This window comes from Miscanthus floridulus, chromosome 3, assembly GCF_019320115.1.
Source record: "Miscanthus floridulus cultivar M001 chromosome 3, ASM1932011v1, whole genome shotgun sequence".
NCBI classification, from domain to species: Eukaryota; Viridiplantae; Streptophyta; class Magnoliopsida; order Poales; family Poaceae; genus Miscanthus; species Miscanthus floridulus.
Window position 1 is genome coordinate 33,332,917 of NC_089582.1, and position 70,881 is coordinate 33,403,797.

The window sequence follows — 70,881 nt, forward strand, 5'->3', positions numbered from 1 at the left end:
AACTTCTCATCCAACTCCCTTTTCTTAAGAGTACAGTGGAGACCGTCTATGCAACTATTGTTGAAGGAGCAGAGGAAATTTCAGTGGTAGGTGAGTTTACGGATGTCTTTCCCGATGACCTGCCTGGTTTGCCACCAGACCGAGACGTGGAGTTCAGAATTGATCTGAAACCAGGGACAGCACCAGTGTCCAGAAGAGCATATAGGATGCCACCGAAAGAATTAGCAGAATTAAAAATGCAACTACAAGAGTTGTTAGACAAGGGTTTCATTCAACCCAGTTCATCACCTTGGGGATGTCCTGCTATTTTCGTGAAGAAGAAGGACCAAACCTTAAGGTTGTGTGTGGACTATAGGCCCTTAAATGAAGTCACCATCAAGAACAAATACCCCTTACCCCGAATTGATTTACTTTTTGATCAACTTGCGGGAGCTAAGGTATTCTCTAAGATAGACTTAAGATCAGGCTACCACCAGATTAAGATCAGACGTGAAGATGTGCCAAAGATAGCGTTTACTACCCGATATGGACTATATGAGTATCTAGTCATGTCTTTTGGGCTGACCAATGCCCCGGCTCATTTCATGTACCTGATGAACTCAGTTTTTATGCCTGAGTTGGATAAGTTTGTCGTGGTGTTTATTGATGACATTCTTATCTACTCTAAGAGCAAAGAGGAACATGCGGAACATCTCCGTATTGTTCTACAAAGATTAAGAGATCACCAACTATATGCCAAGTTCAGCAAATGTGCATTTTGGTTGGAGGAAGTACAATTTCTAGGTCATGTGCTATCTGCTGAAGGTATAGCTATTGATCCGAGCAAGGTAGAAGAAGTCCTTAACTGGAAAGCACCTACAACTGTTCATCAAGTTCGTAGTTTCCTGGGGTTGGCAGGGTATTACCGTCGATTTATCCCTGACTTCTCCAGAATTGCGAAGTCAATTACTGGACTGTTGAAAAATCAAACAAAGTTTATATGGTCGAAAGAATGTGAAGAGGCCTTTCAGACATTGAAGAAGTTGCTGACAACTGCACCAGTATTAGCACAACCTGATATCGAGAGGCCATTTGATATCTATTGTGATGCATCTGGAATTGGTATTGGCTGTGTTCTTATGCAAGAAGGCAGAGTCATAGCATATGCTTCCAGACAACTTAAGAAACATGAAGAACATTATCCCACCCATGATCTTGAATTAGCTGCTGTTGTCCATTCACTCAAGATTTGGCGACATTATTTATTGGGCAATATATGTCATATCTATACGGACCACAAGAGTTTGAAATACATCTTCACCCAGTTAGAGCTGAATATGAGGCAAAGAAGATGGTTGGAACTTATTAAAGATTATGACTTAGAAGTGCATTATCATCCAGGCAAGGCTAATGTGGTTGCCGATGCCCTGAGTCGCAAGAGTAATTGTCATTGTCATTGCCTAATTGCAGAACCTATGCAACAAACATTGTGTTAAGAGATGGAGCATCTGAATTTACAAATCATAGAACAAGGTTCCCTGTCCAGTATTGTAGTTGAGTCCACTATCAAAGATCAGATCATTGCTGCTCAACAGAAAAGTAAGGGCATAGCCCATATTAAGAATAAAGTCAGATCTGGAAGACCAACATGTTTCAAGATTGATGAATCAGATGTTGTATGGTTCAAGGATAGGTTGGTAGTACCCAAAAATTTGGAGCTGCGAAAGCAGATTCTTGATGAAGCTCATTCTACAAGATACTCCATTCATCCGGGTAGCAACAAAATGTATCATGATCTGAGGAAGAGATATTGGTGGACCAAAATGAAAATAGAAATAGCTCAATATGTGGCCAAGTGTGATATTTGCCAGAGAGTCAAAGCAGTTCATATGAAGACTGCAGGTCCATTACATTCGTTGCCAATTCCATCTTGGAATTGGGAAGATATTTGTATGGACTTCATAGTAGGGTTGCCTAGGACATCTGCAGGCTACAATTCTATATGGGTTATTGTTGACTGTCTAACCAAGATAGCTCACTTCTTATCCGTCAGAGATAAATATCGAGCGGAACAGTATGCAAAGCTTTATCTTGATAGAATCTTCAGTCTGCATGGGGCACCCAAGACCATTGTCTCTGACAGAGGATCATTGTTCATATCCAAGTTTTGGAAAAGTCTACATGAATCTTTAGGAACTAAACTTATCCATAGTTCTGCTTATCATCCGCAAACAGACGGACAGACCAAAAGGGTAAATCAAATTCTTGAAGATATGTTAAGAGCATGTGTTCTTTCCTTTGGTGCTAAATGGGATGAGTGCCTTCCCTTAGCTGAATTCTCGTATAACAATAGCCATCAAGAGAGTATTAAAATGGTACCATTCGAAGCACTGTATGGCCGTAGGTGCCAAACACCGTTAAATTGGTCAGAAGCTGGAGAACGTTGGTTCTTTGGACCGGATGTGGTCAAGGAAGCTGAAGAGAAAGTTAAACTCATACAAGACAATATGAAGGTAGCTCAATCCCGACAGAAAAGCTATGCTGATAAGAGGAGACGACCATTAGAATTCAAAGTGGGAGATTATGTCTACCTCAAGGTATCACCGATGAAAGGAGTTCATCGATTTGGGATTCGGGGAAAGTTGGCGCCCCGTTATGTCGGTCCTTTTCAGATCCAACAACGATGTGGACCAGTCGCCTATCGCGTCAAGTTACCAGATCACATGTTAGCGGTACATGATATCTTTCATGTGTCTCAGTTAAAGAAGTGTCTTCAAGTACCTGACCAAGAAATCGACTTTGGTGATGTAGAATTAGAACCTGATTTGACTTATGCCGAGTACCCCATTAGAGTCTTAGATCAGAAAGATCGAGTCACTCGCAGACGTATGATCAAGTTCTACAAAGTATAATGGAATCAACACACTGAAGATGAAGCTACTTGGGAGTCCGAGGATTACTTAGAAGAGAATTTTCCTGACTTCTTCGCTTCTATCTAGTTGCAATACCTTGTCTATATTGTAACTTGTCTTGCTATTAACAGAATGGAAAACCCCCTCACTAGCCTTTTGAATAAAGTTATGATGTGTTAGCTTGACACATTTCCCTTTCCATTACTTAGCCTTAAGTTTTAAATCTCGGGACGAGATTTCCTTAAGGGGGAAGGGTTGTAACACCTCTGGTGTTTTGACCTAATACTAAAATTTGACATGTCATCATGTGCATTGCAAAGCATTCATATAGTAGAAAATTTTAAATGCATTCACTATATAATCTTTATTTCATAATGTTGTTATTTCATGTGATGTGTTTCAAAAACCTTAAACAAAGATCATGACCACAAGGGTCAAATTTCATGTGATCATGTGAGACCATGTGTCATTTGACTCAAATAACCCTAATGGGCCATGTTATTGGTCAAAAATCAAAATCTAAGTAAAAGGAAGACAAATCAAATTTGAATTCACATTCAAATTATAAAAGTCCTTTTTGCCCCTTTTAACTAATTCAAAATCCATGAGGAATTTGGGGTTGAGGCAAAAAGCAAAGTTGGAGATTATTTTATGAAGATCAACTTTGGTATTCAAAGTTTTTCAAGTTTACATATAAAATTTGGAGTAATTTTGAAATGATTCAAATCTTTAAATGTACCCCAAATTTGAATTTCAAAATGGAGGCAGAATTTGAAAATGTTTCTTAAACCAAAGTTGTAGTACTTGAAAAATTGAACAACTTTCATTTTTGGAGATTTTCAACTTCTTTAGAAAATTTTTGAGTAATTTGAGAAATGAATGCAGTGGCAGTTCTGTAATTATTTCAAAAATCATCTCCACCTCACTGCTTGCCGCCGGCGCCACGCGTGGGGTCACCGCCGATCAAATTTCGCCGCTTTCCCGTGTGCAGGCACGTCACCGTCGCCGTGGCGTCTCCGTCGTGCGCTGTCGCAGCCGGGCGAGCTCATCCCGGCTATAAATAGCCACCGTCGCCGCCGTCGTCATCGTTTTCCCCTCTGCTCTGCTCCGCCACCGTGTAGCTCCGCCGCTCGCCGTAGGCCTCGTCGAGCCACGTCAGTCATTCCCAGCTACGTCAACGTGATCGCATTGGTCTTGCGCTCCTCCTCGACTTGCTCTCGTCGCTGGTGTTGGCTGGAATCGCCCGGCGCAACCCGTCTTCCCCGTGATCGGTCGGAGCTCCGCCGCGACTGCCCTCACCGTGGCCAGGCTGCTCCAGACCATCTCCGACTGCACCAAGCCCATCATCGTGATCACGGTGAGTTCCTGAGCGTGTTACTCACTCTTCCTTTGACTCTACTGCACCGTAGCCCTAGTCACATCGACCGCCGTCGGGTCCGAGCCGCCATGGCCGGCGTCGAGTTCCATCCGGTGTGCCCTTTTCTGTTCTGAGGCTTGGGATAGATGCGCGACTTGATGTAGATCATGTAGGAGCAGTCCGTCTCACCGGAAATTCACCACCGGCGCATTTTGCTGGCCGGAGCTGGCCGCGCCGCCGCGTCTTGCCCACTGTCGCTGACGTGTGGGGTCAGGCTGTCAGTGATGCTGAGGAAGAAGAATAGTGAGCTTTGGTTATTTTCTGATTTTGAATAGTGCAGCAATTTTGCAATTTTGTAGGAATTTATTTACACATCCAAAAATTCTGAAAATTTTTTTGTAGCTTCTGTACATGTTCTAGTATGATTTAAAAATTTGAAATTTGAAATTTGGATAAATTTTGAATGTTCAAATATTCAGTCCATTAATTGAAAAATGCAATTTCCATGATTTTTGTAGGTCACTGTATAATTCCAAAAATTATGAAATTTGTTTTGGTACACTAATTTGTCATAAGGAAGCTTACATAAAATTTTCAGGTCATTTGGAATAAGTTTATTTTTGGGCTTAATTCCAAATTAATTCAAAAATAGATAAAAGCAAACCCTAAGTGTTTGATTAGTGTTGGATCTTGTTTTGGTCATGTTTTGTGACTAGTAGGGTTTCAAGATCCATTTGGTCAAGTCACATGTGTGGTTCATAATGGTAGGATTGCAAGTTGGTTTTGTTGGCCTGCAACTGTACCGTGAAATAAAATCAATTGCGGTGTTTTACATTTCATGTGCCGTGGAAGCATCATGTTTACATTATCATCATGTTAAAGCATATGTTATCATTTCGTGTAGAACCCGAGAACGAAACGATTCTAGTTGAGCAAGTTCTGGAAGAATCCCCGGTGTCATGGGATTTGATAATTGTGATACTAATCCGGAACCAGAAATCGTCAACGAAGGCAAGCCCCGGTTTATGCATTAAGCCCTTACCTTGTTTACTTTGAAAAGTTATCACCTATGTTATTTATTGCATTAAGTTGTTTAATTCAAATGTTACCTACTTGATGCATTACCTACCTTGATAATTGTTTACCATCCTTGAAGATGTTTTCATTTATAAAGGCGTAGTGTGCTTAGTATGCTTTATGGTAGGCTTTCAAAGTAAAAGTTTCGATACAATCAAAGATGGCATACTGGCCAAAGAAAGAAAGGATGTAGAATGAATTAGAGACTAGTCGGGTGACTTATCTTGAATGTTGGGTAATGTTGCCGACTATGTCGCTTAAAGGCCACTCATTGTGGATCTTCTGAACGAGACACTTTGTAGTACTGGTCACATACTCCGGTAAGCCTACTTTGGCTAATCCGATACTAAGACGAATGCCCGCGCACTGGGAGTGGAGAGATGGCGGGAGTAGCGTGTACCCTTGTGGCTGGAATGTGGCCGGATTTGAGGTGTGCTGTACTCTCGGGTGGCGTGGAGACGGCTTAGTATAGGAGGATCCGGTAGCAAGGTTGATATATGCAAGATTAAGTTCTACATATGTCGTGTGATAAGGAATCCTCAGCTTGGACTTGAATCAATTCGAATTGCCGGTGCTCCGCGGATATGGAGACTCGATTCATTACAGAAGCAATGTAGTACTGGTGAATTACTAAAATATGAGAAAAAGAATGGAATGAGAAGGATTGGAATATGGGAAATGTATATCTAGTTGGGATAATGAACAAAAAAGACTTAGTGGTAAAACTTGAAAATAGAATGAAGAATAGTAAGCTTTTGGCAAAGAACTTTTGAAACTTGCTACATCTTTACCTTGTCCCAAACCCCTGCATCTCTAAAGTCTTACACCCCGTTTCATCGGGTTAGTCTTGTTGAGTACTTTTGTACTCAGGGTTTGTTAACCCTTGTTGCAGGTGAGTCGCATGCGCAGGCTTGTTTTGGTCCCTGCTGCATGTCTGTGTTCGAAGTCAATGACGATGAGGAGTGATGAATGGCCTTTGGACAAGGCACTAGTTTGTATGATAAATAAAGTTAATGTAATATTATCCCGCTACTATGGTCGTATGACACTTATGGTATTGTAAGTTTGAAAACAACTAGTTTGTAATAATACTATCTTAAGACTTCCGCTATCTTTTACCCTGGTATATATATTTGAATAAAATGTTGTAATTTGCAATGACTGTGATTGGGATCCTGTTTGAAAAGAGAATCGTGGATGATTCGGGTTTCCCGAGGACACCCGACAGACCTGTTGAGTTGTTGGGAACTCGTGTACGCTATCCGAGGTCTGTTAAGACAATGATAGGTGCATGTGGGCCTAATTCCTTAGAAGGTTCTGCCACATCCACCACCTATTGCAAGTGGTATAAATCAAATTGGTTTCCACATGTGGTATTTCTAAACCGATATCATCATGTTGATTTCACTTTGGTATTTATATGCTTTCTCTATACATTATATAGATTAAACTCCTTTGAGAATTAATTTGCCAATTATGCATAAACTATATTCTCCATCATATGTATGCTTATATTTAGGGGGAGCTTAGTCTATGTAATGTGAGAGTCAAATTTTGTGAACTATTCCACTTCACATATAAAGGATCACAAAGTTTGACCCTCCCTTGTGCTACTAATATCTTTCTTTTCGGTGTTTGATTCCAAAAGAAGAGAATTTGTAGGACCAAAAGCAAGCCCGACCATAATAATATATAAGTGGTAATGGTAATAATTTACAAGTGGTAATGGTCCGAGAAAGGGAGGATAGTGGATTATGGAGTTAGGGAGAGGCTTAAATCCATAATGCCACATGTGGACATTTGCAAGGGCAAGATAAGTTTTCAAAGATGTTTATATGTGGTATCTCTTAGCATCATATAACTTTTGCCCTTTGCATTGTATCCTAGCAAGTAGATAGTTTTTAAATTTCAAAAATTTTATTATTTGCTTGCTTTAGTCGTGTTGTCATCAATCATCAAAAAGGGGGAGATTGTAAGAAAAATGGACCCTAGGCCCATTTACTTTAGATTTTGGTGTTTGATGATCAACACAACCAAATTGGACTAATGAATTTGCAAGTAATTGTTTTGTAGTTCAATAGGGTGCAAGACGTGACTTGGACGAAGGCGATATGATGATCTGACGATCAACACGACCCTAGAAGCACAAGAGAGGATCCAAGTTATCAAGCAAAGTCTAAGCACGAAGATAGGAACCAAGCCGGACGCAAGATCGCAAAGAAACGAGCACCACAAAAGTGACCAGATGCGGCCCTCGGGATGACCGGACGCGTCCGATCAGTTGCTCGGCAACAGCAGGCGTCAGCAGCAGCAACCGGATGCTGAGCGAGGTAGTGACCGGACGCACTAACTTCACTGTTCATCATGATGGCAATATTCTCAACGTGACCGGACACAGCGGCACTGGACGACCGGACGCACAGAGTGCAGCGTCCGATCGAGTGTGACCGGACTCGACCAGAGTCCGATCAATTCGTGCGCGCTCCAACGGTCGGGACGACCGAATGCGTCCAGTCAGTAGTAGAAAACTAGGTTTCGCCCCCAACGGCTATTTTCTCAATGGAGCTTATAAATAGACCCCCCAACCGGCCATTTAATTTTAGTGATCTCCACTTGCATAGTGCTTAGTGATTCACTAGGTGATTAGCGTAGGTACTTTACAAAGTGCTTAGGTTGATTAGACCACCGCTTATGCGCTTGCTCTAGGTTTAGGCCTAGTGTTTAGTGAGGTTTGCATACCTCTTATCACTCGGTGCTTGCGCGCACCATTGTTGTACATCAGAGGAGCTTGTAGTCTTACGAGATCACACCAACTATATTTGTGGTGTGGCCGTCACCATGTACCGAAGGAAACAAGGCCCGCGGCGTTTCGGTCGGAAGCTTGATAGTGAAGACGGTGAGGAGGGGTCTGGGAGAGGCTTGCCGGAATGCACACCGCAGACCCACTTGCGCGTGGGGAAGGCCTGTGGCTATTCACGGAGTTACACGACCGAGAGCTTGGCCCTTGCGAGGGGTCCAACGAGGACTAGGGGAAGCTTGCGCGCTTCTCGATACCTCAGTAAAAATATAGTCATCGACGAGAGTTTGCATACCTCTACCTTACTCTTTAGTTTTCGTATTTACATTGTTCGCATAACTCCTTTTTGCAGTAGAAATAGCAACAAACTAACAAAACCGTAGTTACATATTTAGATAATTTAACTTTTACATAGGTTTTACTAATGTTAAAAAAAAAGTCATAGTTTAGACTTAAAGTTTTAATTCACCATCCTCCTAGACGTCACGATCCCTCATGGCTAGACTGGAAAGGAGCGAACGTTCGCTCGTGGAACTGGAATTGGGCCTTTCAACGACAGCCCTGTTATGAACGACGTATAGGAATATGAAGTAAAGAATCAAGCCACAGAGGAGACACACGATTTAACGTGGAAAACCCCTCCGATGTGAAGGGGAAAAACCACGGGCACCAGCCAGCAACAATCTCACTATCTCAAGAGTTTTGGGTTACACGCCTATGGCGGCTTACAAGAGAATCAAGTCTCCACGAAACCCTAGCAAGGGTGTACCCTAACAAGAGAATCAAGTCATCCTGAACATAACAAAGATAGAAAACCACTGGTGCCAACAATAGTCTTTTGGACTATCCAATTAAACCAACTAAGCTTGAGCACAGCTCAAACTTAGCAACAGGAATAGGCTTTGTCATCATATCAGCAGGATTATCATGAGTACTAATCTTGCATACCTTCAGCTTACCTTCTTCAATCACATCACGCACAAAATGATACTTGATATCTATGTGCTTAGTTCTCTCATGGAACATCTGATCTTTAGTGAGGTAAATTGCACTTTGACTGTCACAGTGCAAACTTATGCAAGATTCAACTCCACAAAGCTCAGCGTACAAACCTTTCAGCCAAATTAATTCTTTGCACGCTTCACAAATAGCCATATATTCTGCTTCAGTAGTAGACAACGCAACAACTGACTGTAAAGTAGCCCTCCAACTCACAGCACAACTGTCAACAGTAAACACATAACCTGTAAGTGATCTTCGCCTGTCCAGATCAGCAGCATAATCAGAATCCACATAGCCAATAAGACCCTTATCAGTTCTTCCAAACTTTAAACAGGAATCTGCTGTGCCTCTGAGGTACCTGAAAATCCACTGAACTGCCCTCCAATGTTCTTTGCTAGGATTAGACATATATCTACTAACAAGACTCATAGCATATGACAAATCTGGACGAGAGCAAACCATGGCATACATCAAAGACCCCACAGCACTAGAATAAGGAACCCTTGACATGTATTCAATCTCTGCATCTGTACTAGGACACTGAGCAGCTGACAACTTAAAGTGAGGTGCAATAGGGGTACTAACAGCCTTAGCATTTTGCATGTTGAAACGCTGAAGAACTTTCTTGATATAATTTTGTTGACTAAGAAATAGCAAACCAGATTTTCTGTCTCTACTAATTTCCATACCAAGAATTTTCTTAGCACTACCAAGATCTTTCATATCAAAACCACTACTCAATAGCTTCTTTAACTTAGTGATTTCAATCTTACTCTTGGCAGCAATCAGCATATCATCAACATATAACAGCAAATATATAGGTGATCCATTAACATGCTTGATGTAAACACAGCTATCATACTTAGATCTTTTAAAACTGTGTGCTAACATAAATGAATCAAACCTCTTATTCCACTGACGAGGGGACTGTTTCAAACCATACAAGGATCTCTTCAACTTGCACACATATTTTTCCTTGCCAGGCACTATGAACCCTTCTGGTTGGTCCATGTATATGTCCTCCTCAAGCTCTCCATGCAAAAACGCAGTCTTCACATCTAACTGCTCAAGCTCAAGATCATGTGAAGCAACAATACTAAGGAAAGTACGAATTGAACTGTGTTTTACCACTGGAGAGAACACATCGTTGTAGTCAACACCCGGAATTTGACTGTAGCCTTTAGCAACTAACCTTGCCTTATACTTTGGAGGCTCGCTTGGAGATAAACCCTCCTTTCTCTTGAAGATCCATTTGCAACTGATGGTCTTCTTATTCTTAGGCAAAGGTACAATCTCCCATGTACTGTTCTTCTCAAGAGACTGCATCTCCTCATGCATAGCAGAAATCCAATTCTCAGTATCACCACAACGAATAGCTTCTTTATAGGTTGCTGGCTCATGAACATTCTCCACCTGTTCAGCACAACTCAAAGCATAGTAAGACAAATTACACTCTTCAATAAGACGTTTAGGAGGTGCAATTGTCCTTTTTGACTTGCGTTGAGCAATAGGTAAATCCTCCTCTAACTGCAAAATAGGAGGAGTTTGCTGAACATCATCATGAGCATCATCCTCAGCAACATCATTATCATGGTCACCATGCTCATCAACAGGCTCTACCTGCACACCTGTATCATCATCAACATGCTCCACCTGCATGCGCATACGCTGCAGCTCTTTTTCTGGAACATGATCTGAGGGCAAACTGTCAGTAAACATCACAGATTCATTGAAAACAACACTCCTGCTCATAAAAGTCTTTCCTGTTTTAGGATTCCATAATTTATAGCCTTTGACTCCCGAACTATAACCAAGGAAAAGACACTTAACAGCTCTAGGCTCTAATTTTCCATTATCAATGTGAGCATAAGCAGTGCATCCAAAAACTTTCAACTGTGAATAATCAGCAGGCGTACCAGACCATACCTCAATGGGAGTTCTTTTATTTAGTGGAATAGAAGGCGACCTGTTTATCAAGTAACAGGCAGTATTAGCAGCTTCAGCCCAAAAATGCTTGCTCATCCTGGCATTAGACAGCATGCAACGGGCCTTAGATATGATGGTTCTGTTCATGCGTTCGGCCACACCATTCTGTTGTGGAGTATGGGGTATGGTGTGATGCCTAACAATGCCTTCCGATCTGCAATAATCATTAAATTCACGCGAACAAAATTCTCCACCATTATCAGTACGAAGCAATTTTACCTTCCTTTCAGTTTGCCTTTCTATCATTACTTTCCAGTCCTTAAAAGCAGCAAAAGTATCATCTTTCTGTTTCAGAAAATAAGGCCAAACCCTTCTAGAGTAATCATCAATAATTGTAAGCATGTAACGAGCACCACCAAGTGAGGACTTACGGGAAGGACCCCATAAATCAGCATGAACATAATCAAGAGTACCTTTAGTGGTGTGAACAGAAGTGTTGAAATGTACCCTTTTATGCTTTCCGAAAATACAATGCTCACAAAACTTTATTTTACTCGAAGTGCAGCCATCCAGCAGGTTTCTCTTCATCAATTCTGCCATACCATGGTGACTCATATGTCCCAAACGCATATGCCAAAGGTTAGTTTTACTAGGTTCATCATTAGTAACAGCAGCAACAGCGGAATCAGAACCAGGTAAGGTACACCCTCTAAGGACATATAACTTTGCAGAATTAAGATCACCTTTCAAGCAAACAAGAGAACCTTTTGATACCTTCAGAACGCCATCTGAACCAGAATATTTGTAACTTTCTGCATCAAGCGTGCTCAATGAGATAAGATTTCTGGACATCCCTGGTATATACCTGACGTTTTTCAGCGTGCGTGTCATGCCATCATCAGTCTTGATCTGAACTGATCCAATCCCTACAATGTCACACGGGTTATCATCTCCCATCCGCACAACATCCCCTTTCTGCACAGGTTTATATGAGCTAAACCAATTTCTGTTAGTGCAAATATGAAATGAACATGCGGAATCGAGAATCCATTCATCATGACCAGCAACACAACCAGCAAATACTACCAGACAATCTCCAGAATCATCATCAGACGCAGCAGCAGCAACAGAGACCTTACCAGCCGACTTTTGTTTCCTCTTCTCCTTATTCTGTACTTTTCTGCAATCCTCAACATTATGATTTGTCAGCTTGCAATAAACACAGAACTTTTTATTACCATGCGGCTTGGACTTTGAACGGCCTCTCCTTTCGTAGTTCTTTCTACCATCATTGCCATCATTTGAGGATCTGTTTTCAGTTCTGCCTCTCACATGCAAAGCATCGCCCTTGGAGGACGACGTCCCGTCATTCTGCACCATGCCTCTCATCTTCTCCCTAGACTGGAGAGCCTCATAAACTTCCTTTAGGGTTAGTTCATCACGGCTCAAAAGTATGGTGTCACGAAAATTTGCATACGAATTTGGCAAAGAACATAGCAGTAAAAGACCTAAGTCCTCATCATCATACTTCACCTCCATCGACACTAGGTCGGCGACGATCTTCTTGAATTCAGCGATGTGGCTCATCACTGAATCCTCCTCCTTCATCTTCAGGGTGAACAGCTTCATCTTCATCTGCATCTTACTGGTTAGATCCTTGGACATACAGATCGATTCCAGTTTCAGCCATAGTTCTGCAGCAGTTTTCTCTTTCAGACACTCCTGCAAAATATCATTATGAAGATGCAACTGAATTAGGGCGAGCGCCTTCTGATCCTTGCGGATCTCTTCTGGAGTCCACTCGGCCTTCCTCTTTCCGAAACTATCCAGCGCCTCATCATAGTCATGAGTCTGCGCCAGAATCCCCCGCATCTTGACTTGCCATAGCGAGAATCGTGTGCCCTGTATTTTGTATTTTGGATTGGAGTTTAGCGTTTGAGATTGCGACGTGTCAAACCACAGAACAAGGCACCTTCGAGAAAGAGACTAGACCCAATACGTACGCTCACCCGTGTCAGAACCCTATCAGATTACACGGCTATATATATGTCAACTGACCATTACGTATACATGCATATAACGAGAACCAAATCTTTTGATGCGGCCACGTACTGCGCACGGCATGGCGCCGCCGCGGTCCAAGCCGACCATCATCATCGCCTGTGTCCTCCTCTCCTTCCTCGCCGCCGCAGCGTTCGCCGCACCCGCGGCGGCGGCGGCGCCTGACGAGACGACGTGCGCACCGTCGCTGCAGCGGCTGCTGTCGTGCCTGGACTTCATTGAGCACCGGTCGGACGAGATCCCGACGCCGTGCTGCATCCAGGTGAAGCGCACGGTGGCGGAGCAGCCGTGCTGCCTCATGCACGTCGTGCGCGGCAACGCCGCCAGGCTCATCGGCCCCGAGTACGACAACACCCGCGCCGTGGTCAACGTCACCGCCAAGTGCCTCGGCGACGCCTCCGTCCTCATGTCCATCACCCGCAACTGCTCAGGTTCGATCAGTAATATACATAACTCCATCGATCGTGAGATTGTTATTCAGCTAGCTTATAACAGCAATGGACTTTTGTTGTCATATATATGTATGATATGGGCATGTCAAAATTGTGATCGTGTTCTTGTTTCTTCTTTCTCGCAGGCAAGCCGCTCCCGCCGCTGACGCCTGAGTTTACGTTTACTACTGCCGCGGTGCCGCCGCCATCGTCGTCGTCAGGTGAGCAACAGATTGATCTGTGATGATGACGTAAGTTTTTGGTGTGATGATGCTGGTTTCTCATTCGAACATGCAACTTTTCCAGCAGCAATGTATGCGGGCTCGTCAGCTTGGACCTCATTGTTTCTAGGTCTTGTCGCGACCGCCGTCTATGGAGCCGTTGCTGTTCTACAAATTTAGTAGGCCTTCCCATCGTCGGAAAATACATCTATTTGTCTTGATTCATGTTGATTTACTAACTCAATCAATCAAGTACTATGAGTTGCGCTTATTATCTTGTAGATTTTATGTGTCTAGCTAGGCAAACTGTGATGTTCATCGGTTACAAACTTACAATAATCTCGATCTGAGATGCCAGGACAATGTATATGAATATTATCTGTTCCTTTGTTTTCTTTTACTGTATGAGCGTCCGGACGCCATTAAAAATATCAGACGTATGCCTGACACTCTCTCAATATTGGTCTCTCTCCTCTCTATCCGCCATTCTTATCCATACTTTTCACCACATATCAGCCTATTTCTAGTTCTCACTGGTATTCACCAAAACAGACACTCGTTGACCTCTCCCCTCCCCTCCTCTCTCTCTCTCTCTCTCTTGTGCTCCCATGGCATAGTAGCCCTTCAAGATGACAGCGCTTTGAGACGGCGTGGCACAACATGGATCCTTCGATGGGGTCCCTCACTCTTCCTCATTTGCAAACTCCTTCGTGCTGGGAGTGTCCTCTCTAGTAATGAGCTCGTCCATGGTGAGATACATGGAAGTGCCGCGGCTGTGTTGCACGGAAGTGGGTGGCTCTCATCGACCCCAGAGCGACGCCCTCCCCACCCCCGGTGGCGCCCTCTCTCATCCCAGCGACCGAGCTCCCCCACCCCGGCGGCCATGGCGCTAGCTCCTCGCCCCCCCCCCCATCCCCCACTGTCGCAGTTGAGTCAAGCCCGGTACTGGTGGCGCTAGTGGCGGTGGTGCTCGAGCGCCGACGCTCGCCACCGGCTCCGACCCCGACGGCTGGAATCAAGCAGCCCAGGCTTCCCCTCCCCTATGTTGCAAATATATGTTTCAGGTGTTTCAGTTGTTTCAAAGGTATGTTGCGGTTGTTTCTTATGGATGTTGTAAAAGTAGATTGAGGTATGTTGCACATGATGCATATGTTGCAAGTGTTTCAGAAGCATGTTGTAAACGTTTGTTCAAAATGTTTCATCTGTTTTCAGACGTATATTGCAATCATTTTTATCTAGATGTTGTATTTGTTTTCACACATATGTTGCAACAGTATATTCCAAATGTTTCAGATGTTTCAGTCTTATGTTGCAGTAAGTGTTTTTTCATGTTGCAATTATTTTATCTGGATGTTGCATATGTTTCACACACATGTTGCAAGAGTATATCCCAAATATTTCATCTGTTTCAAATATATGCTGCATTTGAGTGTTTCATGTTGCAAGTGCAGACCACCGACGTTAGTGTCCATGAGGGCGGGCAGGGCCAAGCCGCGGCCATCGACGTGTGAAGGAGGCGCAGACCGCCGCGGCGGTGTGTTGAGGAGGCACAGGGCACGCAGTGTTGTTGTGGAAGAGGCGGGGGCGAATCATCCGAGCGGCGTGGGCAGCAGATCTAAAGCGGGCGGTTCGGATGCGAGCACGGGAAACGGAGCTGGCGCAGGCGGTGCACGAATCTGAGCGGATAGGGCGGAGCCCGCCACGGTCGTCCGAACGGACGTAGGCGTACGGACGTCGGGCACTGGTGCTGCCGTTTCTGTTCTATTTGCTCTCTCTATAGGCACGTTACGAAGCAGAGTTAGAACAATTAACAACATCACACGCATGCTAGCTGTCAAGATTTTATTGCTCAAATCCATACCAAAAACCAGCGCGATCAACAGCGCGTATACGTCCATAGTTCACATCACATCCTACCTGCCGGCGGCGACGGCCGCGGCAACGGCAAGATGGCGATCGCCAACTCGATCTGGTCGTCAAGCCCGAAGTCCCCGTCAGCCAGCTGCGAGTCCTGTCGTGCAGCCGCGAACGCGGCCTGACAGCGTGCGGGGGCGCCCGTGGCCTCCGCGAGCAGCGTCTGCGCGCGCTGCAGGTTCGTTCTTCCCGCCAGACGACCGCGCGGCCGACACGGCGTGCCCGAGCCGGCGCACTGCGGCGGCGTACTCCCTGGCGCAGGCCGCCAGGGAGTCGCGCCGCGTGCGCGGGAGCGTCTCGTTGCGCAGCAGCGTGGCGATCTTGGCCCGCGTGGCGCTGGCCGTCGCCCTGGCGAACCTCGCCGCGATTGTGGCCAGGCCCAGCGCGTCGGCGGTGGCGGCGCCCTCCTTGTCCGCGCGCTGCAGTGTCCAGACGCAGTAGTCGTAGTCGAAGCTGCTCCGGTCGCCGCCGGCGTAGCTCTCGCAACTGTCCTGCAGCGTCGTTTTATTGGAGGCCGCCATGCACGCGTGCGGGACGACGAGGACGACGAGTAGGAGCGTGGCGCAGGCGAGAGCTTGTAGAGAGGCCGCCATGGTGGGAATTCTTAGCTCTCTCCTCTGGTGTGTGCAGCCACACCTTGGTTCTTATACTACTAGTTTATTTATTTATATAATATATATCATGTGAGACTCTGTTTGTGCATCAGTCAGATCATGCAAGTGATGGTTAATTACTTAATTTGGAACGGTACAAGTGAGTTAATTCGCGCAACGTATATACCATTAATTAGCCGAAACGACGTTAAACATCCTTGAACTTTCTCCTTCAGATTTGGCATGCGCTACTTGCATAGCACTACTCATGTTACAGTGTTACACACATATAAAGTCATCTACATATGTGAGTTGTTTGTCAAATGGTTTAAAGGCCATTTACGAATGGTTCATGCGGCGCTGTCGCCACTAGCTGTCAGCTATTCTCCTCTAACTAAAGCTACCTTATTTTGATTACTTCATGGTAATGACTTCTTTCCAGCCGGCCGTGTTTTGGGCGCTCGGAACGGCTCCCATCCCGTCTCCATCTCCAGTTCTCATCCCATCCCTATCTGCAGTTCTCAGTCGCACAAGCACCCGACCCCGCCGCCTCCAACCCTAGCCCGACGAGCTCCACCTCACCGTCGGCCGCCCCTCCGCCGCCGGCCTCCCCCTCCTCTGCTCCTCCCTCCTTCCCCCTGCAACCCTAGCCCCGACGAGCTCCACGACACGGAACATGGCCACCTCTGTCTCGAGCGCACGAAAGTCGAACGCCCAGAACTAGTCTTCGTACGTCACGACGGCGAGGAGGTCGCCCGAGGCAGACACGGCGGGGCACATGCCCACGACGCCTCCATGGCTGCAGCCGCCGCATCTGCGCCTGCGCGCGCGCCCACGACGGCGCTACGGGATAGGTCAACCGCGCGGAACATGACCACCTCCGTCTCGAGCGCCCGGAAGTTGAACGCCCAGGGCCAGTCGTCGTATGACGCGAGGGTGAGGAGGTCACCCGAGGCGGATATGGCGGCGCACATGTCCATGACGCCACGCCACGTGGGGTGAGCCTCTCCGGCTCCACCTTCGGCTCGCCACCCATGCCTAGCCCCACCGCATACACGGCCGCCTAGCTCTGGAGAGTCTGATCTTTGCTTTGTCTGTCTCCCTCTGATTAAGCAGCATACTGACAGTGGTTTCCTTCTTGGAATGTGATTTCGTGTTCTTTTTCTATCGAACCGTGATGTGCGTATCCTGTTTTAGCTCGGGGACAGCTTACAGAATCGATATGCATGGCTTGGATTTGGGGGAGTCCCTGCTGCGCTGAAGGAACTCAATGCCTGGATTCAATCCTGCAGTTCTGGATCCCAACCATCTTAGCTTCCATTGCTACCTCATTACCCATAATTTTCCCCTTTTTCAATCGTGTTTGGCTTGATCAGGATAGGGCGCTAAGGGAGATGTCCAGATCACCGGTGTTACTACTGCCAATGGAGGACTCCTCTACTGCCAACGTTAGTCTTCTTAAACTGGATTTGCATAACATTGGCCTTGTTACAAAATACCAGCTGTTGGTGTATCAATTTATTTGGGTTTTGTGATTGCAAAGTTATCGGATGATGAAAAATTGGGCGATGCTGATGAATTTTGTCAAGCTCGTCCTCACTGAAAGGATCAAGATGCCCAAGAGGGGGGTGAATTGGGCTAATTCTAAATTTTCTTGCAATAATTAAATCCTACGGTTAGCCCAATTAACCCCTTTTGCCTAGAAAAGTGTTTCTATCAATCTAACGCACAAAGGACTTGCAACCTATGTTCCAAACTTACTCTAGCATGGCAATTCTATGAACGTAAAAACAAGTATTGAATTGCTTAAAGTAAATGCTCAAAGTAAATAGGGAGAGAGGAACGCGGCGATGTTTTGCCGAGGTATAGGAGAGTCGCCACTCCCTACTAGTCCTCGTTGGAGCACCCATGCAAGGATGTAGCTCCCCCTTGATCCGCGCAAGGATCAAGTGCTCTCTACGGGTTGATTCTTTGACACTCCGTCGCGGCGAATCACCCAAAACCGCTCACAACTTGAGTTGGGTCACCCACAAGCTCTGCCGGGTGATCACCAAGCTCCCAATCACCACCAAGCCGTCTAGGTGATGGCGATCACCAAGAGTTATAAGCACGAACTCTCACTTGACCACGCGAAGCCTAATGAGAACGGTGGATGCACACTTTGCTACTCTTGATTCACTAATGAGGCTACTCTCTTGGATTCTCGAATCTCAATCACCTCACTAGGACCTTGCTCTTCTTGGCACTCACAAACGTGTTTCTCAGCTGTTGGAATGAGCAAAAGTAACTCCACACATGAGTGGAGCTTCTATTTATAAGGCATCCTGAAAAACGAACCGTTATGTGCCTCTGCGGGGTGACCGGATGCTCCGGTCATGTTGACCGGACGCTCCGGTCAGTTCAACCCACACACCAGTGTTTAAGTGTTGACCGGACGCTAGCAGGGTCCGATCATCACTGACCGGACGCGTCCGGTCGCATTAAACCCTCACTGGATGCTTATTGTACTCGACCGGACGCTGGATCCTCAGGGTCCGGTCAGTATTGACCGGACGCGTCCGGTCGCAGATTCACTCTTCTAGAACCTTACTGGAGTCGACCGGACGCTGCCTCTCAGCGTCCGGTCACTTGACCACTCAGCGTCCGGTCGCACCGAACGCAATCTCCTTGGTCAAATGAACTGACCGGACCCTACGGCCAGCGTCCGGTCGCACCAGAGCCAGTGTCCGGTCAGCATTTGACCCTTCATTCACTTCCAACTCTCTATCATATGTGAATGAAGTTTGCTCCAAAGGATCATAGGGCTGTTGTGGAGCTACCTAGTGCTAGTTTTAACAAGTGTGCACCACACCTAACTCACTAGACTCATCTAGGTCAAGCTACCCGTCCATACCCCCCTTAATAGTATGGCCAAAGGAAAAACAAAGTCCTAAACTACTCTAAGTGTCTCTCCAACTCCAATCGACACTTAGAACTAGTCATCCTTAACCTTGTCGTCCATCCTTTGAAAACCGAAACGATTTCCATCGTAGGGGCATGACCACTTCGATTGCCCAATTAATCTCCATTACCATGACCTAACTTAATTGCCTCTACAAAACACACGTTAGTCATAGTAATCTTGTATTGTCATTAATCACCGAAACCCAACAAGGGGCCTAGATGCTTTCAATCTCCCCCTTTTTGGTGATTGATGACAATACCACCTCGAGTATGTGAAAGAGTGAGGTTTTTGACATGCTTGGTTCATATAAGCTTTTGTCAATAAGAACAAAAGAGTTAGACATGCTTATATGACCCAAGCCAACACGATGTACTCAAAAGATATGAAATAAGCATGAGTACAAGTAAAAAAAGCTCATTTGCATCGGAGTATAAACGCGGAAGCAAAGCAAATGAGCACAACACAAGTGATATGACATATCAATGAATTCAAAGTAGAGCGCACACATGTCATATATCACAATCACGTAGATATCACTATCACATAGATATAATAGTATGCATGAAAGTAAACACACGAAATGCATAATAGTAATAGTGTATCACACAAAGAAAACTCCAAATGTATATAATAGACTAATAGCTAACAAGACTCCCCCTAAAAGTCGCTCCCCCTGAGTCTACATACTCGTACCCTCTCCCCCTTTGGCGTCAAACACCAAAACCTAAGGGTCGGTCAGTGGGGCTACAGCGGACGAGCCGGGCGCTGAGGTACGAGGGGCAAGCTAGAACTAGGCGCCATCATCATCTGACCCTGAGCTCTGTACTGACTGACCCTCTGTGGCTGGAAGTGTCTCTGAAGTGGTCTGGGTCTGAGCTGGGGCAGGTGCTGCCTGTGATGCTGCTGGTATATCTGTCGTAGGATCTAAAGATGCGATAGAAGAAGGGAGCCTCTGAGTAGTCACGGCAACAGGAGCTGTTGTAGAAGGACCTGGGGCATACATATGTGGCGGTGTAGGCATCCCTATCAACTCGGTGAAAGATGCTCCAAGACTCCTGGAGACTGACGTGTCAGGTACAAATAGCGAGGGTGACTGATCCGGTGTGAAGCCCGTATGATATGGTGTGAACTGCGGGGCTACCACTGGCGAGGATAACCACTGGGACACATGTACTGTGGGTGAAGCAAATGGAGCTGGAGGCTATCCCTAACTCTGAAGCCCACTAGGCTATACTGCAAGAGTCATCGTAGTGGTGGCAGGCTGAGCAAGCTGGGGTGAAAGCTGTGACTGTGGAGCCCCAAGTGCTGTTACTACATGTTGCATAAATCCCATAAGCTGCTGCTGCATGAGTAACTGCTGCTGATGCATCTGCTGCTGCTGCCGCTATCGCTGGAACTCATCCTGACGAGCATGAAACTGTGCAAAGTTAGCAGCGGTCTCCTGAGCCTGTCGTGCCTGATCCTGCTGCATCCGCTCAAGAATAGTAATCAAAGCAGGGTTTGTCTGTGGTGCAGGTGGAGCTGAGCTGGAACTGCCGGCCTCTGCATCGTGTCTGCATGGAGGCATCTAAGGAATAGGCAGGTAGTCGTCATCCAAACTATCACTAGACTTGCTCCTCTCCTCCTGAGCCTCAAGCTGCTCCTCCTCAGTAGCGGCTATGCCTCTGATAATCTCGTCCTGCTGAGCTACGGACTCTGGTACATCTAGACGACGGCGAGGCTGAGTGGGTGCCTGTGGAGTGCTATGCCTAATCCTCTGTGCCTTGTTATAAGCTGGAAACTCTATGGTGGCACCTCTGTACTCTACAACCATCTCAGGAGTCCTAACATGCACAGCCTTGAGCATAAGGAATGTGATCCAATGTGCATATGGAAGCTGCCTGTGACCCTTGAAGCCCTCAGCTATCGTGTCCTCCATCTTAGACAGAAGATCCCAAATATCGAACACTGTCTGCTGCATCAGGGCATTGAGGAGCCAAAGCTGGAGGCGAGTCAAGCCCTCTCTATATCCCATCCTGGGATGTAGTGTCCTCCTAATGATAGCCTCTAGCACTCGAGCTGTAGGAGTAAGGTCACTAGGGTTCCTCCTCGACCCCTCACCAAAGGGCTCCTTGAAGCAATGGCACACAAGATCTGTAGGGGGCACCAAACCACCATGAGGGTGCCTAGGAGGCTATTGCTGTCCATAACATACCTCATGTAACCTGACAGGCTGCTCCTATAACCTCAGTATCTCCCTGGCCCTCTGACTCATCATCCTATAGTCTCTGCCTCTGAATGCAAAGTGAATATATCTATGGTGTGGGTCAATATAGAGAGAAGCATAAAACTGATGAACCCAGGATGGAACATATACTCTAGTCCATCCAATCAAATCTGTCAGCCCTGGCAGATATGCAAGGTAGGGGCGAATATGCTCTCCAGCTGCTGCGACTATAGCCTCAATGCTGCAAACCCGCTGAGATCTAAAAACTGTTCCACTGTTCATATATGCATTGTAGAAGTCTTCCTGGAGAGGTGTATAGAATCCCTCTGAAGCTCTCTCATCCCTCCTAGGTGGAAACCACACATCAAACTCCACAAAGCGAAGCTGCTGAACCTGCTTGGCTGTGGCGGCCCTCAAGTCAAGGTGGGTCACTGGAGGCGGACCCTATGGATGAGGTGGTGGACGTGATCAGCTCCGCTGTGTCGGCGGCCTCGGTGACACTAGAACCCGGGTACGACCAGAGCGGCGTAGCTATGGCTGGGGTGCCTGCTCGATCTCCTCGGCCTCCTTGGCCTACTGGCCCTCGTGTGTCTCCTAAGCTAGCTGAGGCTCTACTGGTGGGGGCTGTTGCTGTGACTCCTGCTGTGACTCCCCCTGAGGCTGAGGATCTATAATGGGAAGACGTCGTCCTGCCATCATGACAGTCCTAGATGGACTACCATGAAGACGCTCAATCTCCTTAAGTCTGCCCTGCATGTCTGGTGCCAGATGATCTACAATGACAACTCCACTGCGGGCACCTCCTCTCTTGGCATGCTCTGCGGCCTCAGCAACTACTGTTGCTCTCGTTATCTCTGCATCAGGGTACTTGCCTTTAAGACCTATAGGCAGGCGAGGTGGGGGCCTCCGATCATCATCTCCTGGACCACCACCAACATTCTTGGTGTGAGCCATCTGATCTGACTAGAGAAACTGCCGCTGACAAGATCAACTGTCCACTGACACTTTTGAGGCTTGGCCTCAATCCATACTCGCGAGCTTGGCTCCGAGTTGACTGACAACTGCACCTGACACCTCAATGACACCGACTCGCTGCATGATGGAATAGATAGATATACAAATAAATACGATATATTTAATAGATGCGAAACCCTATAAGAGCAAGCAATTTAGATGCGAAATAGAAGCGACTGGCTTGCTACCTGACGAAACGGCGATCCGATGAAAAGAGAAGTGACACGCGGGGAACCACCGAATCTAGGGTTAGGGTTGGCGGTGAGCAGTGAATCGACGGCCCAGCACTGGACGGCAGAAGGTCGGCTTAGGACCACGACGGCGCATAACACGACGGTGCACAGGTGGAGCTTGTGCTGGCGCGTGGACTAGGGCACACGCGACGGTGCGGGGAGCTCAGGCGATGGCGTGCGCGCCGGTTGGAGGCGGCGTGCATGCTGGCTAGCGGCGGCGAGTGTGCTAGCGGCTGGCGACGATGATGGGAGGCGCGACAGCACGGCGGTGGCACACGAGCTCGGCTGCAATGGCGTCGGTGGCGGATTAGGTCAAGCAAATCGCCGGTGCTTGGATTAAATAGGGTGGCCCTCATGAGTCAGAAACAGAAAACAGGGAAGAGACCTGATGCCGCACGATATCTACTAACCGGACGCTCCGATGGTAGCGACCGGACGCTACTACCCAGCGTCCGGTCGATTCCAGAGAGGTCCAATTCCTCTGGAATCGCGACCGGACGCGTCCGGTGGTCCATGACCGGACGCAGCCAGTGTCCGGTTAGTTGCCTTTAACACCATGTAGATCGACCGGACGCTGGAACCCTTCCTGACCGAACGCTTGAACGCAGAGTCCAGTCACTCCTTCAGCTTCTGTTCACCACCTGTGAACTGACCGGACGTTGGACTACAGAGTCTGGTGCAACGTCCGGTCACACTTTTCCAGCAAATCTTCAATGTTCCTCCGCGCTGCCTGTTCCCAATCAAGTCCCAACTTGAATAAGATCCAAATAAACACTAATTGGGACTGATGTGAGTGACCTCTCTCAAACCCTCATATTTTTCAAAAATATTTTGCCTTAGGCTATAATTCTTTTTAAAAAAATAGGCAATAAGAGGGCAAATGGAACAAAACGACAAAACAACATCCATGCATATGCAATACTTGTAAGTAAATCTAGTTGCTTGTCAAGTTTGATCCAAGGTTAAGCTTCTTCACATGCTTTTCGGCGGTTATCTTAACCATGTTAGACAAGCCCTATATGCATTACCAAAAATTAAACATGTTGTATATTACAATGAATGCAAGGGACAACACAAGCTCAATTTTTAGTGAAATTGCTAAAGTCAAACACATTAAGCTCATTCCACAATCTACAAAATGTAGCCTCATCTAGCGGTTTAGTGAAGATATCCGCTAATTGATCTTCGGTTCTTACACCTTCTAGTGATATATCATTTTTAGCAACATGATCTCTTAGAAAGTGATGGTGGATATCTATGTGCTTGGTGCGAGAGTGTTGAACCAGATTATTTGCAAGTTTTACCGCACTTTTATTGTCGCACAAAAGAGGTACCTTTTCTAGAACTACACCATAGTCTAGCAAAGTTTGTTTCATGTATAATATTTGTGCACAACAAGCACCCGTGGCAATGTATTCCGCTTTGGCGGCGGACAAAGCCACACTATTTTGTTTCTTGGAGGACCAAGACACAAGTGATCTACCAAGCAAATGGCATCCTCCGGATGTGCTTTTTCTATCAACTTTGCAACCGGCATAATCCGAATCGGAATAGCCAACTAATTCAAATATAGCTCCTTTGGGATACCAAAGGCCAATGCTAGGTGTGTGCTTAAGATACCTAAGGATTCTTTTTACGGTAATTAAATGTGTTTCCTTAGGATTAGCTTGAAATCTAGCACACATACACACACTAAACATGATGTCGGGCCTAGATGCGGTTAAATATAACAAGCTACCAATCATGGAACGGTAGAGAGTTTGATCAACCGGGTTACCTCCCTCATCTAGGTCGAGATGTCCATTGGTAGGCATTGGTGTTTTGATTGGCTTACATTCATCCATCTTGAATCTCTTGAGAAGATCTTTTGTGTATTTCTCTTGAGAGATGAAGATGTCTTCTTTCATTTGCTTGACTTGAAAACCAAGAAAGAATGTAAGCTCACCAATCATGGACATCTCGAACTCCTTCGACATCAATTCACCAAATTCTTTGCATGAGTCTTCATTTGATGATCCAAAGATGATATCATCAACATATACTTGACAAATGAAGATATGCCCATCAAGCTTCTTGGTGAATAGTGTGGTGTCGACCTTCCCAATGGTGAAGCCCTTCTCAATAAGGAAGTCCCGAAGGCGCTCATACCAAGCTCTTGGGGCTTGCTTAAGCCCATACAGTGCCTTGGACAACCTATAAACATGATTAGGATATCTAGGGTCTTCAAACCCGAGAGGTTGATCAACATAGACTAGTTCATTAATAAAGCCATTTAAAAATGCACTTTTCACATCCATTTGATATAGTTTCATTTCATGATGTGATGCATATGCAAGTAGGATACGGATGGCTTCTAATCTTGCAACCGGTGCAAAAGTCTCTCCAAAATCCAAACCTTCAACTTGGGAGAACCCCTTTGCAACTAGTCTTGCCTTGTTCCTCACAACAACACTTTGATCATCTTGCTTGTTGCGGAACACCCACTTTGTTCCAATGACTCTTGCACCTTTTGGCCGCTCTTCAAGAGTCCAAACTTCATTGCGAGTGAAGTTGTTCAACTCTTCATGCATGGCATTGATCCAATCCGGATCTTTAAGAGCTTCTTCTACCTTGGTAGGCTCATAGCAAGAGACAAAAGAGTGATGAGCAATAAATGAAGCAAGTTTTTTAGATCGAGTCATTACACCCTTTGATGGACTCCCTATAATGAGATCTTGTGGATGATCTTGTAGGAGAGGTGTATTTCTTCTATTGACCACTTGAGGTGGAGGTTGTGGAGCATCAACATCTTGTGCTTGTACCACCATTTGCTCATGGGAGACATGAGTATCTTCATTTTCTACTCTCCCATCTTTTTCACCATCTTGTGGCACACTTGATGAAGAAGGTTGATCAATGACTTGTACATCATCTTCATCATCTTTTGGCTTGATGTCTCCCACCGGAATATTTTTCATAGCCTCCCTCAATGGTTCATCACCTACATCATCAAGATTCTCATGTGCTCCTTGGGAGCCGTTAGATTCATCAAATTCCACATCATATGTTTCTTCAACCAAGCCGGTGGCATGATTAAATACTCTATATGCTTTGGACTTTGATGAGTAACCAACAAGAAAACCAATATCACAACGTCTTTGAAACTTCCCTAGGTGTTGCCACTTCTTGTAGATGTAGCATTTACAACCAAACACCCTAAAGAAGGAGACGTCCGGCTTCTTCCCATTGAGCAACTCATAAGGTGTCTTGCCAAGGAACTTTTGAAGGAATAGGCGGTTTGATGCATAGCATGCGGTGTTGATTGCTTCTGCCCATAGAGCTTCAGGGGTGTTGTACTCATCTAGCATTGTCCTTGCAAGAGTGATCAAAGTTCGGTTCTTCCTCTCAACTACACCATTTTGTTGAGGAGTATAAGTTGCGGAGACTTCATGCTTGATCCCAACTTCATCACAATAAGCTTCAATGTTTGTGTTGTCAAATTCTTTTCCATTGTCACTTCTTATCTTCTTGAACTTCACTTCAAATTCATTTTGAGCTCTCTTGGCAAACTTCTTGAAGCAAGATGCAACTTCGGATTTGTCATGAAGGAAGAATACCCATGTATACCTTGAATAGTCATCAACAATCACAAGACAATAGAGATTCCCTCCCAAACTCTTGTATGTTGTTGGTCCAAATAAATCCATGTGTAGGAGTTCTAGCACTCTTGTGGTTGACATGAAAGCTTTTGTTGGATGGGTATTTGCAACTTACTTGCCGGCTTGACATGCACTACAAAGCTTGTCCTTCTCAAACTTCACATCCTTCAACCCTCTCACCAAATCATTCTTCATTAGCTTCTTGAGTGAACTCATACCAACATGAGTAAGTCTTCTATGCCATAGCCACCCAAGTGTTGTTTTGGTGAATAGACAAGTCTTCAAATTTGCATCTTCAGAGGTGAAGTCCACTAGATATAAGTTGTTGTATCTAAATCCATTGAATATCACTTGATTATCATCTACCTTGGATACAACAACCTCCTTCTCGGTGAACAAGCATTGGAAGCCAAGATCACACAATTGTCCAACAGATAGCAAGTTGAAACTCAATGAAGCAACATATAGCACATTGGAGATGGAATGATCATTTGATATTGCCACTTTGCCCAATCCTTTAACCTTGCCCTTTGAGTTATCTCCAAATGTTATTTTCTCTTGTCCATCTACCTCTTCATCTAGTGAGGTGAACATATGAGGATCACCAGTCATATGTTGAGTGTAACCACTATCAATAACCCAATGACTTCCACCGGTCTTGTAGTTCACCTACACACAAGAGATTCAAGCTTTAGGAACCCAAACTTGTTGAGGGCCCTTCACCTTCTCAACAAGTGACTTAGCCACCCAAATCTTCTTAGGCCTATTCTTGTTAGGGGGTCCTAAGAATATGACTTTCATCTTTCCACTAGAATCCTTTCTAAGCATGTAGTGAGCATTGAAGGCAAAGGGTCTAGTATGCTTGGGCAAGGGTTGTGGCGGTGGAGTTTGGCACTCATGAGCAAAGTGGCCTTCTTGTCCACACTCAAAATATCTCTTTGGCTTCGGCTTTGGCTTTGATTGTTGTTGTTGAACTTGAGCCTTCTTCTTCTCTACACTTGCCACATATCCAATGCCACTTCTATCCATCTTCATGACGGTGTTCATGAGTAGCTCACTTTGGAGGTGCTTGCCTCTAGCAAACTTGCTCAACCCAATCTTTAGATGCTCTTTCTCCAACTTGAGCTTCTTATTTTCTTCCTTTAGAGCATCATCTTTCTTCTCTTCCTTGAGCTTCTTGTTCTCTTCCTTGAGCTTCTTATTCTCAAGGATCAACTCTTTGTCATGATCAAGAGTTTCTAGCATAATGGTGTTGTGGCTTTTCATCTCTTCAAGATTTTTCATGAGCTTTTCATTTGTATTCTTGAGCTTGACATATTTATCATAGTCATTGCACTCAACCACTTTCTTGCCTTTGCCACTAGATCCTTGCTCAATGCTCTCATCAATCAAATCATCACATGATGTAGCTATATCAATCTTAACAACATGGTTAGTAGCATCATGTGGCTCACTAGGTAAGAATTCTTGAGCAATGACAAGAGTATCATAATTGATCTTTAGGGTTGTATGTTCATCTTTTAGCTTGTTGTGGCTAGTGATGAGCTCATTGTGCACCCACTCAAGTTTATCATGTTTATCTTTAAGTTCTTTCTTAGAAGATTTGAGCTCCTTGAGTTTGGATGATATAGCATCATTTGTCTCTTTAAGCTCAACGTTAGCCTTTTCCAATGTATCACATTTTGCTAAGAGTGAGTCATTTTTAGCATCAAGCTTTTCATTTTTAGCTCTACTCTTTCTAATGATCTTAGTGTATTGTCTTAGTATTTTGACAAGATCATCATATGAAGGTGAATCATCATCATCGCTATCGCTATCATCATCACTAGCTTGCTCATAATCACTACTATCATCATTATTAGTTACCTTGCGTTCACCCTTGGCCATAAGGCATAGGTGTGTAGAGGATGATGGCGATGGTGGCGGTGAAGATGAAAGATCAATAGCAATGGCGGCCACCTTCTCATCTTCACTATCATCATCGGATGATCCACTAGATGAATCAATGTCCGTGAACCAATCACCGATGATGTAGGCCTTTCCACTCTTCTTCTTCTTGTGGAAGTCCCTCTTTTTGCCATCTCTCTTCTTGTATGGCTTGTTCTTCTTCTTCTCATCTTCATCTTCGTTACTTGAGTCATCTTTCTTGCCCTTGTTCTTGTTCTTGAACTTGTTCTTCTTGGGCTTGGTGCATTGATGTGCTAGATGACCAAGTTCTCCACAATTGAAGCAATCCATTTTGGAGATTGGCTTTCTTCTAGAGCTTGTGAAGAACTTCTTCTTCTTGCCGTCGAACTTGATGCCACTCTTGTTTAGCTTCTTTAGCATTTTGGTGGCTTTCTTCACCATGAGAGCAAGATCTTCATCTTCTTCATTACTTGAGCTCTCATACTCAAGTCTTGCTTTGCCCTTATCTTGGCTAGCTTTGAATGCTAAGTCCTTCTCTTTCTTCTTGGTAGAGGATGAGCCATCTTGTGGCGTGATGTGCATGTACATCTCATGAGCATTGATCTTTCCCAAGATTTGTGTTGGTGTAGCGGTGGAAAGATCACCTTGGTGTAGCACGGTCATAATATGCCCATATTTGTCAATGGGGAGGACACTCAAGATCTTTCTCACAACGTTGGATGGTGACATTTGAGTAAGTCCAAGCCCATTGACTTTCTCTACAAGAACATTCAAACGTAAATACAGCTCATTAGCACATTCTTTGGGAAGCATCTCAAATGAATTTAGCTTTTTAATCACAAGATGATAGCGTTCCTCACGCTCACTCTTGGTTCCCTCATGGAGCGCACAAACGTCCGACCATAGTGCATGGGCGTCTTTGTGGTTCCTTACGCGGTTGAACACATCTTTGCAAAGGCCTCTAAAGATGGTGTTTCGAGCCTTTGCATTCCACTTTTCATAATTAATCTCATCGCCTTGTAAGTTAGTAGCATCCCGAGGTTTTGGGAAGCCTTGTGAGGCGGCTCTAAGTATACCAACGTCTAGAGCTTCTAAGTACGCCTCCATGCGAATTTTCCAATAAGGAAAGTCATCTCCCTCAAAGATAGGAGGAGGTCCATCCCTGTGAGACATCTTGCTCTAAGCGATTAAGCTTAAAAATGTGAGCACGAGGCTCTGATACCAATTGAAAGGATCAAGATGCCCAAGAGGGGGGTGAATTAGGCTAATTCTAAATTTTCTTGCAATAATTAAATCCTATGGTTAGCCCAATTAATCCCTTGTGCCTAGAAAAGTGTTTCTATCAATCTAACGCACAAAGGACTTGCAACCTATGTTCCAAACTTACTCTAGCATGGCAATTCTATGAACGTAAAAACAAGTATTGAATTGCTTAAAGTAAATGCTCAAAGTAAATGCTCAAAGTAAATAGGGAGAGAGGAACGCAGCGATGTTTTGCCGAGGTATCGGAGAGTCGCCACTCCCCACTAGTCCTCGTTGGAGCACCCGCGCAAGGGTGTAGCTCCTCCTTGATCCACGCAAGGATCAAGTGCTCTCTACGGGTTGATTCTTCGACACTCCGTCGTGGCGAATCACCCAAAACCGCTCACAACTTGAGTTGGGTCACCCACAAGCTCTGCCGGGTGATCACCAAGCTCCCAATCACCACCAAGCCGTCTAGGTGATGGCGATCACCAAGAGTAACAAGCACGAACTCTCACTTGATCAAGCGAAGCCTAATGAGAACGGTGGATGCACACTTTGCTACTCTTGATTCACTAATGAGGCTACTCTCTTGGATTCTCGAATCTCAATCACCTCACTAGGACCTTGCTCTTCTTGGCACTCACAAACGTGTTTCTCAGCTGTTGGAATGAGCAAAAGTAACTCCACACATGAGTGGAGCTTCTATTTATAAGGCAGCCTAAAAAACGAACCGTTATGTGCCTCTACGGGGTGATCGGACGCTCCGGTCATGTTGACCGGACGCTCCGGTCAGTTCAACCCGCACACCAGTGTTTAAGTGTTGACCAGACACTGGCAGGGTCCGATCACCACTGACCGGACGCGTCCGGTCGCATTAAACCCTCACTGGATGCTTACTGTACTCGACCGAACGCTGGATCCTCAGGGTCCGGTCAGTATTGACCGGACGTGTCCAGTCACAGATTCACTCTTCTGGAACCTTACTGGAGTCGATCGGACGCTGCCTCTCAATGTCCGGTCACTTGACCACTCAGCGTCTAGTCGCACCAAACGCAATCTCCTTGGTCAAATGAACTGACCGGACCCTGCGGCCAGCGTCCGGTCGCACCGAAGCCAGCGTCCAGTCAGCATTTGACCTTCCATTCACTTCCAACTCTCAATCATATGTGAATGAAGTTTGCTCCAAAGGATCATAGGGCTGTTGTGGAGCTACCTAGTGCTAGTTTTAACAAGTGTGCACCACACCTAACTCACTAGACTCATCTAGGTCAAGCTACTCGTCCATACCCCCCTTAATACTACGGCCAAAGGAAAAACAATGTCCTAAACTACTCTAAGTGTCTCTCCAACTCCAATCGACACTTAGAACTAGTCATCCTTAACCTTGTCGTCCATCCTTTGAAAATTGAAGCGATTTCCATCGTAGGAGCATGACCACTTCGATTGCCCAATTGATCTCCATTACCATGACCTAACTTAATTGCCTCTGCAAAACACACGTTAGTCATAGTAATCTTGTATTGTCATTAATCACCGAAACCCAACAAAGGGCCTAGATGCTTTCACTCACCATGGAGGTGAGAGGACTGAATTCAACCTGTATGGTTTGGGTTATTTCCCTTTCGCACTTAACTGTAATGGGGCACGTTTGTTTTAGACATAGCAAGCGGACACAAGTAAAGCTGCATTCCGGTGGCTAGGCTAGGCAAAGCAAAATCAAGAGAACAATGTCGTGGTTGCTCTACCTCCATCCAGAAAGGCAATGCCCAATAAGAGAGCATTAGAAATTGTTGATGCAAGGCTAAGTCTTGGATTAGTTTCACTAGAGGACAAGGATGTAAGAAGAGTACCACAGAGCACTGGATTCTGATATTTTTGTGACTGATCCATGTGCAAACATGCTTTTATACTCGAAAAGTGTTGATCAACTAATGATTGATGCAATTATGAGGTCAATTGCAATCTCCAAAAGTGTTTATCTTTCTAATCTTTAGTTTCTTTGCCAAAAGATCTTTACACTTATTTTAGTTTTATAATTTATTTTTTCTAGATGCCACCGTAGCGTTAGCACTGGCAAATCCCTGGACCTATTTTGCTACCTATTCAGACTGTCAGTGGTGTTTGAGTTGTCACTTTGTTTAGACTGAATACTGATGTCTGATCATTGGCATTTCCTCCAATTTTGCTTGGTGCAGTTAGCGTGCCGATGGAGGAGAACTGGCCACCATTCTTCCCCATCATCGACCGTGACATTGCCAATGAGATACCGGCCAATGTGCAGAAGTTGCAGTATCTTGTATTTTTGCAAGCTAGCTTGGTATGTTGGCATGGACCATTCTGTTGCATCTGTGATTTAGTAGTAGCAAGTCATTTTCTTATCTACGAGTCTACTAGATATGGTGTATGTAAAAGGTGACTACCAGTGATTGGTCATTTTCTTATCTACGAGTCTACTAGATATGGTGCAGCACACTATACTTGCTTTTTCAGAATACATAAATTGCCTATTTAGGAAGACATTGTTGCCTAGCGAATGAAACTTAAATTGCCTAAGAAAATGCAGCTGGTGTTAGGTTTTATGGAGATGTCAATAATCAGCATTTAGAGCTGAATAATTAGCGATTAGACATTCTTTTGGGCATGGTGTAAGTACTCGTGCCTCAGCGTAATTATTTATCACGTTACAATCACCATCTCACAGCTCACAATTGGAGGTAGAGATGAACTTGAGCACAGAATACAGCACGAGTGCTGGTGCAGCAAATTAAACTGCTTTCCATTGCTAAACAAGTTGTAACCACATCTAGTGCACCTGCTACTACTATAGCCACTACTAGCTACAGTTGGGCAGTATCGGGATGAGATCGGCTACTACTTATTGCCATACTGCTGCCATGCTGTTACTGTAGACAGAGAAGGCAGCAAAGGTGGAGTGTGCATCAAGCTAGATGAAAGTATAGACGAGCAATACAGTACCACCGAAAAATGTACATGTAAATTTAATATCATTAGTCAGGCAAGTTAATAGTAATCTGGTGGCAATTTTATTTGTGTCCAATACAAAAAAAAATGTGCCTACAATATCTACTCTTTTTACTGTCAAGCGTTACTCTGTGCTCTAAGTGACTTTAACCGTGCGCAGGTGACTAGGGGAAGCCTGAGATTCTATTTTCTCGAGTTGGGAAGTGCAGATTGGGAGTGGGGGTGCTAACTAATGCAGGTGACATATTGTTGTTCACAGATCATTCTTTTTTCCTTTTTTCTACTGTTATGATGATCCTTTTCTGTACAAAAACTAGTTATTGATATCATCACCCTGCCTCTGTTTGATATGTATTTTTGCAAATAAACCGGGGGTTGGGAGTTGGGGGTGGGGCTGTGGGTTGCAAATGAACACAGAGACTATACTTGCTTTTTCAGAATACAAAAATTGCCTAATTAGGAAGACACTGTTGTCTACTGAATGACACTTAAATTGCCTAGAAAAATTGAATCCACTACAGCATTACTAGCAGCAACCTGCTCATCACCAATAGAAGCTCCAGGAACATAAGCATCTTTTTCTATCTCCTACCAGCAAGAATTTTTTGACACATGTTATCTTTTTTTAACATGCAAGAATGCAGGCCATGTACAGAGAAGCAAAATGTGGGCCAGTATAGAGAAGATGTGCAAATGTGTGGGACTAGATGTGTAGTATTGTGCTTTTTGAAAAACTGCAGATATAAATGTATTCTTTTCTGAGATGTGTTCTTTTTTCTGAAAACATTGCCTTTTTGTGAACATATATATGTAGTACCTAAATGCATACGTCTGGGCCTTTCATTGCTTTCTTTTGTGAACGTATAGATGTGCAAATGTGTGGTCGGTATCTGGTCCTGCCCACATCCCACCAAAAAATAAACGCTAATTAGTATACTTGCCGAAAAAGGAATAGAATAATTACACTTTTACAAAAAAAAAAAGGAAAGACCTGGCGATAAACCTAGCCGCTTCCCACTCACTGCTTTGCGCAGAGAGAACTATTTTTAAAGGAAGAAATAATATCAATCAGTCGAGTTGAGATATAGGCCCTGTTTAACATGGCTCAGCTTCACCAGTAAAGTTGCTTTTTGGAAAACAGATTCATGAGCAACTTTCTAGATAAATCTAAGCTGTTTTGGAAAAACTGTTTGGCAAAACAGCTTCATGCATGGATGAGGGAGAGAAATGAGTGAGAGAGTTAGGATAAGCTACTTTTTTTAATTTCATTCCAACTCATGTCTTTATGAGAATAGGAGAAAAACAACTTCATTTATGAAATTATTTTGGAAATGAGTGTTTGGCAAAAAACAAACAGAAGCCGTCGTGAGCTATGCCAAACAGGCCCATACTCTACTTCGTAGGCCATGTAGGACAGTACAGCTAGGTTGATGTCTGTCTATGCCAGGTGGGACCAGCGAAAGGAGAAATTACTAGCCCAGCCCTGTGGGCAATGGGATGAATGGCTTCACCCAAGAATTACAAATTGGATATAGCTACTTAATTACTTGGAAGCTATCTAAATTAAGTACCGCCGCTGCCGCTGTCGGCCGGGTGCGCACTCTGGCATTATTTCACGAGAAAATTTTCTATTTAGCCCTAAAAATAATGCTCATTTCCTATTTGATATCGAAACTGAAAATCTTTCCTATATGTCCTCAACTCGAGTTTTTCTTTCCTATATAGCTAGAATGGTGGCATAGACTAGTACATATACGAAGCGACTGAGTCAAACAACTTGCACAATATGAAATTAAAATAGATTCAATGAAATCACACTGCCACAAAAACAGACCAAGAATGAAACTGGTGCAGATGCACATATATAAACAAAAAAGATAGTTACAGCTTTCTCATAAAGTGAAATTCGTTTTGCCAAAACACTACAAGGTACAAACTCAAAAAAAAAAAGGAAATTGCACAAACATACTTCCTGTTCTTCACGAACAATAGTTGCTAACACGAAAGAAATTAAAGACATACTATATGATACGATCATGCACATGGCATTATTTCTCCCCACATTGGTTAGGTTACTCCCCTAGTGCGAAAGCAGTGGCGTTGAAGCTGTCGGAGAGGCCGGTGCCGGTCTTAAAGGTGACGTTCTCCGGCGACGCCTCCGGAACATACACCTCCACCACACTTAGCCACAGCATCAGCTCCTTGGTCTTGACGCCGGTGATCTTCCGCAGCTTCCCCTTCTCGGCGAAGGCCGTCACCTCGGGCGACACGGTCTGCTTGATCTTCTTGAACGTGTGCTCCACCTTCTTCTTCCGCTGCACCAGCCACATGAACCCTGTGGCACGGTTGTACCCGAATTCCTGGAGGTCCTCCATTGGAAGGAGGCCCTTGGGGAGGCCGAGCTCCTCCAGCAGCTCCACGGACTTCTTCCTGCACATGGCGTCGTCTCCGCTGACGACCTCTGCGCCGGAGCGGTGGCTCTCGATTTGGGACGCCATTGGAGCTAGCTTTGCAAGCAAATGGTGGTTCTAATATGAGAATGTGTTGTAAGCAGGTGAATTGAGCTTGCTGTGATGAACTGATGAAACATGAGGCGATGGAGGAAGCTTTATATAGAGCTCTCAAGGCCCGTTGTTAAGTGTTAATAGTCTGAGGACTGACCAGAATTCAGAGGCAACTCGTGACCCTCGCAGGCAGGCTAGCCATATCTGACTTTTGTGACCAGCAAGCATATTCTGACGCACAGATTCACTGACCTAGTCAAGAGATGACCAGGCAACCAGCTAGAAACACAAAGTCTCATCAGTTAGCACATCACGGTAGTACCAAAACAGTTAGCACACCACGGCCACATTCAACAATCCAAAAACTGGGCAGCCGCAGCTGACCGACACGCCTTGGATCTTATTTATGAATCTGAAACCAAGTACGAACAAAATTGCTGGATTTTCAGTGATGTGTCATATGGATATATAACTTGCAAGCTTCAGTTGGCATGTTAATTACGTCAGCCAATTTTTATACTGCATCATTCATTGCCCCCTTCCTCCCAAATCCAAAAATATAAGCCATGATTTGACTTGGTGCTGTTTTAAGGCCACACTTTGACTGCTCTCTCCATCCCAATCCCAAAATATAAAATACGATTTGATTTGTGCAATCTTTGAATGCACAATTTGATCGTTAATTTCTTGTATTATATAGCATTAGTGGCAATAAAATCTTGATTATTAAAAAACATTTCTAAATACAAATCCAATGCCACTATTTTTGTGGTACAATTTTTTATGCTGATAAACTAAATGTTGGTGAAAGAATTATGAAGTTTGAATATTAGAATACATGTGCGCCTTATATTTTTACACGAGGATCAGAAGTATATTCTCTTATATTTGTGGCAACAAAAGTTTGATTATAATAATATCCCATGTTGAAGGGCATATATAACTTCTGTCCAGATTCAATGGCTTGAAAGGCTGTATATATTGTCGTGAACTTGTAAGATCAAATTAGCCTAGCAATTTTGGGCAAAACCAGTGTATAAGAATTGTCGTTGAACAATTTCCTCAAAAGCATTGGTGCATATAACACAGTTTTAACTTTGCATAACAAAAAGCCAAAAGAAAACCTTGTTCTTAAGATGGCAGTAGCCACTGGCGGAGCCCCCCTTTGCTTGCATGTTTTACTACTGCATATAGTGCTATTCTCATTATATTGCTTTGTGAAAAATTGTTCTGTAAAACTGTGAAGCACATGAAAAATAGAAAGCCTAAACTGCAGCCTGCAGAGAAGAAACAAAAAAAAGATAGAAGAGCCTAGTAGCACTCCATCATATTGCTGCTACCAATTATGATTGTCATTGAAAAAAGTTAGCCCCTGCTTGTTTTCTCTCCACGCTGCGCCACTGGCAGTAGCATTTCCAAAGCCACTTGAAAGCTTGATGGATATCTCTATAACCTTCCTCTAATTTGTATTCTCTACTAGAGACTAGAACTATTTAGAGAATACAGTTCCTATCATCTTAAGAAAGAACACAACTATTTAGAAAAATTGCAAGAGACTGGAACTTTCATAAGATTGTATTAAAAGAGAGCGATGGAAAGGAGAATGGAACAATTGAGTTGTTGCTTTCATAACAGTGATGCTCTTATTTCTGGCAAAATGATTGTATTTCTATGAACGAAAGTGTTGGGATCTTTTTTTAGTAGTGCCTTACAAAATTTCCGTTGTTATAATAGTTGTTCTAGATTTTTTTACCCCTGGCAAAAAAAAAATCATTGTTGAAAAACGTATGCAAGTTCTTCATTACAAATCAATAGATATAGCTACTTAATTACTTGGAAGCTATCAACTTAGTACTGACGGGTGTGCACTCTGGCATTATTTCAGGCATTGACTTGTACTAATATATACGATAGGTGAATTCTCCGCGCGTTGCTACGGAAATTTAGAGGAACAACTTTAGTTAACACCGAATGAGCGAAGCTAAACTGAAGCATTTGTTGATTAATTAAGGCCTAACATAGCCATGGGATAATCTGAACCAAATCTTGAAAAATAATTGTCACCTCTTCACTGAACACCCTCCTTTTTTTGTCCTGCTAGAAGCGTCGATGTGTGTGTGTAAGAGAACAGGATATATATGCACTTATGCAGGAATTAAATGCATTGCAGATATTACTTTTGGTTAACTTAGAGAAGGACATAAGAAAATAATCTGAAGGACCCATACCATTGTTGTAGCATTGCAATCAAAGATCCTCATAATCCATAACTGCCAAATGTATCAATATAGATACATACTGGACGTTGCTTATGTAAACAAAATGTGGATACAGCAGGGTTAATTAGGAGCCTAAGGGTCAACAAATCAAAATGAAATAGAGCAAACAGTAAGCTAGTGACTGCAGACTGCCAACCAAGAGCCCTATGCAGCTGTGATCCCTGCAATTCTGCATGCTGACCCCAAGCTCCAAGCACGGGCAACAGAACAGCAATCAAAGGTCTCTGCATGGCTGATTATATGAGGTCAATTATCAACACCACAAAACAACTGGAGGCTACCACATGAGTAGTATGAAGAATATGGGAATGCGCGTGGGAATGAAGGGTCTCCTCAGAGACCTTGGTTACACCAGCCAACATGGAGCGTGTCATGAGAATCGAGAGGTTGCCTTCTGTTGCTGCGAGAAGGTTGAGAGTTGAGGTACCTTTACTTCAGATCCATGGGGGAGAATATATATAGTATTAGCCTTCAGAGGTATTTACATTGGTGTTTAGTGGAAGAGTTAGAGAAGCCAAATGAACCTTCGCCCGTTTGTGTCCATGATGACTACTGAAACCACTTGCATGAAGTAATAAAAGCAAGTTAGTGGAGAATAGCGTACATCAGATGTCCATGACAAACTACGGACATGATCAAAATTGTGCTTAAGATCGGACTGTCTTAATTTTAGAGGTGACGTGGCTTAACGTGGTTGCAGAGAAATCAAAGTTAATGATCTTTAGTGGGTTGAGCTTGTTCGGCTGGCTGGTTTCCCGGCTTGTTCGGCTTTTTTTTCCAGCGGGAGCAGTGTTTTTCTCTCACAACATTCCAGCATGAACAGTGTTTTCCAGCATGAACAGTGAATAATCCATACCGGCCGAACACTCCCGGTATATAAGTTATGTAGACTCCTAGCATAGACTAGTACATGGGAAGCGACCGAGTCTGACAACTTGCACATTAAATTATGAAAATAAATCCAATGAAATCACAATGCCATAAAAACAGAGCAAGAATGCCACTGGTGCATGTGCACTTATACAAACATAAAAGATAGCTATTAAAGCTTTCTTCTAAAGAGAAATTCATTTTGCCAAAACATTACAAGGTACAAACTCAAAAAATAATAAAGGAAATTGCACAAACATACTCCTGTTCTTCACGAACGGTAGTTGCTAACACGAAAGAAAGACATACTATATGATACGATCATGCACTTGGCACTATTTCAACCCACATTGGTCAGGTTACTCCCCGAGTGCGAAAGCAGCGGCGTTGAAGCTGTCGGAGAGGCCAGTGCCGGTCTTAAAGGTGACGTTCTCCGGCGACGCCTCTGGAACATACACCTCGACCACACTTAGCCACAGCATCAGCTCCTTGGTCTTGACGCCGGTGATCTTCCGCAGCTTCCCCTTCTCGGCGAAGGCCGTCACCTCGGGCGCGTATGACACGGTCTGCTTGATCTTCTTGAACGTGTGCTCCACCTTCTTCTTCCGCTGCACCAGCCACATGAACCCTGTGGCACGGTTGTACCCGAACTCCTGGAGGTCCTCCATTGGAAGGAGGCCCTTGGGGAGGCCGAGCTCCTCCAGCAGCTCCACGGACTTCTTCCTGCACATGGTGTCGTCTCCGCTGACGACCTCTGCGCCGGAGCGGTGGCTCTCGATTTGGGACGCCATTGGAGCTAGCTTTGCAAGCAAATGGTGGTTCTAATATGAGAATGTGTTGTAAGCAGGTGAATTGAGCTTGTTGTGATGAACTGATGAAACATGAGGCGATGGAGGAAGCTTTATATAGAGCTCTCAAGGCCCGTTGTTAAGTGTTAATAGTCTGAGGACTGACCAGAATTCAGAGGCAACTAGTGACCCTCGCAGGCAGGCTTGCCATATCTGACTTTTGATACCAGCAGGCAGCAAGCATACTCTGACGCACAGATTCACTGACCTAGTCAAGAGATGACCAGCAGGCAATAAGCTACTAACACAAAGTCTCATCAGTTGGCACACCACGACCACATTCAACAATCCAAAAACTGGGCAGCCGCAGCTGACTGACACGCCTTGGGTCTTATGAATCTGAAACCAAGTACGAACAAAATTGCAGGATTTTCAGTGATGTGTCATATGGATATATAACTTGTAAGCTTCAGTTTGCATGTTACGTCAGCCAATTTTTATACTTCATCATTCATTACCCCCTTCCCCCCCAAATCCCAAAATATAAGCCATGATTTGACAAGGTACTATTTTACAACCTTTGACGGCTCCCTCAATCCCAAAATATAAGCCATGATTTGACTTGGTACTGTTTTAAGACCGCACTTTGACTGCTCCCTCAATCCCAAAATATAAATACGATTTGACTTGTGCAATCTTTAAGAGCACAATTTGATCATTAATTTCTTATATTATATATCATTAATTGCAATAAAAGCTTGATTATTAAAAAGCATTTCTAAATACAAATTCAATGCAACTTTTTTGTGGTACATTTTTTCATGCTGATAAACTACTCCCCCGTCCCTAAATAACTGTCATTCTCGCTTTCCGAGAAATAACTTTCACTAATTTTATATAAAAAATTAATATTTATGGTACATAATTAATATCATTAGATATATTGTTAAATCTATTTTCATAATAAATTTATTTAGAGATATAAATATTGCACATATTTTCTACAAATCCAGTCAAACTTACGGCACGGAAACCCAAAACGACAGTTATTTCAGGATGGAGGGAGTAAATGTTGGTGCAAGAATTATGAAGTTTGAATATTAGAATACATGTGTGCCTCATATTTTTGCACGAGGATCAGAAATATTCTCTTATATTTGTGGCAACAAAAGTTTGATCATTATAATATTCCATGTTGAAGGGAATATATATAACTTCTGCCCAGATTCAATGGCTTGAATAGGCTATATATTGTGGTGAACTTGTAAGTTCAAATTAGCATAGCAATTTTGGGCAAACCCAAGCCACTGTATAAGAATTGTCGTTGAACAATTTCCTCAAAAGCATTGGTGCATAGAACACAGTTTTAACTTTGTATATTCATCATTTTACTCTTATCATATTTAGTCTATCCTTCAACAAAAAGCGAAAATAAAACCTTGTGTTTAAGATGGCAATAGCATTTCCAAGGCCACTTGAAAGCCTGATGGATTTCTCTATAACCTTCCTTTTATTTGTATTCTCTACTAAAAACTAGAACTATTTACAAAACACAGTTCATATCATCTCTTAAGAAAGAAACAACTATTTAGAAAAATTGTAAGAGACTGAGGCCCTGTTCGCTTGAACTTATCAGCCGTACCGTTTCAACGAAATAACAATATTTTTCTCTCACAACAAATCAGCATCAGCATCAACCGTTTTTCCAACCAGACGAACAGGGCCTGAGATTTGTTTTACCCATGGCAAATTTTCATGGTTGAAAAATGTATGCAAGTTCTTCATTAAAAAGTAGCATCATTTGAACCTTTAAAGTCAAGTCTACCAAGACCACCTTCTTCCTTTTAGATAATAGGACCACCCATTTTGATCAATAATGGGATTGCATTATTCCACTTTCATAGACTCAATAATGTTCTTGAGGAAACATCAATCTTATCATTAAAATTCTATGTTACATACTAAGTAAAATAAAACATTATTCATTATTGGTGTTGGAAAATCAAGAACTAAGTTTTATTCCTTTGCTCCGTCACCTCCACCCCCCCCCCCCCCCCCCCCCCCCCCAGCTTGGTGACTTTTCTGAACGAAGTCAGAGAATCTGGATTGCAGTTGATGCTGCCTCTTTCACTGATTCTACATGTCATCTTGTCAATAGTTAGGCAGGTGTCTGATCCCCACACCACCATTGACTCCTACTCCACAGGTGTTCAGGTGGCGATGAGGAGGGACATGTGCACATGCCACAGTGAGTTGAAATTGAAATGTGATTTCTAGTTACAATGCACATAAACTAGAAATGGTTTGGTCAATGATTGTTTTGCCACTCTACAAATTTCTTTGGTAACCAAACACGATGTGTGTATTGCTGTGTTTAGTTATCAGTTGAGTCGTCATTTGATGCTTGGTGGATTGGTATGTTATAGAAACACAAACACCCTTCGAATTCCTACACTACTGCGGTATTTTTGGATGCAAGGTGGGTCGGAATATGGATATGAGGTAGGCTATGATTTGGTTAAGAAGATTTCAGTAGCATCCCCTTGCTTTTTTTTTTAGGGTAAGTACCATCCCCTTGCTTGGATGCAACTTTGCCCTTTGGGTTTGGGATTGAATCAAGAAAATGGAAAAGACGGAGGAAAAAAACAGTTTAAACTTTGGGCTGGCTTGGGCATGTTTTTCTATATTGGGCCCAAAGTAATATCCAGCCCAGAAATCAGCAGGCCGAACTAAAAATATTCACGCCAATTTTTTTTCTAATTCTATTCTAATCAAAATATTCACTCCTCCCTCGAACAACCCGAACCTTCGCTCCAGTGCTTCAGGTTCAGGTTCAGCCAACCTCGCACATGGCGCGCTGCTCCGTCGCGAAACCGTTCTGCGCCACCACCGCGACTCCTCGCCTCTCTCGTCGCGGCCGGCATCTCTCCGCGAACGCCACCACCCCGGCCATGTCCACCAGTAAATCTGGGTTGCCGGCCCTAAGCAAACCGGCCAAACCACCGCCGCCACCTCTCCTCTCGCGTCCGAAGCTCCCCGTCCCCACCAACACCGCCACTGACACCACCAGCGGCAAGGATTGCCCCAAGAAACCACCGCCGGAAGCTACTCACTCGCATCCGTCCTCGTCGGCCGCCGGCGACGTGCTCCGCCTGATGGACGCGCTGGGCATCCCGCCCGACGAGGACATCTACATATCCCTCCTCAGGGAGTGCGCCGACGCGGCGGAGGTGGCCTCCGTGCACGCGCACATAACCGCGCGGTGCGCCGCCGACGGACTCCCGTCGCCGGTCGCCAACCGGGTGCTGCTCTCATACGCCGCGTGTGGGGATATCGAAGCTGCACGCCGGGTGTTCGACCGAATGCCCACGAGGAACGGCATGGCGTGGGCGACCATGATGTCCGCCTACTCGGATGGTTGCTTCCATCGTAAAGCAATGCGTCTGTTCGCCCACATGTGCCACAGAACGCTGGTCCTGGATGGCGATTGCTGTTCCCATGTCATCGTGGCCGTGCTGCGGTCGTGTACTCGTGTGGGCGAACTACGTCTCGGCGAGCAGGTACACGCTCTCGTCATCAAGAAAGGCAGGGTCCGCGGTGACATTGGTAGCTCGCTAGTGCAGCTGTACTGCGAGAGTGGTGGTATTCACAGAAGCGCGCGGCGAGTTCTCGTGACGATGATGCAGCACCATTGTCAGGAACCAATCCCTGAGGCGGCCTGGACGAGCCTGATCACAAGCTGCCACCGAGACGGCCAGCTGAACGAGGCCATCGACGTCTTCAGGGACATGGCGTCCTCCTGCGTTCCAAGGAGCAGCTTCTCCCTGTCGAGCATCCTCGCCGTGTTCGCGGAGTCACAGAACCAAGGGTGCTGCGGGCAGCAGGTGCACGCCGACACCATCAAGCGTGGTGTGGACACGAACCAGTTCGTTGGCTCTGGGCTGGTACACATGTACGCCAAGCAAGGGCAGCTGGCAGATGCCGCCAGGGCGTTCGAGGCAATCGGTGGCAAGCCTGACACCGCGTGCTGGAGCGCCCTTGCCATGGCGTATGCTCGCGGCGGACGGTACAGAGAGGCCACCAGAGTCATGTATCAGATGAAAGCTGCCGGGGTGATTCCTTCTGAAGAGATGGCCGATGCGGTCAGGTTGGCCTGTTTCAGAAGATCGTGAACTACTACTCTACTAGTTACTAGTACCATTGACATTGGGTGAATTTGATTGTACAATTGTGTTAATCAGACGCCAGCGCACTGCGCACCTGCTGTGTCTGATTCCAAATGTAGTTGACGTCGTCTCCTTTTTTTTTTGCCGAATCCAACAACCGCACTCGAGTCGGGTAGTATTTGTCTGTAACAATGCTGTGGTTACACTGTACAGTATTGTCTGTAGGAAAAAAAAAATAGCTGCGCGCCACAAAACCCTGAACGGATGCCAGTTGTAAACTGTTTGAGTTACTATAACTAAGGCCATTTTGTTTTAGCTCACAGTTTGTTATTACAATATTCAAGCTTAAATAAAGACAGCAATTTGTCTCCCCAAATGCTATCTCACGATATGCAAGCTAAAACGCTCAAAAGGAGGCGAGAGGGTCGTGTCCCCAATCACCTTAACTGCCCAGACAATCCGACTAATAGTAACAGAAACGCTGTGGTGTGGGCGTCCGTCGGATGCCACCTTCCCGGGCCTGCTAGCTACCTGCCGAACAGGCCTGTCTACTCACCCTCACCTACGTCTCCCCTGTCTCTCTCAAAAAAATCTCCCCACTTCATCTCGCGCGCCATCGTGGCTTCAGCGCGCCGTGAGGCCGTCCGTCCGTCCCACTCCTCCTCGCCGCCGTGGCCATCCCCTGCCACGCCCCATCCTGCGCAGCGCTGCCCCACTCCGCCTCGCCGCCACGGCCATCCCCCGCTGCCCGCGCGCCCCCATCCTGCGCTGTGCCACGCAGCGTCCTCGGACGCACCCCACCCTAGCGACACCAGGAGAAGGTCGCCGTCGGCCGAAGACACCATGACAGGGAGCCGCGCCACCACCGACCCTAGCTTCCTGCCACGGCAGGTCGTGGCGCCAGTGATGCCGTGCTCAGGTATTTCAGATGTATGTTTTAAGCGTTTTATCTGGATATTGCATGTGTTGCAATGGCTATATACGAATGTTGCAAGTGTATGTTTCTCATCTGGATGTTTTAAAAATAGATATGGATGTTGCATTTATATGTATGTTGCAAGTGTATTCCAAATGTTTCAGGTGTTTTCACGCGCATGTTGCAAGTATTTTATCTGGATGTTGCATATGTTTTGAAATGACTTTCAAGCGTTTTTTAGGTGTTTAAGTGTTTCAGACGTATGTTGTAAGTGTTTTAGCTGTTACGGATGTATGTTACAAAAGTAGATCTGGTATTGCACATGTTGCAATGAGACACACTTGCCGCAGCTGTTGGGGTGCCGCTGAGCGGGCACAGACGGTCCCATGTGCATGCGAGTGGGAAGCAGAGGGGGCGCAAGCGGTTCCCGCGCGTGGTCTAGCAGTGCAGACGACATCCATGTGGCGCGGGCACGCGCAGCAGCATGTGTATGCGCGAGCGTCCGTCTAGACATCCGGGTTGCGTGTCCCAGCCCGTGTCCCTAATAGTAATCAGTTAGGTATAATTTTTGGGTGCATATTTTAAGGTACCGTATACCTTTTATTTAGGAAGTGTCATAAACCAGTCATTTTGTAATGTTGATTAGAATATGATTTAGGGCCTTCGTAGATGAAGTATACCATTGCAGCAGCAGGGAAATTTAATCGTCATACGATTAACCATTTGAACTCATGAGGACATATCTCCTGTAAACCGATATCTCTGTGCAATCTTACAGATTCATTTAATCCACAACACGTTGCTTGCACGTGAACTTTTCGTAATATCATCAGTACAGAAACCACGTCCAGCCCAACATATACCCTATGTGACCCGTCTCATCGACAAAAGCAATTCATTTAAATCTACATGTTACTTGCACCGCATTTTTCCGCTTACGCCTCAAATTCATCTGTCAGCTTGGCTCATCTTTAACCCACACGGAGAAAACATGAGCATGCCAACGGGGATATACCCATCGGGTATCGGGTATCGCCGGAACGTTATCTTCCCCGCTACGGAGAATTCATCCCGTCCCCATCCCCGTTAACTGTCTCGGGTATAGATTCTTGCCCATCCCCGTACCCGTCGGGTATCGGTCGGATAACAGATACCTGACGGATACTGCATACCCGATAAACAAAGACACTTGGGGTCGCAGCTTTACAATTGGAGACGTTTCTTCTTCACCGGGTACAAGTGTCGGAAGAGAAGGAGCGAAGTTATGAGGAGAACGAGCAAAGGTGATAGAGAAACCAAACTGAGGAAGCGAGGAGCACGAGCGCTCGTGAGGCATTGCCACTCAAATGCATGAACAATGAAACAAAACCGACACGAGACATTTCTATGTACACCGTAATCTATGGTCAGCTCAACAGCGGTACCGCTCATTTTACACCATGAATATACACCGCAACATGTCATTGTTCTCTTACATTAGGAATCGCAGGGACCTGATCAGGGTAATCAGATAACTCTACGTTGAGGAAGCTTGAGAGGTCGTATGGTTCCACGGAAGCAGCGGTGTTGGCTTCCATGACTTGGGAGGGCATTGTTTCTGCCTGATCAGCCTCATTCAGCAATAAACTTGACATCCCTGGAGCCTTCGAGCTCACAACAGTGACTTCCGCCAGCTCTACTAGGTGCTCTCCGGTTGGCACGATAGTGCTGGGGCTGTATTTTGTTGGTTCATCCTCCCCCTCATTACTGTAGAGCACATACTCATGATATGTAGGTGCAAACTGCAATGCGGGAGAAAACAGTTAGCTGATACAAAAGTTGAAACTGCACTCTGGAAATTGGGATACAGGGAGATCATGCATATGCTTCACATCTGAGACCAGGATGAGCTGTGAAGAGAATGATTGTTAATTTACCTGGTGCACAGTGTCATGATAGAAGTCATTGAATTTCATCGCGTGAAGAAGGCTTCCCCTAAAACCACCAAAAGGGTGGGCATTGGAGCCAGCATATTCCTTGTAGGAGAAGGCAAATCGGTGCCCAATGGCTGCTACGAGCATCTCAACACATAGCACAAAGTTCTGGAGATAGGCAGCTTTCTCAGCATTTTTTATGAATCCAGATTTTGCAGCAAGGAAAACCAGCACACCCTGTGAGAAAAGCTTCCAGACTGTTACAAAAGGATTATTTATTTCACTAAGTAACAACAAATACTGGATGGGGTCATTTTGCTTGCAAAACTGCCATTCCATGTAAGAAATCTGAACAGGCTACTAGACTAGTAGTGGCTCACAAGTAATTCAGAGAAAGAAATGAACCCTTACAATAGACTTTACCTGCCAATACGTTAGAAACACAACTGATTTGATTATGATGAACTTCGGGACAGGGTTATAAGGCTGAAGTAGATCTCTGCATGCCGCATAGAATAGTGCAAGAGCAAACAATGCCATAGAGTATGAGATTGTATAGATGATAGTTATGTATAGATAGGACTGGTTGACACTGAAGTTTCCATCTTCGTATTTTCCTTTTGCGTAAAGTATGAAGGTGATAACAACCAAGATTGGTTTTAGGATCACAAACTGCAGACAGCCTTGTTTACATCTCCGTATAAAACGCCTGTCAGGAACACAAAAGTCATAGTCCATGAGATAAGGTTTTTAAAGCATGTGGACAGTAAAAAAATGTTGTATTGATCATTTAATCAAACAAAAGATAAATACGCACCCATCTAGAGGAATAGCTGGTAAACAGCAAGTCATCAGGAACCATGAGGGTTTCAAAGATTGCCCATTCAAACTTACCACAACAGTACCAGGACCTCCAACCCATGCCAAGCAAAGTGAAAGGAAATTGTAGATGACCCAAGCATCATAGCTGAAACACAATTGAATCAAGTTTAAACATGATTCTAGATATAGCGCCTCTTATATTAGCACAAATTTGTCAGGGAACTGCAGAAACAATGAAAAAAATCAACAGGATGCATAACATTTGAACTAGACTATCCTGCATGAACCACAGCAGGAGGAAGAATATTTAGTGCACCTAATCAATTATCTCTTAACAAAATAAATAAATACAATAACAATAACACAAAACAGTGAATTATCATGCCAGCAAAGCTTTTCAAGAGGACTTAAATTTTGTTCTTCCTCCTCCTCATTTTGGAAAAAAAAAGAATCAGATTGGGGCGTTAAGCTTGTTTGTGATTGTATTACTATGACCAATGCTGTTCTGCAAAGTGCTAGTATGAATGTACCTCATGACTCCAAAGTCAGGTGCCATTAGTACAGATGGCCATGCCCTGGGGCACTTTTTTCTTTGCAACATAGTTGAGGTCATTTTTGCAAAGACGTTCAAGGCTGAGTCTTCAAAGAAAGAAAAAAAAATCAACCTTTTTTTCTTGAAATAGGTAGACTTCAGTCCTCACTAGCAATACTGCTCACTAGTCAATAAAGAGTCTACAGTTCCTATGCAAATGGGCACTAAAAAATGGCTGTCAGCACATTATATGAGCACCAAATAAAAGGTTCCAATTTAAGATACATCACTGTATCTGGAGCATATGTTTTCAAACAAAATATAAATCGAAATTATCCACTTCAGTAAAAAAATAGCAACAGTCTGAGATTTTGATCTAGGTAACTTCACATTTATTGGAGCCACAAAAGAATTAGCAAGTACTCCCTTCATTCCAAATTATAAGATGTTTAGGCTTTTCAAGATAGGTTACTTACTTTGTATCTAGACATAGTGTATATCTAAGTGCATACCAAAAGCTATGTATCCAGAGAAGTCAAAACGTCTTATAGTTTGGATGGAGGGAGTAGTTATTGTTAGCTCAACAGTTCAGTGCATTAATCATGGGGCAACATGCTCCAGTTAGTTTTACCCAATTCAACTCAGAGCAGGTTACACAAAGTCAATTGAGCTTAAGTGTAAATAATATCTAAAAAGAACGACCTCTTCTGCTGATATATGAGTGCTGCCAAAGAGATCATAAATACAAGATGAGACTTGTGAGGCATTTTTGTAATTGTAAGATCACAATGGCCAAAGGAAGCATAAATGTCTTTTTCTAGGCACGTATTGTCCTTCCAGTGGCCAAATCTCTAACACTGATGCAAATAAGCAATTAATAGGGGTCCTTTGGTGGTACAGTCTAAAGCCCAAAATGATTTTTGCAAAAACACAGTGACTTGCTAACAGGCTATCTACCTCAGACTGGAGGGAAAATAGCAGGCTATCTAATTCAGACTGCAGGAAAATTCTCCCCATAAACACTGGAAAAGAAAAGCAACGGTTACAATAATACTGTCACCTATGTTACCCCACATATTATCAGTACAAGAACAGTTTACCATTAGTTTTCATTTGATGGACAATTCTTCACAAAAGATCACGAAACATACATGGCTGGATCACATAGTTGTTAGATGGTGGACTGCAATAAAGGTTTCTAGAAGTGATAACGCGTATATAGCTGAGTTTTCTAGAAGTAGTAAGTTCAGCACTGATGATTTATTAAAATAAAATACTAATTTGATCACATCTCAACAATCTGATTGGATAAATGTATTCGTGGACTACGAAGATGTCAAAGGAAACATCGTTGTAACTTGCAAGTGTATGGCATTGCTCATGAAATTAATATCATGATTTCGATAGGCATGCATAGTTAGGAAAAAAACAGCCTCCATGACAATTTTCTCTGTTCCTTGATCCCTAATTGGGTAAGTATTCACACAATTGAACTTCACTTCATAGTTATTAAGGCACTAAGGCGAGACGTGGCGAGCCACCCCCTTCCAATCGCCTAGGCGACGCCTAGGCGATCATAAGGCGAGGCAAGGCGACGCCATATGTTCAAGACAGGAGAATGGAGAAGGGATAAAAAAGAAAAATGAAAAAGTAAAAGAAGAAGGACAAGGAACATAAAAGGCCCAGTCCAGCATACAGCCCATAAAAGCCCTCCCCAACTATCCTGAACTATCTAGGGCTGCCACTGCTCCTCTCCAAGTGCTTCTTCTCCCTCTCGAACACCTTCTCAGTATCCACTACTGGAGCCGCCTCCTTCCAGATCTCCTCTCCCCTTCCTCACTGCTGCTGTCGCCCCCTTCTAGATCTCCCCTCCCCTTCCTCACTGCTGCCGCCGCCCTCCTTCTAGTTCCCTGTGCGAGATCCCCTGCTGTTGCCCTTCAAGAGCCCCTCCCAGATCTGCTGGGGAGCAGAGCTGGCGGGGATGGGAGCAGAGCTGATGGGGATGGGAGCAGAGATTAGTGGTTAGCCTTGCCTGGTCCTCCTCCAGTTCTTCCTATGTCTCCTCCCTCCCCTGCTCCCTCATTTTGCTGGTTTTGGTCGTGGCGTCGAGGACGCCCAGACTTTTTTCAGCGCCTGGACGACTAGGCGACGACTAGGCGACGCCTAGGCGACGACTTAAAAACTATGCTTCACTTCATTAATCCGCAGGAACTGGCACAGTGGGGAACTCCCCCATGGTTTTGCATCAAAAACCAGGAGGCTTTTCTGTAATGCAGTGCTAGAAGAAGCCTGCCCCAATCCTTCAGAAGCATCAGTGGGGATATTGCTAATACTGTTACTAGTATATTACTGAAGACTTAAAGTTAACATTCTTTTTTTTGCGAACATAAAGTTAACATTCTTTTGAAACTAAAATTCTTGCTTTGGTTCAGGTAGTGCATCATTAATGGTCAAGTACTCAAGTTGACTACTTAATGATTCTAGTGCGAGGGCATTCAAAACTTGTGCATGCATACCAAGTGCCACCAAAGCTAGCAATACTGTGACATAAACAAAAGTTGCAAATTCATGCCCTTCTCACATTAACAGCACTGTTTCACTCAGGACTGCAATTTGTCAATGGTCAAGGTGATGGACCATATCAAGTCACAGGACTTATACCAGATGAGTGCTAAAAAAGGAGGGTTACAAGAGCAGTTTTATTTCATGTATTAGTTCTCAATACGAGGGCATCATTATCCATCGTGAATGAAAGCATATATGTTCCAAGTGATATGAGCGTGAATTAGGTGACACAGGATAAAATAAAATAGGTTTTTGAGTTACAAGTAGTTGACTTACATTTCTCGAATAGAATTGAAGTAGATTGCTTGATGTGGTAAGACAAGGGAAAGAAATGACATCACTGCATATACCTAAAATTTGATGTACTTATAGATAGTTAGAAAAGACATAAGCTGGATACAGAATACATGTGTAAGATGAAAAAAATTAAATGATTCAACACAATCCAGTCATATGATTCCATGCTGACACTTGAAACCAACTATCTAGGACAAATGTTCACGTTCCATGCACAGAGGGTAGACACCATGATTCATATGCATTATGCTTATGCCAAACCAAAGAGAACAAGGACATGGCACAAATAGTGTAACCAAAACTCTGTGATATAACTAGCTGATCCTAACAGCATGTGGGCAGCAGATCATGCAGGAATCAGAACTGGAAATATCATGTTTATGAGATAATATGTCTTCTTCACGTTCCGATGGTTCCACTACAACAAAGTTAATTTTATGAGATGAGGTAAAGAATTTCTGAGCTAGGGAGCAGAAAGAAAATATAAGCCATTCCACTCAGCACATTGCTTAAACTCCCACAGAGCTGTAAGGTTCAATAGTCCCAAGCATCATTTTCAGCTTTGAGTACACCACCTATCTGTTCACAAATGTGTTTAGTTGGGGGCCTTCCAGGCAACTCGCAGCCCAAGCAGCAATCTCAGCCCCAGACCTCCAAAATTGGACGCCTGGGATTCATGCCTGGGCTCAAACCAAACAGGCTATCACGGTAAAAGTAACTAGGGTTATTGTTGCAGTGGCAAGTAACAAAATTCAGAAAGGTGCTGCCATGCTCCATCCAAAACAAAACATAAAAATGATTCCCCGAAACAGATATACCACTATCAAACTTCAGAAACAGGGACCCTTTGTTTTATTTAAGAAACAATTATCAATACTAAGACAGCTGTTTAGTGGGTCCTACACGATGCCTGCCCATTGCAGCTTGTCTCCACCGATGCTGAGTTTCTGCTTTTAGTTTTGGGCATCGATGCACACACTGTGGCCAGTCTAATGCATACGCAACACAAGTATACACATATATGAACATAAATGGTTGCTACACATGGTAAGCCATTATTGCTGCGTGGAAGCATCAATGAGCAAACCGTTATAGCTACAGCTGCAGAAGATTTCAGTTGGAAATGGACAAGTCACAGTTCGCCCACAAATCACAGGGAAGAGCTAAGAGAGCTAACGTAAACAGCTACGATTCGTCTATAGTAGTATACAGAAGCGGGGTATCGGAGGGCCCGGGGGGGAGGGCGTACCGGGACCATGAGGATGATGCGGACGATGAAGCGCTGGTGCGTGGGCTCGGCGTAGTGGAGGAGGTGCCGGTGCACGAGGCGCAGCGCCACCACCGTCGCCGCCGCCGCGGACGCCAGCGCGGCGGCCGTGTAGGCCGCCGCGGACGCCCACCCCTCCATCCCCTCCCTCTCCCTTGCCGCGCCCACCCGGCTCCGGGGAGAGGAACCCTAGGGGGAGGGAGGCGGCTCGCGGCGTGGCGGAGGGGGCGAGGTGAGGGAAAGCGGGGCGGCGGTGGCAATGTTGTTTGGGGAATCGAGATTCGTGGGGGAGCTAGGCCTCCGGGTGGGTGGGGGGCGCCCCAGCGCGGTCGGCGAGGACGGTGACGGATGTTTCCGCGTGGCGTGGCGAGGGTCGTTGCCTTGTTGGCCTGTGGAGTGAGTAACGGGATTGGGAAATTGGGATTCGTTTGGGTTTGCGAAGTTTTGACTTTTGACTGCTCGGATGTGAACGTTGAAGTTTCGTCTTGGCCCGTGTTTAGTAAAAAAAAAAATTCCAAAAAAAATACTACAGTACGCATCACATCGGATATTACGATACGTGTATGGAGTATTAAATGTAGACGAAACAAAATTAATTGCATAGTTTGGTTGGAAATCGCGAGACGAACGTTTTAAGCTTAATTAGTCCATGATTGAACACTAATTGCCAAATAAAAACGAAAGTGCTACAGTAGCCAAATTCTAACTTTTCAACCAACTAAACACGGGCTTGATTTGACTCCGCTAGAAATGACACAACCACAAAAACAAGATGATGCCTAAAAAGAAGAAGAGAAAACAAGATAACAATAGCTTTAAGTTAAAAAATTAATTTATAGTTATATACTTCCCTCCGTTTGTGTTTACTTGTCAGCAATTTTTTATCGTAGCAAATTTGACCATCTGTTTTTTCTTCTAAAAAAATCTTAGATACTTCAATGTATATAACACTAATGAAGTATGTTCAATAAAGAATCATATATGTGAAAACTTGATGTATCTAAAAATCTTTTATAGAAAAAAACGTATGGTCAAAATTGCTACAGTAAATTTTGGTGACATGTAAACAAAAACGGAGGTAGTATAAAATTCTTGTCAAATATAAATATAGTACGGACATGGAGGATAACTACTGTCCCTCTGTTCCAAATTATAAGACGTTTTGATTTTTTTCAGATACATTGTTTTGCTATATTTAGATAAACACCATGTCTAGATATATAATAAAATAAATGCATTTAGAAAAGCCAAATATCTAATAATTTGAAATGGATTAAGTAATAAACAGAAGTATAATAGTATATACAAAAGAAATTTTAAATAGAAAATCCAAATGCTACAATAAAAAAGATGCTAACTTGGCTCACTTAAGTCTTTCGTGGGACAAGATTTAGAAGATCTTAAGTACCTCTCGAAAGAGTATAAGAGATAAGCTGGACGAGAAACACTAAAGTGTTTGGTTTGAAGATCCAATTCACGTGGCATGGGAATGGTTCTTGTCTGATAACATCTTTTCTGTTGGCCCGTGGGAGCGCGCTATACATGGAACAACTAATTTCATGACGGACGACTCGATCACATGACGCAAACCAAATGCCATGGCTAGGTTCGGCATTAGGATCAACTGATTCCACATGGCTTCAAAAACAAAACTAAGGCCCCGTTCGCTTGTTTTAAATTTGGCTTGTTCAGTTTGTTTTTTCAGCCGAAACAGTGTTTTTCTCTCACAACAATTCAGCCGGAACAGTGTTTTTTAGCCAGTTTCAGCCAAAGTTCAGACCAGCGAACGGGGCCTTTGTGCAACCTCTACCCCTTTGACTTCGATCAATTCACTTGGCATGGACTTTGACCAGCTTTGAAACTTTACAGATCTAGAGTGAAATACATGTGGAAAGCGCTTAATTTTTTTCAAATGCCAAGGGACGATGCCCACGCGCAAGTCCTCCAGTGAGGACTACTAATGGGGGGTGCTAACTCTTGGTCTGATGGTTATGCATTTGACATGCATGTTACAAACTCAAAAATATGGTAAAGCATTGTTTATTTTGACAAAAAAAAAACAAAAAGAATGGAACCCAACTAGATTAATTGACTAAAGGTCTCATTAGATGGAGCTCTAGCTCTGACTTCTTAATAAAATGTATCAGGGAGCCGATGAAGCTAGAAGCAGACTTAACAGGGCAGCAGGGGTTCAAGCCCTCCTATAATATGGTAGTCTATGTCACCAAGGAGTCCCCTCCCCCCTTCAAATATGGAGAGATGAAAGAGAGGAAGAAGGGACTAGGGGTTCTCCTCCTTTGTTGAAGGTTGAAGATGACAACCACCCTCTTAAGTTTCCTCCTACGTTTACCACTAAGTTTTTTTTAGTTCAAGATTAAAAATCAACCCACTGCTTACACTCAATAGTGCCTTTTTTAAAAATTCCATGGTCATCAAGGTTAAGAGGCACGAAGTTCTAGCCCTCGCGCTCGATTTTATCACAATGTTTTGATTTCTAGTCTTGAACTAAACGTAGAGTAGACATCTATTAATCATAGAACCATTATTCACCTTATCACTACTGAAAACTCGAATATTTCTGTGTGTGCAAAAATCCACGGAAAAATTCGAATACCCACGGAAAAATATTTTTCTAACGGTGTACAGAAAATAACACACAGAAATATAATGACAGAAAAATCAAATTTTTTTGTGGGTTCACCGTCAGAAACAATTTTTCTATGGGTCTCACACGCACAGAAAAATTATGTTCGCCCATATTAAAACTAATTTTTTTGTGTGTTAATCCACACAGAAAAAAGAAATAAACGCACAGAAAAACACATATTTTTTTTCTGTCAGTGCAGGTGAACTCATAGAAAAATTCATATCGTCCAGATTAAAAATAATATTTCTGTGTAGCCAGTCTCACAGGAAAAAAAGAGTTAAACACACAAAAAAAATATTTTAAAACAGTAGCAACAGCATATTAAAATATATATTTTCCATACAGTATTTTTTATGCATGACCAACAAGGTTTCATTCAAATAATACACAAATCAGTAGTTCATCATGAATGGAGTCAACACTTATGTCAAAAATAGAATCAGTCTGATCTATCAGCACATATATCATATATACAGATATGATATCTGGTCATCTACATGTTCAACATGAATACTACAACGAAGGACTGGGGAGAGGAAGAACCCGGCACCAAAGCAAAAGGGCTCCCACCACCTCCAGCTAGTGGCGGCACCACAACACGGCGGACTGGGCACTGGGCGGCGTTGGCAGCGTGAGGGCGCAGGCCGCAGGGGCATCGTGGTGTCGGGGCTGAGGGGCGCCGCCGCTGGGATCGATTCCGTGGAAGGAGGCGTCATGGTCGCGTCATCGCGTGAGGCTCTCAAGGTCAGGGGAGGCAGCGGGGAAGGAGAAAGAAACTGTTTCACCTTCCACTCCATCTCTACCTGTTAAGCAAAGACATATTTTTAGTCAACAAAAAAACACTAGTTGTCGGTGTAGAATGTGACCAACTAGTAAATATTTGTAGGTTTGCCGTACGTTGTGATCGGAGGTAGCCTAACACTCAATGACACAGGGTTTATACTGGTTCAAGCAACGTGCCCTACGTCCAGTTTGGGTCGGTTAGTGACTTTATTCCTGAGCCCAGGTGCTTGAAGTTTACAGTGGGGTCACAAACGAGAAGGAGAAAGATGGGGTATAGAAGAGGTCCGGTCGGAAGGGCCAAGAGCGACGGGAGCTACGCTATGAGCTAAGTGTTCAAGCGTGTGCTTGGGGTACGAACCCGGCGGTTCTGTGGTTGTGAGCCGATGAACTCGATCGGTGTTGGTTTACTTCGAAGGACTAAAGAAGCTCTCCTTTGTTGGAGGGAGCGCATCCCCTTTTATAGACAAAAGGGATGGCTTTACAAGTGAGAGGGTGAGGGTACATATGTCATTGGGCTTTGTCGCCCATGCCGGCGGGTACAAGATAATGGTAGGCGCCCACAACACTGTTGATGTCACTGTAGAATGTCAGATGCATGTGGGAGGTCGTGTTGCCTTCTTCGGGAATGGTAGATGTCGGTACCTGCAAATACTGTTGATGCCTAAAGGTATGTGAGGAGTCTCACCACGTTCACCCGACACGGTAAATCTCGGCGCCCATAATACTATCGATGCCCAGAGGCACGTGGGGGCCTTACCGTATGGGAGTTAACGGCGCCCACAACACTGTAGAGGTAAATATCAGCGTCTACAATATTGTTTGTGCTAGGGCGGTTGCAGAGCACTGTTCCCACAGGTGCTCAGGGTATGGTCCCTGGTAGCATGGTTTGACTTGTGTGCCCTGACTTGCTTTCTCCGTTTGTCCCCTGGTTCCTTCCGAGCGGGCGTCCCCGGTCGGACGGCTCTAGTTGGCCCTAGGCGCGCCAGTCGGAGAAGAGCGCTGACCAGGGTTTCTGTGAACCCTGGTCGGAGACGCGGGGTCAGAGTCGAAACCAGCACTTTGGGCTAGGCCTTCTGATTGGAGAGGCCGTCCGGAGGCGGCTGGAATCTGAAGCGAGCGCTCCGGTCGGAGAGGTGGGCCGAAGTAGTCGACGAGCGGGCGCTGTTCCTTTTCGGCCGGACCTTCTGGTCGGTGGCTGGACCGCCCTTTCGGCCTGTTGCTCTAGACCCTTGGGCCGGCCCATGAGCTGTGTGCTGTCTATTTGGGCCGAGCCTTGGCGTGGAAGCCAGTCCCCGTGGGACCCTGGGTTTATGAACCCGACAGGAGCCCCCGAGCCCCCGGGCGATTCGGGTAGAATTGTCCGGGGGATTTTTGACTTGTCGGTGGGTGCGCGCGAGCGCACCCACGGGTGTAGCCCCTAAGCCCCCAGACGGTTCGGGCAGAACCGGCTAGGGGGTTTTCCCCGTTGTCAGCGGGGGAGGTTTTTTCTGTTGTGTCGGTGGGTGCGCGCGAGCGCACCCATGGGTGTAGCCCCTGAGCCCCTGGGCGGTTCGGGCAGAACTATCTGGGGGATGTTTGGTTTAGCAGGTGTGCGTGTTCCTAGTTCGGGACCAAATTTTGTCACCAAGGCGCCGCTGTGCAGCCGAGGTGGTTAGGCGCGGGGATTGGATTTTAAGACAGAACTGACTGGCTCTGGCATCGATGCGCGTCGTAGGACTAGGCGAGGGGTTTAGTTCGGGCATGACTGAGCTCACTGCTCCCAGCGTCGTTGCGCGTCGTGGGATCGGGCGAGCCGGAGTCGTGAATGGACCCTGGCGTCGGTGCGCCTCGTGGATTGAGACAGTTAGTTTTCAGGGATCAGATGAGACGGAGCCTATGGGTCTGGGCGTCGGTGCGCGCCGCGAGACCGGGCGGGTCAAAGTCGTGGATCCTGGCCTTGGCATAGCCTAGGTAGCCGAGGTAGCTAGTTTTAGTTAGTTTTTGGAATCAAACGAGCCAGAGCTTGTGGATCCTGACGAGGCGAGTTCGGGGTCGCGGTCCTAGGAGCTTGGTGTGCAGTCAAAAGCATAGCCGGATGGGGCGAGATTGGGGTCGCAGACCCAGGTGTCCTTAGAGCGCAGCCGTCCTTGGAGCGTGGTCGGAAGCGTAGTCGGATGGGGCGAGATCGGGGTCACAGACCTAGGTGTCCTTGGAGTGTAGTCGTCCTTGGAGCGCAGTCGAAAGCGTAGCTAGATGGGGCGAGATCGGGGTCGCAGACCCAGGCATTTGGCTTGAGCCCCCGAACCTTGTCGGGCCTTCGAAGGGGTCGGTGTGAGTTTGTGTGCGTTACCCCATCTTCGGTTCCTCACAACCAGTGGGGCTGAGTTTTGTCGCTTGTCCCGATCGCTCGAGCTCGAGTGACGCGCTCGGTGAGTTCGCTAACGGGTGTGATCGAGCGGAATCCAGGTCTATTGTTCATGATGGGGTCGGCATAGCCCTCTTGTGACATTCCACTACTCCTTTACCTGCTACTCGGCAGATGCCTAGGTCATTCTGGAGATTCTGTGGGCTTGGCGAGAGGTTCAGGATCGAACAAGAAGGTTGAGATGACCCAGTCTGCCAGACCGGGCGAGGGCCGCACGGGGCTCATCTACGATTTTCTCCCCTGGCTCTATTGGCTGCTCATGTCGAATGAGGCAACCGCCGCTTCATGACGCAACACGAAGCGTTGTGATGCATTTCGCTGCACGTGCGATGCTTAGTTCCCGAGCCCTCGGGCGGTTCAGGGCCCAAATCGTCCGGGAGGCTCGGGTGTATGGAATGAGTGCACGAATGGATGTATGAAATGCTTATAAGGAAATAGAGGGGGTTGGTAGCGTTTACCTTGATGACTTGAGTGACGGGGTTCGGAGAGCTTCAGTCGAAAATGTCCGACCGGGGGCGCCCCTTCGCTTCCTTACATATCTCTTGGTGTCTATCCTAAGTGATTCGATCGACTCAGGGGACCTGATGATCTCCCCCAGCGAAGATTTCATTTGGGTTCCTCTAGGCCTGGCCTGGGTAAGTAGGGTGCCGCCCGCGTGCGGTGGCGCTTCGGTTTTCATGCCCGGTGTGCGGTAGTGGTTGGTCGTGCGGTAGTGGTGGGCCCTGCCTAGGCCACGTCCCGTCAGATCAGGAGCCGTTCCGTTGGGCAGGGCATGCCTCATCGGTCAGGGTGCGTCTTATCTGCATTAAATGGGAGAGGGAGAGAGTTTCTCGCTCCACCGTTTTGCCTTCCCTGATCGGCGCGCCCTTTCCTAACTGTTGTTCCTTTTTCCTTAAGTAGGAGAGGGGAGAGGGTTTTTGCCCCGTTCTTTAGCCAGTTCTTCATCTGTCGCCGCCTTTCTTCTCCCTTCTTGCCGTGAGCATTCCTGAGAACCATGGTGGTTTCTAGGAGAGAAAGGGGAGAGAGTGAGAAGAGAAGAACTCACCAATCCTCGAAGCGCAATGTCGGACTAGAGGTCATCCACCGTGAGGAAGTCGATGCTGGAGGCCTTCGTCAAGAAGGGGTTTCTACCGCTGCAGGAGGTGGCGCACTGGAGGGTTTCTGGGAGGGAGGAGTTTCCGCAGCCTTGGCCTGACAAGGTGGTGTCCTTCCTCACCTTCCATGAGCGCGGGTTGGGATACCCCGTGCACCGGTTCCTGCGTGGGCTCCTCAATGAGTGGGGTCTGGAGCTGCAGCACCTTAACCCAATGGGGGTGCTGCACATCACTAGTTTCATCACTGTCTGTGAGGCTTTCCTCGAGATCGAGCCGCACGCGGATTTCTTCCAGTGGCTCTTCTCCCTGAGAGCCTTGACAGTGGGGGACCTGACCGAGGTCGCGTCGGTGGGGGGTTTTGCCCTGCAGAGGAAACCGGGCGTGGGAGACTCGTATCCCATGTATCTCCCCTACGACTCCAACTGGAGGTGGCATAGGGAGTGGTTCTACATCAGGAATTCGGCGGCGGCGCCATTCCCGGTGTTCACCGGTGGGAGGCCAGAGAAGCAGGATAGTTGGTCATGGGGTTGTGCTAAAAAGGAGAAGCATAAGGTGGGGGTCATCGAGGAGTAGCTCCGGAAGCTCATAAAGCGTGGCCTTAATGGGATGCGGGTGTTCCACACCCTGTACCGCCACCGGGTCATGCTGTTGGCGGAGAGGATGTGGCCGATGTGGCTGTACAGCGGCCCTTTGGACGATGAGGTCTAGAGTCGCCTTGGCTGGGTGCTATAGCTGAAGCCCAGAGAGAGGGTCGAAGGGAGGCCCATGCCTTTCAACTCCTTGATCGTGTCCACCCTAGTATGCTCCCTTCTCCTTAGCCCGCATGTCTTCCTCTGCTTTTCCTATATGTGTGTTTTTCTTTTTTGATTGGGAGTCACACATTCCGTAGGGGCTTGGAAATTACAAGTCTCGGCCGCACCTTCCCAAGGGTCCGGAGTGCGTGGCCAACGCAGATGCCAGGAAGAAGAAGAAGGCCGAGGTGGCCCACCAGAAGTATGAGAAGGAGAAGGAGGTTGCCCATCGGGTGAAGGCCAGGGAAGACAGGGCCGATGTTGAGCTGGAGCTCCAGTCGGAGGATTCCACAGAGGTGGACAACATGTCTTCGACCGAGGGGGGGGGGGAGAGTCAGGAGGTCGTTGTGACCTCAGAGGGGCGTCGCGACCCTGCAGCGACGTCCGCAGGTGGTGGGCAAGAGGCCGCGCGGCATGCGGTGGCTCCCACGCCGAAGAAGCGTGCGGCAAGCGTGGACGCCGTTGGCGAACAGGCGGCAAAGCGGACGCGGTCACCACGCCCTTCGGTGGCATCGTCGGTCCCATCGCTGCCTGCGGGGGACGTGGCCGAGCGAGTGGGGCAGTCCAAGGAGCGGACTAGTGCTCGTGCATTGCCGGGACCAGTGACGACGCGTGGCTCGTGGCCGGGGGAGGCCCCGCCCTCCGCGGATGCGGTTGAGCAAGCTGGGTGGTCTGAGGGGCAGACTGGCGCCCGAGCATTGTGTGACTCGCAGCCGGAGGATGCCCCGTCCCCTGCTTTGGTCGGGGAGTCCTGGGCCGATGGTTGCGGCGACCCGCCGGTCGAGCAGGAGCCGGTTGGGTCGACTCCGTCCCTAGCCAAAGTGAGGGGGCACACGGTCGTAGCTCGGGAGCGGCCCGTGCCCTGTAGGCCCATCGACGTCGGGTCATGCCTTCAGAGTCGTGCCGCTGTCCCGGTATGTTTTTCTTTATTTCTTTTCGATCTTTTGCTGTTGAGTCCTTTCAGAGTGCGACTTACCTGCATCTTTTTATCAGTGGCCGGGCTATGACGGGGCTAAGCATCACCCCAACTCCCATGTAGGAGACTTGGAGGCCCACCCTGCAGCGTACCACAGCGAGCGACGGGGGCCACATGGTGAAGCGGCGAAGCCTTCCCTTCCGGGGGTGGTGCCCCCCGGGTCAATTGTTGGTACGGCGGCAGCGGCAGCGTTGATTTTGGTGGTGATCCCGGTGCTAACGGCGGAGGTTGCGTCAGACATGACCCTCGCGACCCCTCCTCCATCGATCGCGGTGAAAGAGGAGAGGGAGACCGAGCTCCCTACCTTGCCAGGTGGAGGGCTGCATGGCTCACCCGCACGGTCAGAGCCGAAGGCACCGGGGGAGAGCGTGGCTGGGACAGAGTCGAGACATCTAGCGGCAGAGGTGGCGGTCCATGTAAACGAGGTGGTGGACATCCCGTCCGACAACGAGGCGGATGATATGGTGGGGCCGCCGGTGTCATCACGGGAGCTGGAGGTGGTCCAATCGGAGGCTGGGCCCTCCAGCGAGCTACCGGAGGGTGACCTAGAGTGGCCCGGCCCTAAGGACCCGGTGAAGGTGCGGTTCATCCTCTCGGAGTCCTAGGAGTGTCAGCTTTGGGACATCCTTGGGGAGCAAGGGCACGCCGCGGTGTTCGAACTCGCCACCCTGTCCATGAAGCTTGGAGACATGTAGGAGTAGGTTAAGTCCGCTCAACAGTTGGTCGAGGTCAACCTACAGCTCACCACGGAGGTGATTTTCACATACTTGTCCTTGACCTCTGAACCTTTTGTTGGTTGCCTTAGCATGTTTGTTTTTCGTAGAGACTGAAGGGGACGTTGTTCGGTAAGTCTTGCTTTCTCCGAATGGAGCATGCCCGGATGGCTGAGCTCGAGTGTCAGCTAGCGTCTGCCCATCGTGAGTCCTAGGACCGGGTGGCTGAGGCAATCGCAGCACGGGTGGAGGGGCGACGTGCAGCCGAGCGGGCGGCTACCACCGAGCAAGGGCTCGAGGCGGTGAAGGCCCATTAGGCAAAGACCGAGGTGGGGTTGCAGACATCCCTGATGAACACTGAGGCAGCGTTGCGAGAGTCCTTGGTAGCCCTTGAGCCAGAGCGAGCCGCTTTGGTGTCAGCGCAGAACACCCTAGAGTCGGCGTGGAAGGCCCTGGAGGCAGAGCGGAACGCCCGGTCAGAGGCGGACCAGGAGGTGCTCACGCTCTAGGGCCAGGTGATGGGGACGGTGGATGCGAGTGTCCGACTGTGCGAGCAGGTGGCCCGGCAGGCAGGGGATCTCTCCACCCTTGAGAACTTCCATGTCGGTACGTACCTTTTCTATTTTTCATTGTTGGTTTTTTCCTTCAGCCTGTTTCTGAGCTTATCGCTCTTCTCTCTGAGCTGGGTGGAAAGGTGAAGACGCTGGAGCGGGACCTGGAGACGATCAAGGCGACCTTCAGCCGGAATACGGAGGAATTGGCCAAGTCCCATGAAGAGCGACATGCTCTCGAGGGGGATCTTGACCAAATCCGCAATGTTGCCTAGCTTGTCGTCTTGGACGTCTTTGGGTCGGCGCTCGGCACTAGCACGCCGCGGTCTAGCTGGCGGAGGTCCCGGATGCGGTTCAGGACCTTATTAGGAGCGGGTTGTTCTATGGGGCGTCGGGGGTGCTGACTTTGGTGGCGACGCACCACCCGAACCTGGACTTCGCTGCCATCTGCAGCGGGTATGCTAAAGGCTTGAGCATGGAGGATATCTAGTCGATCGAGGAGGGTCTACTACCGCACGCAAGGTCGGTGGTAGATCAGGTCTCTGCCCAGTGGGTGATGGACGTCCGCCGTGAAGATATGGCTAGAAGCATGCGCGGGGAAGACGCTGCCCAGCCTACAGACGCGTGGAGCCTGGGTCGGAGGTGAACGTCACCCCGGTTTCTACCAAGCCGAATGTCATGACGCCAGGGAGTGAGCAGCCTGCACCCTCGTTGGTTGTGCCGACAGTAGATGCCGCCGGGCCGGTCCAATAGCTTGTGAAATATAAGTAGTTTAGTGAGTGTTAGAAAGTTTTAAATTCGTGGGGGAGCCCTTGTGTAAACGTTCCTATGTGTTTTAATGACTACGGTCTGTTTCGTTTTCTATGATGGAGTCACTCCATTCGGGGGAGCTTGTTCCCCTTTGTTCCTTAGTTTTCCCTTAGCATAATTTTGTTTTTTATTCTTTCTTTCTCGTACCTTCCCGTTTGTCCCATAGCCTATGACCTTGGGAGCCCGGGGCATGGTCCACGGGGCTCGGCTATTCGTAACCGTAGGGAAAGGCGGGGCGCGATCGGTCGAAATGTTTTTAAAGCAAAGCTACGTAAGGCAATTTAAAGGAACAAACTATCCTTTTGGTTGGGTAGGAAGGAATTTCACCATATGATAGTAAACAAAACAGAGAGGTAGTAGTGTACCATAGTGGAGCCCCCGAGTGCCCCGGGGCGAAAGAGTGTTCGGGTTGGGTTGCTCTTATAGGAGCGTAGGCTAAGTAAACAATGGTAAGACTGAAACTTTAGGGAAAAAGCAACATAGCTGTTCTAGGTGTTCGGAGAGAAGGGCGTCGTTGTTGTCCTTCGGTCGGTAGGTGTCCGGTCAGATCACTTCATTCTTCAGTCATCCGGATCCTTGCCCACTGTGCCCCCTTTCACGGTTGCTGCTTCTTCGCCTTTTTCTTTCTTTGGCCTGTCGGTCTATTGTAGAAGGCGCTTGAGGAGCTGACAGTCCTTGTAGAGGTGTTTTACAGGGTAGTTGTGGTTGGTGCATGGGCTCTCCATGAGCTCGTGGAAGTGGCCCGGAGGGTCCTACCGGGTCTGCGTGCCTGCTTGATCAGTCATGTCGACTAACGCGGAGTTGGCCAGTCGGTGGCGATTCTTCCTGTTCTTTTTCCCCCTCTACGTGGAGGGGCCCTCATCTAGATCTTGGCGCTTGGCCTTGCCCTTACCTTAGCCTCCGTCGGAGCACGGCGGGGGCGGCGTTTGTTGGGGGTTTTGGACAGAGGTCCGTGGTCCCAGGCCATCAAGGCTGGGACTCCGGTCGCTGCTGCGTGTGCCTCGGCTCGGTCCGAGCCATGCATGCATAGGCGCTCGGTGCGGAGTGGTCGTTAGGTCAAGACGAGGTGCCTATGTGGCCTCCTGTACCGCGCTCCACGATTGTAGCGGCGATCGGGTGGAGCGTCCCATCTACTGCGTCCCTGTTCCCCTGATGGGGAGTGGGGCCGCGAGTCGGCGTCGCGATACGGAACACTCGGCTTGTTGAATGGCGGCGGTTTCCACTAGTGCCTGGAGGTTCCACTGGATCACCTATTCATGATGGTCGTTTGGCTCGGATAGGCCACGTAGAAGCATTGCCGCGGCAGCGATGTTCTGGTTCACCCGAGTGGAGTGCGGGGGATCGTTCCCCCTATCCATGGTGTTGTGCTGGACCCGATGGGCACGACCCCGAGCGCCGCCCGCCGGCCTACACGTACGGGGCGCAACGAGGTGCGCTGAGCGTGGTGGCGCAGTCGGTGGCTGATGCAGCCACCGTTGTCGTAGTTCCTCCCCATGCTCAAGTGTGAGCTCGGGGGTCTCTGCATGAGGGTCCAAAGAGGTGCGAGACCGTAAGGACTCCGCTTCCGCTGGTGGGTGTCTCGGAGTGTCCGCCATGGCATACTCTCGGGACAGACGGTGGCTAGGTGCCATGTCGCCGATGCTAGAGCCGTCACTCTCGCCATCGTCATCCATGAGGTCGAGGAAACAGGTGGGAGCATAGCTCGTCATTCCCACGAATTCGGATGCGAGAAGGGGTGGTGCTGGCCTCCTTTGGAGCCCCGGGCGTATGCATCCGCGGAAGACGCAAGGTTGTATGGGGACCGGTCGTACGACGGTTGCGTCGGGGACAACAGGGTTCCGTCGGGTAATCGGCGGAAGATAGAGAATAGTAAGTAAATGACAACGTGTACATTACTCACAGCGGGGTTTGAGCAGAGAGTTTGCTCGGAAAGAAGCGCAGATGCCGCGTCATCGAAGTCGTGCGTCCCGGAGTTGATGGAGGGCGCCCCTCCGACGGGTGCTGGGACGTGAGCCTCCTTGCGGAAGTACAGTTCACCAAGCCGGTCGGCGACGGAGTCCAGGCTTCCAGAGAGGAAGGCCTGGGATGGCTCGAAAACGGTCGGGGCCCGCATCCCATCCGGTGAGAGTGCGGGAAACTCCAGCGAGCCGAAGCAAATAGTGTCGCTCGAGCCCGCCACGGCAAGGGTGGTGGAGAAGTGGGCCATCCGATGACCAAAAAGTGTTGAACGTACAACGTCTTCCCCATGGACGACACCATCTGTCGGTGCAGAATGTGACCAACTAGTAAATATTTGTAGTTTTGTCGTACGTTATGATCGGAGGTGGCCTAGCACTCAATGACACAGGGTTTATACTGGTTCAGGCAACGTGCCCTACGTCCAGTTTGGGTCGGTTAGTGACTTTATTCCTGAGCCCAGGTGCTCGAAGTTTGCAGTGGGGTTACAAACGAGAAGGAGAAAGATGGGGTATAGAAGAGGTCCGGTCGGAAGGGCCAAGAGCGATAGGAGCTACGCTATGAGCTAAGTGTTCAAGCGTGTGCTTGGGGTACGAACCCGATGGTTCTATGGTTGTGAGCCGATGAACTCGATTGGTGTTGGTTTACTTCGAAGGACTAAAGAAGCTCTCCTTTGTTGGAGGGAGCGCATCCCCTTTTATAGACAAAAGGGATGGCTTTACAAGTGAGAGAGTGATGGTACGTATGCCATTGGGCTTTGTTGCCCATGCCGGCGGGTACAAGATAATGGTAGGCGCCCACAACACTGTTGATGTCACTGTATAATGTCAGATGCATGTGGGAGGTCGTGTTGCCTTCTTCGGGAATGGTAGATGTCGGTATCTGCAAATACTGTTGATGCCTAAAGGTATGTGAGGAGTCTCACCACATTCACCTAGCACGGTAAATCCCGACGCCCATAATACTATCGATGCCCAGAGGCACGTGGGGGGCCTTACCGTATGTGAGTTAACGACGCCCACAACACTGTAGAGGTAAATGTCAGCGCCTACAATATTGTTTGTGCTAGGGCGGTTGCAGAGCACTGTTCCCGCAGGTGCTCAGGATATGGTCCCTGGTAGCGTGGTTTGACTTGTGCGCCCTGGCTTGCTTTCTCCGTTTGTCCCCTGGTTCCTTCCGAGCGGGCGTCCCCGGTCGGACGACTCCAGTCGGCCCTGGGCGCGCCAGTCGGAGAAGAGCGGTGGGCAGGGTTTCTGTAAACCCCGGTTGGAGACGCGGGGTCAGAGTCGAAAGCAGCACTTTGGGCCAAGCCTTCCGATTGGAGATGCCGTCCGGAGGCGGCTGGAGTCCAAAGCGAGCGCTCCGGTCGGAGAGGTGGGCCGAAGTAGTCGACGAGCGGGCGCTGTTCCTTTTCGGCCGGACCTTCTGGTCGGTGGCTGGACCGCCCTTTCGGCCTGTTGCTCTAGACCCTTGGGCCGGCCCATGAGCTGTGTGCTGTCTGTTTGGGCTGAGCCTTGGCGTGGAAGCCGGTCCCCGAGGGACCCCGGATTTATGAACCCGACACTAGTATTGTAAGAAATTTGCCTTTTTATTGAGCATAGTGGGGAGTGCTCAGTACCTTTCATCTCAGATCACAAGCCAATTTGATTTGCACCGAATGACATCTACTGAAAAACAGCAAGGAAAATAGAACGCACTGTAGAAAATAGAACAGGAAATTGCATCATATAGCCACCAAAGTTCAGAGTTGTAAATATTTAACTCAACAAGTCTGTTTATTAGGAATAGTGTCAATTTGGTGCAATTATCAAACAATTTCTATGGCACCATAGATCGTGATATAGTAATTGGGACAACTGAAATAATATATGTGCATAAACGACCACAATGCAATACTGTTGCACATTTATATGAGGGCAGCCCAATATAATGCAAAATGGATGGCACCAACCACCATCAGTTATCAGAAAAACGGTAGAAATCTCACTAGCATTAACTCATAAACATTTAAAGATCAACATATCTGTATAACGGTTATGATTAACTTAGAAAAGTTGAGAACTGACTTTTTCTTGTCGATGTCAGGAATATCACTCCTCTCAGCCTTCTCAACAATCACCTGCATTATAAAATATTGTCATAAATTGGATCAAAGCGATCAAGAAGAAAGAAGCAGTGCAGACACGAGGGTAGAAGCTTACTGGAATTCTGTCAGGGTACTTCTCTCTGATCCGGTTAGCCGCAGACTGCCTCTTCTCTGCAACACGAGGCATGTCAGTTTAAGGGTTTAGTGATGTAAACTGAATAAAAAGCTAAATTGTCTCACAGGGAAATGATGGAACAAGGCCATAGCGGCTGAGAACATGTTGGAAATCATAGCTAGCTGGGACATAGAATTGTCTTTGTCCAAAGAGAACTCAAACTAACAGAGTCATCAAATGTTATCAAGTACCGATTTTATCCTATCAGCTTCTTAAGGAAAAGCAGAAAAACTATTAAAATCCATGTCAAGTAGGGCACACATGTCAATCAATTGATAGAAACCAGCTCAACCAACTCATGTCAATTCAACCATATAAGATAGTTTTTTCTTTTTGTAAAATTAACTAGGAAATAGTAACAACTTAGGACAAAGCACAATAAAATCAGATTGCCCTGTAACTTATCAAGGGCATGACCACATTGTTAACCATCAGCAACCTTACAATACCAAATACAGTTTTAAAAGAGACAATTGCAGCTTCACGTTAAAACGCATTTTACAGCTACCCAAAGTCTTGTGATGGTACAAACTTCTTCTGAGTCAAATGTATTATGTGATTCATAGAAATTAGTAAGTAAATCTCAAATATATGATCCTCCAGATAAGGAACCACTTCAGAAAAATCTCATACGACAAACGCAATGATCACTTTAGATTTTCAGATTGACTAGCCACTTGTATCATGTACAACTACTGAATATCACTGTCTAACACAAACTTGAATGGCAGAACGCTAAGTCAAAGTACATATTGTAGTCGCATATTACTTCTACCCAATCAACACCAAATACATAATCCCACAATAATCATTGGCTGCTCAAAAATTTTGGCACGAGATATGTATAATTTAATCTGCAGTTGCTAGCTTTTGAAGAGAGGCAAGCTTGCCCACAAATCAAAGCAAATCACAGCAGCGCCCCCTGCAGCATCCATGCCACCACCTCCACCACCACCCATGCCGCCTCCCCGCGACGCCCGACGTAGCTGCGCCACCTCCCCACGGTCCCGTCGGCCTCCCTGCGCCGGATCGGAGTTGGGAGAGAGAGAGAGGAGAAAAGCTCGCCGGAACCCTAGATCCAGGAGGAGGAGGGCCTACCTCGTCGGGGTCACCGCGCCACTGGATCCGTGCCGCCGTCCATGGCGCGTCCGCGCCGCCACGCCGTCGGGAAAGGAGGGGGCGCCGGATCCGGGGAGAGGGCGTCGGATCCGGCGAGGGGGCGGCGGATCCAGCGAGGGGGCCGTCGGGGTAGGAGGGGGCCGCCGGGGAAGGAGGGGCCGCCGGGGAAAGGAGGGGGCGCCGGATCCGCGCCGCCACGCCACCGGGAAAGGTGGGGGCGCCGGATCCGGGGAGAGGGCGTCGGATCCGGTGAGGGGGGGCCGCCGGAGAAAGGAGGGGGCGCCGGGGAAGGAGGGGGCGCCGGGGAAAGGAGGGGCGGTGGATCCGGCGAGGGGGCCGCCGGGGAAGGAGGGGCCGCCGGGGAAAGAAGGAGCGGCCGGGAGAGGAGGAGAGGGAGGCGGCGCCGGCGGGGGGAGGGGGAGCTGGCGGGTGTTTGGGGCGGCGGCTGGCAGGGTTAGGGCTAGCACTTCTTTGTTTATTTATTTATTTTATTAATAACATTTTTCTGTGCGTGCATAGATTTTTTCTGTGCGTTTTTAAAGAACCGACAGAATAAATTGCTTTTTTCTGTGAGTTCTTTTTTTCGTGTGTCTATTGTCATGCACAGAAAAATCATACAATTATTCTGTGTGTTTTCGTATTTTTCTGTCGGTATATTTTGGAACCGACAGAATAATCGTAATTTTTCTGTGCGTACCGGAAAAAACGCACAAAAAAATTCGTCACTCACAGAAATATTCGAGTTTCCAGTAGTGTATAGTTTCAAATGAAACAACTCTGCTTTTAGTAATGTAGCATTCTGCTTGATATCCATATCATAAGATTTAGATGAGGCACCAATGAAGCATGAAGACACAAACATCTTGTGTCTTAAAAATGTTTTATCTACTCAATAGGCAGGGCCCATAGATGAGATGGACAATGAGTTTCACGTTTCCATCCCTCCTTTTTCATTTCTTTCCGCTTGCATTATGTAGACAGGCATGTCAGTAAATACACATGAGAAATGTCCATAAACATGGTGAAAACCATGAACAGACTTCATGATACGAGAATACACGATAGTGATTGTTCTAAAAGGGTATTCTCGTCTAGTTATAGAGCTTAAGAACAAAAATTCAATCTTTACAATTGTTAGAAGTAAAACATGACTTGATAAAACTGATCATAATAACGGACATTGACACTCATGAAAGATAGACCCCACGCATGTGGTTATTCAACATTGATTCTGGAATATTATAATGTACGAGGCTATGAGCAACGATGAGAGACCCACTAAAGAAACAAACATATGCATATCTTCTTTTTTTTGTTCTCCCATTGTCTTATGTGTGTACGACTGTACATTTTTTTAGCCTGAGCATAAAAGGTTGAAGCGTTATCAAGACCAGCATCTTTTGTTCAGGCACTAACCAACTACAAGTACACAACTATAATATGCAACACAAATGCTTGGAGCTTCTCTTATACAAGCATAGTATTTTTTTTTTCATACCGTCCGGCCCGCGAGAGATGTTGCACGATTTGAAAGAAAACGAAAACGTGTTGTAGCATGTACATGCTGAGCATGCTCTATCTTCATCGTTGAAAATCTTTTTTTTTATTTGTGCTGCTCACTTTGCTCACTGCTACACACCACTGTTTTGTATGACACATACCTCAAATTTAGTGTCTGGACGGTCAAGATAGCACATGCTCCGCATGTAGGTACAGAGAAAAGAAAACTAATGCAACCTAGACAACCAAACTTCTTAGAACTAGTATAATGTTCACGCTAACGCAACGGATTTATCTTGGAGACGCACATGAAAACAGCCAAAGTTTTTTTTTCTATAGTTCAACTTTTATACAATATCTTTGAGCATGTATACAATCCGAGAAACTAAGAAGTCATAGTAAAGTTTTTTCTCATATAACCATTTAAGTTACATCTGTCTAAGTCCTTAATCATGACTTGGAGATCTTCAGGAAAGTTGTCAAAACATTCGTTTGCATGGCTCTTAAGAATATCTCCCAAAAATTTCATCCTCAGTGAATTTGATAGCTGTGCATGGTAGATATAATAAGTTAAGTTATTAATTTTGTATGTAGTGTACGGAATATAGTTAGAGAATATATGCTTATAGTGTTGATCGGTGGTAATCTTACACCATCCCATGACTTCATAAAATTGTATACAAGGAAGCCTCCTAATTTCCTGGAGACGAGCATTTGTTTGATTTATTGTACATAAATCAAATAACTATTTTGTGATAATAAGAAAGATGAAACATATTATAGGTGATTACCAGTCTTTATGTTTTGAAACTTTTGTAACACATGCAGGGAATATTCGCTTCCAGTAATAAATATTGTCGTCCCACTTAGAATTTATCAGTTTCATAGCGAGACTGAACATTTTAGCAATAGTGTGAAATGTAGCTATATATGGCATGATTTTAGCATAACCCTTATAACATACATCATCTGGGAGTGGATCCATAATGTCGGGTACCATAGAACGGGGTACCCCGAGCGTACACCAAAAGAGTCACTTAAATCCCATCAACAACGAAGCCAGAAGGTAAGCCATGGGTTCATCACCGTCCCCGTCCGAGCCCACCGGCTCTCCGCCTCGCCTTAGGCCTCGCACGGGAGGTCTCGACGCCCTGACGCAATCTCCGCCTCGCGCGAGGCCTCTCGCGGAAGGCCTCGGCAAGGAGCCCAATCTCCGTCTCGCTCGAGGCCCCGTGCGTACAGCCTCGAATGAGACAGCTATTCTCCGTATCGCTCGAGGCTGGCTTGTCAACAACCCATCGCTCCCGCCTCGACCAGTCTTCCCGACAGCATGTCACGTCCTATTAATGCGTCAACTACTCCCGCAATCTCAGCTGGACGACGGCTCAACACCACGGAGTGGCCGACGGGACAAGAAGTCGCATCAGCGCCATACCGGCTGAGACAGGGCACGGCGGGGATTACCGGCCACTATATTCTGGCGCTGTGCCCACGATCAGCGCCCGCACTACACTGTGCCCCACGATCCCCGTCCCGAAGACAACGCGGCATGGGAAGCCTGGCCCGGGTCATCATCGCCTCCGAACCAGCGTACCAGAACGACCGCTCCCTCCGAGCCTCGGCACCCTACGTTAGGCCTCGGCCATCTCAAGATTCACGTCTGCCGAGACCCCCACCACGGTTCGGCCTCGGCGCCAACCAAGCCCCGGCCTCGCGCGCAGTCCACCCACAGCGACCGCACGCTGACCGCCGCGCCCGCTTCGAGGCAGCCCTGGAGCTCCCATGACGCACAGGATCGGATGTGACCAGCACGTCGCCCCAGCGCTTCAAGGACAGACCACTCTACCACGCCGCTACAGGAACAGGCTATAGGGCTCGGACACGCCGCCTCCGTTCGCACGACGCCGTATAGTTAGC

General features: G+C 46.5%; 6 protein-coding genes and 1 pseudogene across 7 annotated transcripts; 3 read left to right on the plus strand and 4 right to left on the minus strand.

The window, feature by feature from the left end:
- Positions 1-13,172: 13,172 nt before the first annotated feature.
- On the plus strand, positions 13,173-13,786 carry LOC136543481 (uncharacterized). Its single transcript, XM_066535917.1, has 2 exons — positions 13,173-13,542; positions 13,689-13,786. The coding sequence occupies exons 1-2, from the start codon at positions 13,173-13,175 to the stop codon at positions 13,784-13,786; spliced, it is 468 nt and encodes a 155-aa protein (XP_066392014.1).
- A 1,883-nt stretch (positions 13,787-15,669) lies between these two features.
- On the minus strand, positions 15,670-16,270 carry LOC136543482 (uncharacterized; annotated as a pseudogene).
- An 18,010-nt stretch (positions 16,271-34,280) lies between these two features.
- LOC136545401 (uncharacterized) lies at positions 34,281-34,989 on the minus strand. Its single transcript, XM_066537421.1, has one exon. It carries the CDS (start codon positions 34,936-34,938, stop codon positions 34,513-34,515), a length of 426 nt encoding a protein of 141 aa, XP_066393518.1. The 5' UTR covers positions 34,939-34,989; the 3' UTR covers positions 34,281-34,512.
- A 3,316-nt stretch (positions 34,990-38,305) lies between these two features.
- Positions 38,306-38,884, minus strand: LOC136545402 (uncharacterized). Its single transcript, XM_066537422.1, has one exon. It carries the CDS (start codon positions 38,882-38,884, stop codon positions 38,453-38,455), a length of 432 nt encoding a protein of 143 aa, XP_066393519.1. The 3' UTR covers positions 38,306-38,452.
- A 2,804-nt stretch (positions 38,885-41,688) lies between these two features.
- LOC136545403 (pentatricopeptide repeat-containing protein At1g31790-like) lies at positions 41,689-43,333 on the plus strand. Its single transcript, XM_066537423.1, has one exon. The coding sequence runs from the start codon at positions 41,731-41,733 to the stop codon at positions 43,051-43,053; it is 1,323 nt and encodes a 440-aa protein (XP_066393520.1). The 5' UTR covers positions 41,689-41,730; the 3' UTR covers positions 43,054-43,333.
- Positions 43,334-45,210: 1,877 nt separating this feature from the next.
- Positions 45,211-51,643, minus strand: LOC136541550 (uncharacterized). Of its 2 annotated transcripts, XM_066533479.1 has the most exons (6): positions 51,342-51,643; positions 50,072-50,145; positions 46,694-46,843; positions 46,300-46,585; positions 45,880-46,113; positions 45,211-45,744 (listed from the first exon to the last, which is right to left on the minus strand). In XM_066533479.1, exons 1-6 carry the CDS (start codon positions 51,498-51,500, stop codon positions 45,424-45,426), a joined length of 1,224 nt encoding a protein of 407 aa, XP_066389576.1. In that variant the 5' UTR covers positions 51,501-51,643; the 3' UTR covers positions 45,211-45,423. The 2 variants fall into 2 exon arrangements, with proteins under 2 accessions (XP_066389576.1, XP_066389577.1); XM_066533480.1 differs by lacking the exons at positions 50,072-50,145; positions 51,342-51,643 and adding an exon at positions 47,229-47,269 and having other exon boundaries at positions 45,213-45,744.
- A 15,841-nt stretch (positions 51,644-67,484) lies between these two features.
- Positions 67,485-67,922, plus strand: LOC136543484 (glycine-rich protein DOT1-like). Its single transcript, XM_066535918.1, has one exon. It carries the CDS (start codon positions 67,485-67,487, stop codon positions 67,920-67,922), a length of 438 nt encoding a protein of 145 aa, XP_066392015.1.
- Positions 67,923-70,881: the final 2,959 nt, after the last annotated feature.

Excerpts from the sequence above, each read along its gene's own strand:
- LOC136543481 (XM_066535917.1), top strand. The coding sequence starts at position 13,173 with ATGGCGCCGCCGCGGTCCAAGCCGACCATCATCATCGCCTGTGTCCTC. Across the intron at positions 13,543-13,688 it reads CATCACCCGCAACTGCTCAG|GCAAGCCGCTCCCGCCGCTG; the intron begins GTTCGATCAGTA and ends TCTTTCTCGCAG.
- LOC136545401 (XM_066537421.1), bottom strand. The coding sequence starts at position 34,938 with ATGGCGTCCCAAATCGAGAGCCACCGCTCCGGCGCAGAGGTCGTCAGC.
- LOC136545402 (XM_066537422.1), bottom strand. The coding sequence starts at position 38,884 with ATGGCGTCCCAAATCGAGAGCCACCGCTCCGGCGCAGAGGTCGTCAGC.
- LOC136545403 (XM_066537423.1), top strand. The coding sequence starts at position 41,731 with ATGGCGCGCTGCTCCGTCGCGAAACCGTTCTGCGCCACCACCGCGACT.
- LOC136541550 (XM_066533479.1), bottom strand. The coding sequence starts at position 51,500 with ATGGAGGGGTGGGCGTCCGCGGCGGCCTACACGGCCGCCGCGCTGGCG. Across the intron at positions 46,586-46,693 it reads CCAGCTATTCCTCTAGATGG|GCGTTTTATACGGAGATGTA; the intron begins GTGCGTATTTAT and ends TGTTCCTGACAG. Across the intron at positions 46,114-46,299 it reads TGTTTCTAACGTATTGGCAG|GGTGTGCTGGTTTTCCTTGC; the intron begins GTAAAGTCTATT and ends CTTTTCTCACAG.
- LOC136543484 (XM_066535918.1), top strand. The coding sequence starts at position 67,485 with ATGGCGCGTCCGCGCCGCCACGCCGTCGGGAAAGGAGGGGGCGCCGGA.